This window comes from Scomber scombrus, chromosome 11, assembly GCF_963691925.1.
Source record: "Scomber scombrus chromosome 11, fScoSco1.1, whole genome shotgun sequence".
In the NCBI taxonomy this organism is placed as follows: Eukaryota; Metazoa; Chordata; class Actinopteri; order Scombriformes; family Scombridae; genus Scomber; species Scomber scombrus.
This window is the reverse complement of record NC_084980.1, coordinates 1,799,675-1,871,763: the sequence shown is the minus strand read 5'-3', so window position 1 is coordinate 1,871,763 and position 72,089 is coordinate 1,799,675. Positions and strand designations below refer to the sequence as shown.

General features: G+C 37.9%; 2 protein-coding genes across 2 annotated transcripts; both read left to right on the top strand.

Moving 5' to 3' along the window:
* The first annotated feature begins 40,273 nt into the window (after positions 1–40,273).
* On the top strand, positions 40,274–46,450 carry LOC133990518 (cytochrome P450 7A1). Its single transcript, XM_062428858.1, has 8 exons — positions 40,274–40,542; positions 42,055–42,295; positions 42,405–42,614; positions 42,755–42,949; positions 43,073–43,272; positions 44,139–44,269; positions 44,430–44,608; positions 44,732–46,450. Exons 1-8 carry the CDS (start codon positions 40,460–40,462, stop codon positions 45,032–45,034), a joined length of 1,542 nt encoding a protein of 513 aa, XP_062284842.1. The 5' UTR covers positions 40,274–40,459; the 3' UTR covers positions 45,035–46,450.
* A 14,671-nt stretch (positions 46,451–61,121) lies between these two features.
* tmem70 (transmembrane protein 70) lies at positions 61,122–65,528 on the top strand. Its single transcript, XM_062429122.1, has 3 exons — positions 61,122–61,351; positions 62,532–62,631; positions 64,923–65,528. Exons 1-3 carry the CDS (start codon positions 61,178–61,180, stop codon positions 65,363–65,365), a joined length of 717 nt encoding a protein of 238 aa, XP_062285106.1. The 5' UTR covers positions 61,122–61,177; the 3' UTR covers positions 65,366–65,528.
* The last annotated feature ends 6,561 nt before the right edge of the window (positions 65,529–72,089 follow it).

Below are 72,089 nucleotides of genomic sequence, written 5' to 3'. Positions count from 1 at the left end.
TAGTAGTGGTAGTAGTAGTAGTAGTAGTTATTATCATTATTATTAAATTATTATATATTATACTTATTATAAGTCTTTTAAGTTATGTGATTTTGATATATGTATCATTTTCAAAATATACCAGCTAACCCTTTCTCACCACTTCGCAGCCTATGTGAAAACTGCACTCAGGCAATTCTCTGTTTGTGCTGTTCTCTGCAGTCACTATTCAGTCTGTTTATACACCTACACCAAATAACACAGGAGGATGTACAGCTGGATCAGGTTCAGAGGTTAATACTGTCCCATCCACACTAGTGAATTATTAACAACCAGTAACAAGAGGGAAGCATGTCATTGAAAATGTATTACATTGTGCATTGTTTTGTGTCTGTATGAAGTGAATCTAAAAAGAAAAGAAGGACAGAGGGAGATAGGCATGCATGTAGGGATGTGTTCTTGTTAAGTGGTGCTGTAAGGAAGGCAGCGGGGGAGCTGTCTCTAAAAGCACACTTAGAGCATGCTATGGCAAACAGGAGGAAGAGAAGACAGGCAGGGAAAATGCACTTAAATTGAGAGAGGGGGAGCGAGAGGTCAGGAGATGTACTGTAAATACTGACATGGTGGCTGGAGATATGTGACTGAAGACATGGACCAGAGGGAGTGATTGAAGTGTGAAAATCAAGCATAGGGTTGGATCAAAATGAATAGTTAAAGATACAATCAAAGAATGGATTATGTAATTGTCTAAAATATAGTGTCCATATATACACTGCTTTGTGGTAACAATCTCTAATGTACCATGTTTTATAGATGTGAAAATCAATCTCTGATGACTCAAAATGATGATGATGAATAAGTGTCTGAAATCTCAATTTGCTGCTCACAGTTCAGCAAACTATTGAGTGTCTGTTATATGAGGAGCATAAATGAGTCAGACACTAGCCAAATAACTTTATGCAGTTCTACCTCAAATAAAAAAAAACAAGAATAAAATAAAGAAGAAGAAACTGAACCTGCAGCTGGATTGGAAGATGTTGAATATGAGGTCTCCTTTAGCTGAATTCATTTTTATCTGTCACAGTAAGAAACTCTAACAGCCATGTGGGAAATCAGACCGCTGAACTGCTCAAACTGCAGAGAACCAACCATACCTGGCTGTCCGACTTAAAGCCAGAAATCCAAATGATCATCCAGCAGCCAGAGCTCTGAATATTAGGATCACAATTTGTCAAGTGTGCTTTAAACAAGTCAGGTGCTCATATGAATACTAAAAGTGGTTTCCCTCTCTGTAATCATTCCTCCTGTTCATACTGACTATTAAAATATCTCTTTCAAATGTGGTTTTAATGGAAGTGATGGAGGACAAAATCCAGTGTGTCCACACAGTCATTTAAAAATAGATGATCAGCTTCTATTGAGCTTCATCAGTGTGAGTTAGTCATATCAAGTGATATCTGACACATTTACAGTCTTTTTACCATCAAATTCCCTCTTAGTGTTTCCCTGTTGAGCTGTGGTGGAAGTATAGTAACAAAAAGACTTTGGTACTAAAAACACTGTAACATTGAAACATAGAAGATGAAGATTTGACTCATTTACACGGCTGAAGCTTCATATTAGCTTCAGATAAACATTAAACTCATTGTCAGTATGAACAGGAGAAATGATTACAGCAGGAAATACAGGTTTAATGTTCATTTTCATACTTGACTGTTGTTTAAAGACAGACTTGAAAATGTGTGAACCTTAAGGTACAGAGAAAAAGAGATCTTTAAAGTTACACTGATTGAATTTTATATACAGTTTTTTTGTGGTCACAGCAATTTTTTTGTCTCTGATTGGCTGGCAGAGCAAATACAATAAAATCACAATCATAGCATGGAACCTTAAAGCAATATTAAAACATGTTGACCAGTTGAGGGCTGTGAAACAAGTTGTAAACACAATATTGCCATAATTATATCATCTTATAAAGTTGACCTAGAGCAAACAGTTACTCATTTACACATTCAGCAGACACAGAACAATATTATTATTCATTTGGTGTTGTGTTTCTATTCACACGATGAATGTCAGTCCAATATTCAGAGAATTAACAAAGGAGCTCAATAAATAAACACATATATAAATAAACCAAGACAAAAAGATTTGCGTGTTCAAAGACCATCTGATGCAGTTCAGAAAATGAATAAATTTTATCTAAATAAACACAATCAAAGGGTTTGCACAATGGACCACATTAATTAAGCTGAAATAGATTCATAACTTCAAACTTCCTAAGCAGTTCAATAAATGACCAAATTTAAATCAACCAAACTAAGATAAGTGATATTTAATCAAGACAACGTAGTGTTAGAACAAAAGGTTTTATTTTGTGACTTAATTTAAAATGATAAAGAGACTTCACTCATACTTTTATGTTGAAAGGATTTATATTTTTGTAGTGTGGCTTTTTCAGTGAAAACACTACCGCCTGCTGCTGTCAGTGATCATGCTCTGTGAGTTTGTAACTATGAGTGACACTTTTCACATAACACATACTCATTTGATCAATTGTTAAAATAAAAAAATATGGCTGCAGCTTTAAGGTGGGGGAGTTTACAAAGTGACACCCACTGCAACTATCAGGAAAATCATCAATTTCACTCAGTGTGATTTCCTAACTGACCATGCTAAGTTGTAAAATATTTACAGATATGATGTGACTGCATAAAATGATACAAATATATTTAGTTACATTTCTACTAAGAAGAACATGCACCAGTTGATAGGTTGTTTTCTGTTATGGCTAATAATTACTAGCTGCCCCGATTCTAAAAACATCTAGCTCATAAATCTTGCTTGAAGGAATGCTGCCATCTAGTGTTCAGAGAGCAGATGCAACAGCCAGGGAGGAAAAAAACAAGCAGTCCTGTCATAGCAGAGGGAAAATGTGCAGTATAAACAACAACAACAACAACAACAACAACAACAAAGACAACAATAATATAATAATAATAATAATAATAATAATAATAATAATAATAATAATAATAATAATAATAATAATACATTTATTCTTATATAACCTTTCATTCATAAAATGCAGATTGAGTTAAAAATAAATAGCATGGGTTAAAAATAAAATATAATAAAATACAATAAAAAAAATACAGATAATAAGAGATAAAGTTCAAATACATTCTAAAACTAAATAAAAACAGGTGTAAAATACAAGATAAAGCACAGATTAACTAAAAGCTTTGTGGTAAAGGTTTGTTTTGAGTTCTTTAAAAAAAATGTCCACAGTGGTTGCCCGTTTGATTTATAGTGGCAGGGTGTTACACAGTTTTGGTGCATAAGCCATGAAGGTGCATTTTGTTTGCTTGTTTGTTTGCTTTGGGCACGACCAAATAATTAGTTGTGGAAGATCTCAGAGCTTTCTGTGGCTGATATGGCATTAAACGTTTGCTAGTGTATAAAGGTGCTATACCATTTAAAGCTTTGTAGACAATTAAAAGGACCTTAAAATTCATTCTAAAATAGGCTAAATAGCTAAAATAGGAGTGATGTGGTCTTTCTCTCAAATAGACTGCCAGTATGGGAGGGTGCGTTTGGTAGATGATAGAGGAATGAGGCATGTCACGTCTGTATGTAGCAGCCTAAGTTGTCTAGATACAGATAGTATGGTGTTGAATAAGGTAAGAACCCAGCTGGCAGGGAGTGTTAATTCATAGATGTGATAACTGCCACTGAGTAAAGAGGAATCACTGAAACGTATTCATATAGGTCAAAGCTTGACGTGGCTGTTAACCTGATCTGATCCCAAAACTAGCCCGAGAGTGTGAGCTTCAGTGAAATATTATAAAGATCAGTGAAAGAATGGACTCAACAAAAGATAGCTATACCTGCTGTGTTAATATGCAGAGTATAGAACCAGATTCACAGCAGGGGAGATCAGGTACTCAGGAAACAGAGAATGGAACTTTTCAGAAGAGCAGTGAGATAAGAAAGTGACTTCCTAACCTCAATAAAACCTTCCATTTCTGTCAAGAGTGATTCACAGTTAGAGAGCGTGAGAACATCAAAGACTTGATATCTGCGGTGCACTACTACCTGAAGCTAAGAGGATTGCTGCTCTAGAAACCTTACTGTAGTTGTTGATCTGATCTGACTTTTTAAGGACATACTGGCACTATAACTAGAACTGTCTTTCATTGCTTAAAATCCAAATCTAAAGCCAGAGGTCTCTCATAGCAAGCAGAAAACATTCATGCATTTCTCTCGCTGTGATGAGACCACAGCAACATCCTCATCACTAGAAACTGCTCTTTTTTAGTCTTTTCAGTTGATGATCTCTGGGTTCCTGTTCATTTGAGAATCGATAATACATTTTTACTTCCTGTTTACAAACCTGCACATTACAAGATGTGTTATCTGACACAAGTCTCATAGTTTCTTTAAAGGTTGTATTAAACAAATATAAGTTGATGGTTAAAAGCTTTAATTCTATGACAGCTTAGAAACATGGTATTTACTACATATTTACACTCACTGGCCACTTCATTAGGTACACCTGTGCAATCAAATACTACAGCTCTGCCATAAATTCTACTGTTACAAAGCTTATACATTTTTAGTTTTGGTGACATTGTCAGAAAGGAGATGATTGTACTTTGTTTATTATTAAGGTCACAGTGGGTGGTGGTGGGAGTATACTGTAGAGCATTGAATAGTTATTAGTTAATATTTTTTTTCCTTTCCATGAGCATACATGAGGACAGCAAACTATTAGTAACACCATTCAATATAATGCACACCTATGTTGGTGATTTCAGTGCTTCTGTGACTGTAGGTTGTACTTTATCGAGCAGCCACAAGAGTGCAGCAAACACTAGGAAACAGGGTGATAAGATCTCTTAAGATGGTGGTTAAAGCGTTGTCACCCGATGTGTCTCAATATGACACCTGACTGAGAGAATATAAGACCTCCACCTAAGAGTGTTTTCCCCATGTTGCTTATTTTCAAGTGAGCCTAAATCAATTTGATCTACCAATCAATCGGTATCAATCAAACTTTATTTATATGACACCAAATCAAAACAAAAGTCATCTCAAGGCACTTTTCACATAGAGCAGGTTTAGACTGGTTTCTTTAATGTAATTTTCTTCTAGAGGTTAGATAGTTTTTAGACTTGGAACACGGAAGTTATGAGGGTGTGACTGTGTGTTCTTGTGAAATGTTTATAGACTCCAGGATTGAGGAAGAACGATGAACAGTGTCTTCCCTGCCAATGTCTCCTCTGAAGATGAAGATGAAAATGGTGTGAACTTGCCTGAGCTCAGAAACAACCTACCAAGGACATATATATAAATATCTCAACTTTAATTAGTTTCTTTATTTACACATGGTGTGTCTGTTTGAGGCGTGCTAGTAACTATTTAAAGAGTGTGCATCTTAGTCTGTATTATGATGATTTGAGAGGGAGTGACATGTATTATTGTGGATGGTTCCAAAGTATCAACACCAATTTGATTGTATAATTAGAGAAAGGAAGAACTGGTTGGACGGGTACAGTGTTCTGTCCTATCAGACCTACACGCAAATCATCACACGATCAGGACACAAATAAATGACGTAAACAGTCACATATTAGACATTATATGTGTATCAGAAACAGGTTGATCAAACAGTTACATAAGTTACCACTACAATAGCTGGCAAGCATGTTGTGTAGCTCATTTGCTGCCTCATTTGGTTATGTAAAACAAAACTTGTTTGCAATCTATCCTACGTACTTGAAACTGATTCAGCAGCATTCCCAGTTTTCAAAGACGTCTTCTTTTTCTTACATGTACTGTAAAAAAAAAAATGTGTTGGCTCAACTAAAAAAAATTAGTAACCTGGCTGCCTTAAAATATTGAGTTAAGAGAGCTAAGGATGTCTAGTTCTTTACACTTCCATCTAAGTTTCTACCATCTATAATAATAAGTTAATGTGACTAATCTGAAAGCGACAAACAGTTGGATCAACTTGATATTTGAAGTTTAGTCAATAACATGTTTAGTACTACTAACAAGCATATTGAAGTTGTATGAACAAAATGCCTAGTTGAGCTGACAACACAGTATAAGTCAAACCACCAAAATGTGTTTTCAAATTTGTTTCACAAACAAGGAAACAAGTTATTTAAACTAAGCACCTTAGTTGAATGAACATAACATTTTAAGGCAGCCAGGTTACTTTTTCAGTAAAAGTTGACATCACTAACAATCCTAAGTTTGATCAATGCCTTCAATAGTATTATCTGTCAAGTCAACTATATCACCTATTTTCTAAAATGACAACAAGAAATCACTTTTTAAAAAACTGTATTTTAACATCTTCAACATTATATAATATGCACATATACATATATATATATATATATATATACACACACACATATTGTGGAGTGTGGAGCAGGGTGAAAATATGACCAACAAACGGGTAACAAAAAAACAACAGTGTTGCTTCACACCATCCTTGATGATGGGATTCGATTAGGCAATTTGCTTAAGAATCTTGTTTCGCAGTCCAGGAACTTTAGCAGAACAAGTTGTACTGCCAATGCCCATGAAAACTTTCTGTATCACCTCCAAAGTATGCTTAAGTCCCTTGGGATAGTCTATGTTAAGGCTATACAGAAGACCCATCAGCACAGCAAAGACGTGTGGTACATTTCTTAGCTCGTGAACAACAATCTTCTCCTCCAGGATCACAGCAACATCAACGACGTCTGAGAGCATATCTTCATCTCCAGCTTCTTCCGTAACGAAGAACAGGCCAACGTCAACTCCTTTCACAGATTCCTCCTCTGAACCAGCAACCCTAGATCAATAAGTATTCAGTTATTATGCACCACTAGAGTAACAACATGATGATTTGTGTAGTTAATCTCCTCAGTGTGTGTGCTGTGACTGTTGACTTTGTTTTACTCACTGCATATCAGAAGCCTGCTGATTTCATATTATCATTATTGTCATATTATGCTTAAATAAAAATAGTAAATTGGAAATACTGGCATTTAACCTTTAACAAAAAAATCTATATACATCTCTTATTGTGCCATTCAAAAGTGTTGCGTATATGCATATCGCACCTCACAGACTTTGAAAAAGTTGGAGGGATCCTCTCTCAGGTAGTGAGGCAGTCCAAGCAAGGCTGCAGCTCTTCTCTTCTGATTGGAAGTCTACAACACAGAGGAACAGTAATGGAAAAGAAACTGTCACTGTAGTAATCAAGACCGATTACTTTTTACAGGAGAAGTAACAATATAGTAAATAGCAAAATACACTAGAGAAAAACACCTCAAACAAAAGTCTTTCTGCTGCTAAGTGTAGAGTAGAGAACTAAGTGTAATATACAGTAGTTAACTTTTTCAATGTAACACATTTCATGACACTATACAATGTTCCCTGTGGGAGTTATAAAAAAACCAAACACAGTATCATTATATATACACTACCTGTCAAAAGTTTTAGAGCACCCCAATTTTTCCAGTTTTTTATTGAAAATTATGCAGTTTAATTGTACTCTGAAATGAAAGCACAGAACAAATAAACAATTGAGGTTAAAAAAGAAATCATGGAATCAATTTATAAACCAAAATGTATTCTAAACTTTTGACTCATCAAAGTAGCCATCTTTGGCAGATATAACAGCTGAACACACTCGTGGCATTCTTTCTACAATGGAAATCAAATATTCTGCAGAAGTTCCCATAAATGTGGCACTTGTAGGTTGCTTTGCTTTCACTCTTTTTTTCAGTTGATCCCAAACCCGCTTGATGGGGTTTAAGTCTGGAGACTGTGCTGGCCACTCCATGTTTTCAAGCTTATCATCTTGTTCTTTTTTCCTGAGGTAGTTCTGGTATAGAGTGGATGTATGTTTTGGGTCATTATCTTGCTGTAGGATGAATCCCTGACCAACTAGGCGCATACCAGAGGGTACTGCATGGCGCTGCAGAATGCTGTGGTAGCCGTTTTGGTTCAGGGTGCCTCTCACTCTGTACAAGTCACCAACCCTGGATCCAGCAAAACAGCCCCAGACCATCATGCTTCCTCCTCCATGTTTGACAGTTAACGTCACACACTGAGTGATATAAAAATTGGATAATGGTGAATTCCAGATGTCTTGAAATCATGTAATGTGTGAGGGTGCTTCTATTTGTGACATGACTGTTTGATACTTCCTGTTTCAACAAGTTGCTGAGGCTGGCAGAAAGAGAGATCAACTCTATATGTGTTGAAGGGTTAGAGACAGGTCAGGAAGTGGAACTTCTGCATGTCTACTTATAAAGGGAACTGAAAAACCGTTATGATGCTATCTATGGAATAAGACTGCTAAGGTGTTGAGTAACTGTTATGACTCTATTTATGGAATAGACCTGCCTGCTATGGGAGGGGGCCGAACAACGCAAGTAAAGAACAGTATAAAACCTTTCTGACAACGCTCCTCTGGGAGCCTTTTCGCCCGTAACCGTTGTTGTTGCATTTGTAAAACGCTCCGCTTGTACAAGCAAATAAATTCAACCTATATCCTATTATTTCGAATCCAGTCTCCTTCTTTAAGAGTGATAAATAATTCTCTTAACACTGAAGAACCATCCTTTCGCCTACTTGACGGCGTATAAAACTCCTGCGTGATGAACAGAATATTTAAAATGTTGATTCATCAGTCCATAACAGCTTCTTCCAGTCTTCAGTAGTCCATTGGTGGTGTTTCATGGCCCAGGAAAGCCTCTTCTTCTTATTCTGAGGTCTTAGCAATGGCTTTCTAGCTGCAACTCAACCTGTCAAACCTGCAACTGGAAGTCTTCTCTTCACAGTTGAAACTGAGACTTGCTTACTACGACCACTATTAAGCTGTGCTTGAAGCTGCCTATCAGGCAAGCTGTTGACTTTCAGAAACTTGTCTTCTGATTTTGTTGTGACTTTGGGTCTGCCAGACCTCTTCCTTTTTTCAGATTTTTCCTGCTTTTTGATGGGGAAGGAAACTGTGCTCACTGACACGTTGACTTTTTTTTCAATTTCTCTGTAGGAACATTTTTAAGTGTTATGATGGTCTGTCTCTCTTCCATTGTTATTTGCCTTTTTCTTGCCATTTTTATAGCAACACACTACTTTCTGCAGTACAATACTGTTCAAATAATGCTCATAAGGGTATGATACCACAGTGTGTTCCAACACTACTTTTATGCAGACAGAGGGGGTTGTAAGTAATCAAGAAGAGTTGGGACATCTGTAGGAATTGGTAGTACCAACTTTCAAGGTTTGATCAACCTCCATTGCTGCAGAACAGCTTTAAGTTGTTAACCCATTTCTTGTTCCCTGAAAAAGGCCATCTTGTATTATTCTGAAATGTACATTATTTTTTAGTTTTGGGTAACCTTACCTTTTTTTTAACCTCTGGCAGTCCACCACTTACCTTTGTACTATTTCAAGCTATTCATTGGACTTGAACTGCTTGATTTTCAATAAAAAACTGTGAAAATTGGGGTGTTCTAAAACTTTAACATTAACATTAATAAATCATGTAATTTTTTTGTCGCTTGACTGCCCTGATTTATAGTAGCTAACCCAAAACTCTACTCCTAGCTTAGCTTCACCAAACAAAGGTACAAACTGGATGACTTCAGCATTTAAGCCAATATATAACTTGTAGGGAGCTAACCAGGGATTTCTGGATGTGTAGGCTCTTTATAAAGCTTAAGAAACATTGTAACTTAAAAAAAATAATTCTTTACCTGAGAATACTTGCTCTGTTGGACTTCCGGTTCTGCTGCTCGTCCTCTACACTGTCTGGAATGGCGTCCGTTCAGAATGACACATGTTGAGCAGGAGCAGGTCTGTGACCTGTGGGCTTGTGCAGGTTTTCCAGGGCTGTTTTGCAGGGGCTAATCACATTTAATTGACTCAACACAGCAATCTAAGTTACCTGGGGGGTATTCCAGAAAGCGGGTTATGTGAAAACTCAGAGTAAATTAACCCTGAGATGAGGGAAACTCTGTGTTATCCGTTCCAGAAAGAGAGGTAACTGAAACTCTGAGTCAGTCACCATGGTAACTGACTCTGTGAACATAACCTGCTCGCTGGCAGGTTTTCTTTAAGAAACTCTGAGTTTCTACCTGTCTCCTCCCACCTGAAGAAAGCTGCCACACATGGGTTGTCTGTTTCTTCGCAATCCGATAGATATCGAGGCAGAATTAATTCGCAATGCCTTATGTCGGGAGATGTATTCAGAGCTCAATTGGATGTGCTTTCATTCCGAGATGAATATCTGTTAGAACGGTATCACTGTTCATTACACTCAATCATTTCTTAACATTGTTAATCTAATTTTTAGGAAGTATTTTATTTAATATTCATGTACACATCGTCACATGTTAGTCTTAAAATCAATGACTCCAATATGTATAATATGTAAAATTGTGTTAAATAAAAGTGTTACAATAGTGTACAATGTTAATCTACTAAGCAGGATATTAGATGAGAGGACATATGTGTTAAACAGTTTTCTGTTGGGGGTTTAAATTATTACATGTTGAAATAGCCACTGAATTAATATTTACTTTGTTTAATACCCTACGTCAAATATGAATAAAATCAAAGCGAGGTACAATCATAGCCCAGCAAAAATGTGCCTTACTTTTCTGAATTGTTTTTTTATTTCATTTTTAGCTGCTTCCAAATACGTTACACCACTTTTCAGTGAGTGGAGTAGTGCATTAAAACTTAAGAATTGACTCGGGCAGCAGTTTTCTCCCATGCTGCTTCTCCTCAGTATCTGCAGCGGTGTTACTTTTTGTGAAATATATGGTCATATTCACCACAGGCCTGCAGGGGGAGCTCCAGTTACAGTGAGGTGACGTAACTCGAGCTTTTTTTCTCAGTAGTTGCCATGGTGAATCAAGGTATCGGGGCTCCATTGATGATGGCTTTGTATAGTGGTCGCACACGCGCTAAACTCAAGGTTAACATACTCAGAGTTGATTTACCTAATTCAGATCAGCTGTTCTGGAACCGGATACTCAGAGTTTCCCATCTCAGAGTAAGTCAACTCAGAGTTCTGGGTTAGACTCAGAGTTTGTTGAACCTCCTACCTGGAATACCCCCCTGGACTGTTCTGATTTAACTGAGCAGTTGAAAACATTAAAACTTAATATTTCAAGTTGGCCCAATGATTCAGATACTTTTAGTTGGACTGACTAAGGAAAATGAGTGGAGGTAACAAAAACCCAAATTCATTTTTACAGTGTGTTGCTGATTTGCTGCTGACAACTGCAAAACAATGCCTATAACCCCCGCAAGAGAAATCACCACAGCTCAAGACAGCATTGTTACGCAAACTTGTTGTGTCTTTTTATGACACCATCAATGACTACTGATGATGTATCAGAGTCTTGAAGGGTTGTCAAATTTCAGAGGGAAATATATTTCAATCACAACCCCTTGTAACTCTAAAGGGTAAGAAGTGTAGGGGAAATAATAAAGAAATGGGATTTTCCCTAAGTGTCATAGCCTTCGGCTACTTTCAACTGAGTAAGTAAAGGCGTGGCTCACTTGTAATTGTCAGCCGTTTTATCTTTCTTTCACGCCATCCTTCTCACCAACTATGGTGTGTGTTCCATTTGAACTGCTGGGGGTTAAATATTGAGTTTTCTTTGCCTTTATGACTTCAAAATTGAATCACATCCAGTCATATATCTGCATTTCTTACCATCAGCCCCTGGTGTCTCACCATAATTAGTGAAATTTCCCTTATTGAGCATGATTTGCTGTATTCATGTGTTTTTTTGTTTGTTCTTGTTTTTTTTGTTTTTGTTTTTTTAAGGTTTTAAGATTCAGTTGGACATATTGAACCATATGCATCATTTTACAGTGTGCCAAGCACATTTTCCCAATTATTCATGGCTTATTTTACTGTGCATGTGTGATATAGGTATTGTATGTATGCACACTGATAACATTCAACACATAGTTCATTGTGTATATCCCTGTATTTTTCAGTCAATGTCAGTTTTGCCCCGTTGTACTCACATTTAAGGTACCTACTTCACTGCTGATCTGTAATCATACTTAGGATTTATAGAGGCTACAGGCAAAGTGATGCAATTCCTGGTACTGTCCACTAGATGTCGGGCTCTATACAGTATGTAGCTGATTGTCCCTAAATGATGTTTATGTTGTATATCAATTCCTCGAAACATTCTCAGCACTGAAGATGCATTTCCCAAAACAGTTCATACAGTATGTGCAACAGGTTACTATAGTTACCCTATAAAAGATTGTAACACACCCAAAACCATTAATTCATGATTTCAAGTTGTTGTGTCAATAAAATTAAAAAATGCCACCAGAATTCAGGATATTTGCCAAGGTGGTGTAAATGTTGAGATGTTTTGTGACAATCCGTGAACTCTGGAAGTATGTTCCTCATCTCCTAATTTTCAGTTCCACATGTTTATCTTTTCTGACACTGAACTAAACTGTACCAGACTGTTATTCTGTAACTGACTTCTGCTATTAACTGTGGATGAAGATCTTGTACTTTCAGTCTCTGGCCTTTCTTATGCAAATCTGATGGAGGTCCAGGTCCGGTGGGGTCAGGCATGCTGCTGCTCTCACAATACTATTCATACTCCTATTATTTTCAGTGTTGTTTGTCACTGTGCCTCTCTTACCTCTCTCCCTCTTATCTTTCTCTCTCCTTTCTCCCTCTTTCTCACGCTCTCTCTCTCTCCCTCAACCCCAGCCAGTCAACGCAGATGGTTGCACACTTAGAGCCCAGTTCTGCCTGAGGTTTCTTCCTGCTAAAAAGGAGTTTTTCCTCGCTGCTGTCACCAAGTACTGCTCATGTTGGAATGTTGGGTCTCTTTAAATTAAATTCAATTAAAGAGTACGGTCTAGACCTGCTCTGTGTGTAAAGCGAATAGAGAGAGAGACTTTTGTTGTGATTTGGCGCCTTATGAATAAAGACTAATTGATTGATTGTATAAGTGAGTTTGGATGATCATTTTACAATCACACATAATTGTTGTGACGAGGCTGACTTAAGCTTTCAGACAAAACTGTTTTTTTCTTCAATTTCATTTCCCAAAAGAAGACCTTTTCACAAATACAGCAATTACTTGTCTTTGGGAGCATAATCATGTTTTTTTTTTTTTACAATCGTTTCCTAGCAATAACAAAAAAGAAATTTTTTTTCTTTCCCAGAAGCCTTGTGTCACCTCCTTCAAAATATTGCGTGTTGACCTGAGAAAGAAACTCTCCATCATCACTTTTTTAATGGCTGCACAGACCATATGGATAGAGTTGAGGGTATGCCCTTGGGTTAATTAAACCTGACTGCGGTGCTGCTCTCTCTCTCTCTCTCTCTCTCTCTCTCTCTCTCTCTCTCTCTCTCTCTCTCTCTCTCTCTCTCTCTCTCTCTCTCTCTCTCTCTCTCTCTCTCTCTCTCTCTCTCTCTCTCTCTCTCCTATTGCTTCAATCTTCTCGTCTGTTCTCGTAGTTCTTGGTATTTTCTTTCATGCACCTTACAAAGCACACACACACCGCACGCACACACACACACACACACACACACACACACACACACACACACACACACACACATACACCTCTGTATGTTATGTCTCCACCCATGCACACTGACACCAATAATTATACTGACACCTACACCCAGTGTTGTTGATATTTGTTTAATTTGATTTAATAAATGATCTTGTATTAACTCTTTAACATGGTGTGTCTCCACTTTGTTGTTGCCACTTGAGTCAGGTCATAACAAGTGGGGGTTTGTCCATTAGGGTTAGCTTGTCCAAAAGTAGGTTTAGTGTCTCAGGTAGCAGTTAGGCGTGTGGTGTGGTTGCACAGCTGATGGGGGGATTTGGTCCAGCTACGTGCTGGTTTTAGTATTGTGTATTTTAGAGCAAGGGAACAAAACACTCAGTGGCCTCTCAGCAGGTGCTCAGTCAAATCTCATGCACACACATTCATGAATCCACACCATGGGCTTCAATATGCAATACCGCAGATTATCACTACTTTGTGCTCTTTCAGCTGGGAATGGAGGCATTTTAAGCTTGCATCAAGTTGCATGCCATCATTAGAAGTACTACTCTTGATCAGTGCATTCCACAAAAGAACCACAGCCAACAACATGTTCTAAAATATTAAGTAGGCTAAAATAAATTAATACAATATAATTTCCCCCTGAACAGGTAAACCCTACTTACTGTACTAGACTAACTGCACTAAAACATATAGCTAACCTTAACCCTAACCCTAACCCTAACCTTTTTCACCCTGTTTCTGACAGAAAGACAGAAACAAGGGATTTGGTACTGCTGAATGGTACGGAGCAGGGAAGGAGAATGGAGATGGATAAGTTCCTGTGCCATGCCATTCATTATATTGTGCTAGACTGTGAGCTGGTAAGGGGCATTGTTCCCATCATTGCAATCATCAGGTTTTTATGATTTTGGGAAACAATCTGACTGGTAGTGTTGTGTGGGCCTGTGGGCTGCTAGCATCTGGAGAGTAGGATGACCCAGGGGTTTTTCCAACCTGTGCCATGATGCATGCACAGAGCTAAGACCTGTCTGATCCACACCTGTCTGCTTCGGGGTGGTCCTTGCAGAACATGTGGTTTTACAGTCTGAGCTTCATCTATTAATTTCGCTTGAGGAATGGCTGAAGAGTTGATTCATCTCTGTCTGATTTGTGGGATGAGGGTTTACTGGTAGGAAAAATTAGACATTGCTTATGGTGACTTTATCCAGGAAGATTTGCCGGTGAGTAAGTGAGAAGTGAGTTTTCAAGTTGTTGTGCCGAGTAACTGAGTGATACCTGTGGACATTTTGGGAAAAACATATCAACGTGTCCTGCACTATTACTTTTAGCCTCAGTTAAAGTGTGATGCTTCTGCTTACATCAAGATGTGCAATACAAGCCAGCTCATTGAGAATTGCAGTCAAGTTGTCGAACGTGCTCTGCTTTGTCCCAGTCCAGTCATTAGCCAGCCGTTTCATTGTAAAGTGGCATGTAAAAATTTGGAAGGCGCACAGGCTAGGTCACAAAAAACATATGAGCATCAAACTGAGTGTCACCAGTTATGCAAGCAGTTCTGTTCATTCAGATCCTGACATTCCTGTTGGAAGTTTGGATGGTGGACTTTAATACATCTGAAGGTTCTGTCTCATGCAATTGACTAAAAAGTTCCAACGTAGCTCTGCTGGCTCGAGCTACTGTTTAAACTTCACCTGCATGAAACCTAGCTGCTGCTTTTCCTTCTGGTAAAGTGGACTTCAGGTCCACACTGGTCCTGGAATATGTGCATCATGCACAAACACAATTACTCACCTGATGAAAAATGATATAATGCTAAAACGAAATAAAAAATCACTAAATGACAACTACTCAGACAAAAAAAAGGCTCATTTTAAGGGCACTGCTTAAAATTCAAAATGTTCTATTTTAATTTCTACCTTTATGTCACCTTAACCCTTATATACTGTTCATATTCTACACCCTTGCAGTGTGTTTTGGGTCAGTTTTCAACCCTCATAAAAAGTGTCTATGCCAAATTTTGAACTACAGATGTGTTTAGAAGGCATCAATAGTGGATCTGACTGATCAATAAATGTGAGATTAAACCTTGATTCATGTTTCAGAGAGCAGAGAGAGTGTATTTTTTTAGCTTTTACATCACTAAACATCTCCTATCACACAATATCATGTCCTATTTTACCTAAGACATGAAAATATAACATAGCAATAATGATTGTAATAAATCCTCATAACTACTATCTTATTAAAACTATTAACTATTAACTATAACTATTAGTTATTAACTATAACTAAAAGACATATCAATAGATATGGGTCAAATTTGACCCAGAACAGCCTCAATGGACAAACATTTGTAGCACCTATACAAAAGCAGTAGTAGTAGTTCTGTGCATTTTGGGCCACTTTAGAAAAAAGTCATCAAATTTCAGAGTAAAAGACATATAGGGTGTTTTTACAGCTGCCAAATGTCAAAACGGGTCAAATTTGACCCAAACAACATGTAAGGATTACACTTTCATGATACATAAACTGTAAATCCAGTAAAAAATTCAACCTGCATTTTGATCTAAAAAAAATCAATTCAAAGGGAAGGAGAATGATGCTTAACTTGTGTCCCTCTTAAATCTTCACTTCTTAATGATGCATTATGGGTAGAAAAAACAACACTAGTTTGAATTTTTTTTATTGCAATGGGAGTTATGGCCTCAGACACATCAATTTTGCTTAATACTGGATATCTTTACAGTAGGAAATCCTAAATACATGTACTTTAAGGTAATATGTATCATTTTCAACCATTTTTTCATATACATTTAGATACATTTTCTTATTTATTTTATGAGATATACTTATTTGGCGTTATAAAAATGATACTAATATACTGCTCCAAATAATAAATTGGTCTATATATAGTCAGTGGGTTACACAATTCATGTTTAAGAACTTTTATGCATTTTTGCTTGGACAGTTCATGAGTTCATGATCATGCATGCATCGTCGCATAATCGTTGTGCTTGGATTCAAAACCCCTCTGAATCTCCTCCTTGCCGTTGTATGCCAACAGGGCCTACACCTCGTCATTGGTCCACTTATCATACGTCCTCCTGCAGCAGGCTGTGCTGCTTTGTAAATAGCTCTCTTCTTTTCCCAACTTTTTTGTTATTGCTAGGAAAGGAGAAAAGTAGATCGCAATACAAGGTACAAGTAATTTGAGAAAGTTGAATAAGACGTGACTCGTTGTTGAAGTGCTTACTCCAAATATCTTTTCCAAACCTCTGTGTGGGCCTGCAGCAACACGCTGGAAAAACATGAAGAACTCATCAATAAGTTGGCTTGGCCTTGACCTCTTTCTCAACAGTGGCAATTCCAGTCTTCTTTGCTTTGGGCCAATACAAAATCCTAGAAGTAGATGACTCAACAGAAGAAGATGTGTTGAGAAAGATGACAAGAAGCACGTACGCACCATTCATGCATTGGGGTCCAGAAAGAGTAAGACTTCAGACAAATTCCTCTTTAAGTGCATCAACTGTAACTAAATAAGGCCAGTGTCTGTGTGGTGTGATCTAGTTTCTCCCCAGTTATTCCAAAGAAATCTGGATGGGACAGCCTGCTGCTGGAGATATAAAGGTTGTTTCCACTGCAGGAGGACGTATGATAAGTGGACCAATGACGAGGTGTAGGCCCTGTCGGCATACGACGGCAAGGAGGAGATTCAGAGGGGTTTTGAATCCTCGCACAACGATTATGCGACGATTCAAACTGTTGCAGAATGATTGTGTCACCTCCAGAGGCCGGTGGATCATATCGAGGTCCTACTCTGCAATGGAGAGACACAAAAGCTGAGAGGATAGAATGAGAGGATGCTCCTGTTTCCCTCCTCCTGAATGTTCGTCCTTAATGGAAACAGAACTATAAACTACAGGAAACAGAACTATAGTTCTTTAGAAAGTCACTGGGGAGTTTGCTGCGTTTCAGGGTCCTCAGGAAGAAGAGAGGCTGTTGGGCTTTCTTGATGATGTGTGAGGTTGACGGTGATATATAAAAGTTGATTTGTGATTGTTGATACAGAACACAAAGTGAATTTTAGAGGCAGCATGAATTCATATAATCTCAGTGAGAGGACACAGATTTGGCTGACACAATGCAAATACATGAAAAGACCTGTCCACAACAACTGAAAAAATCTCAATGAAAATATCTAAACGTGGCAACTTGTTATTACAATGCTGCTTCCTGCCACTGCTGTGGTGGCTTAAGCTGAACACTTAGTCATCTGGCACAAGTTTCTCTAACTGGCTCAATTGTTTCTTTATCTCTGAGTCAGAAGTTGGCAGAATTACATAAGCATGGTCTTAACTGCAAACGCAGCATTCTCTCCCACTGCCTTAAAAATGTGGATTGGCCACCTGGTCTTCATAATACCAAAGGGCCGGTCAGTCACAGAGTGGTTTTTCATGCCCGTTGAACCTTGACGCAACTGCACTTCTCACTGGTTGGTACTGTCAATAAATATAGAGAGGATTATTTGTAAGAACCCTGGCGTCATGGATAAAACCAGGGTAACCAAAAAATATGTCCAGACACTGACACTGGTGGTCACACACTACTTGCATTTGAATAGAATAAATAGATTTGGAAAAGATAAGATTAGCAAACAGGTTTTTTTATCATCTACAATTTTACATATTGCTAGTTTAGCAAAAGCAGCATTGTATAGCAAATCTATACAATGTTGTGCAAAAATGATGTGTTCAATATAACAGAACAGCAAATTTAGCACAACATCAATGAGTACTTTGTGTGTATTTATTGTAGAATAATAGTGACAATTATTCTAATTAACTAATTAACTACTTAAAGTTGTGTTTATTCATAATGGAGTCATCATAATTGAGCGGCTGTGGCTCAGGAGGTAGAGCGGTCGTCCACCAATCGAAAGATCTGCATTTCGATTCCCGGCTCCTCCAGTCCACATGTCGATGTGTCCTTGGGCAAAATACTTAACCCCAAATTGCTCCTGTTGCTGTGCCAACGGTGTATGGATGTGTATGAATGGTTAGTTTCCTCCTGATGAGCAGGTTGGTACCCTGTGTGTTAGCCCCTGTCATCAGTGTTTGAATAGGTGAATGAGACATGTAGTGTAAAAGCGCTTTGAGTGATCAAAAAGACTAGAAAAGCGCTATATGTACCGTCCATTTACCATCACACATTTTCCAGGTTAATTATTTCAATATTTCTTTTTCTTTTTTTTCTTTGTCCAGAGGCAAAATAAAGAAATAGACTAAAATCAATCAATCAAACTTTATTTATATAGCAGCTTTCATACAGGCTGTTGTAGTTCAAAGTGCGTTAAAGTTAGTTGATTGAAAAGCTGATAATAAGACAGACAAGTGACAACATAAAGAAAATGAATAAAAACAAATAAAAAATTAAAAGACTAAAAAATTGAGACCAATGCACGCAAAAGAAAATACAAATTGAAATAAAATATATTTTTTAAAAGTGTAAATAAATATGGTAATTAAACAAATAAGTAAAAAGGAGAGAAAAGAAAAGGGGGTATTAAAAGTTAGAGTAAAAAAACAGGTTAAAATAGATTAAAAAGACAAAAGAAAAGTAAAATGAAATAACAGAAAAAAAGATGGTCTAAAACTAGGTTAAAAAAGAGATTAAAAGTATTCTAGTGCACTTACAGATAGTTACAGTACGTAGCCATCCCAGGTACATTATACATCTACAAAAAGAAAAACAAAGACACTTTTGAATGAAATGTAACTGAAAATACCTGATCTGATTATGCCAATTCTAACTTGGCATAAATGAAAGAGATTTGCTATAAATATCGTGTTCCCAAAGGGTTGAAAAGTCACAAAAGGGTGTCTTTTAGAAACTGCTATCACTGCTACTTTTATGTTGTTTGCCTTTGCATTTTGTTTTCATTGCTGTACCTAATTGCTAGAAAAGTGCACTATACTGAAAGAAGCACAGTATCAGGATAAAGATAAGGCATGAACTCATAGATAGATACTCAATTTTCAAGGTCAGTTTTGTGTACTATACTTTATGTTCTCTATAGAATTAGGTGGTGTCACTTTATTTTATCTGATTACAGATATCTGCATTCACAGCTTGTGTATCACTCATCCATAATGGGCAATTGTTCACCACTTGATTTATGTCCAGTACCAATGATTAAAGTAGTGTGACCACACTAAGTACAGTTTATTTGCCTTAAACATGAACTTTCCTTCAACCTTAAGTGGTTTCCCTGCTGAGATGTTGAAGAGGAGTGTGTCCAAAAAGCATGAGCAAGGGTGCACTGTTGCATTTTGCAGCTGTAACACAAATGGGCATCACTCAGGATGTATAATGCACCACTATACAGTACTACAAGCCCATGTCTCACTCAGTTAAGAGAAAGAGCTTACTTTTAGAGTGTGGTGAATCTTGAGGATGAGCGCTCTAGCAGACTCAGCCAGGTAATCCTGACAGGTATGAATTACTAAAAAACAGTAAAAACACAATACACAAAACAAAAGAATAAAAGATTCAAGACAGAGCAATTCTGAGAAACACAGTCTGTCTGATCTCCAGCGTCACAGTGCACTGACTCCAAAGGCTCGGTCCAAAGGCTGGATTTTAGCCATGACCTTGGAATTACTAACAGACCTCTGCCAGAGGCTGCATTGAGGCTCGTGACGGGTGAGTCCATACAATTTTAGTATACATTTTAATATGCACAGGTAAGCAGTGTAGATATGCTAAAAAAGGTGTAATGTTGACTCTTCTATTAGATTTTGTGAACTATCTTTCTGCAACATTTTGAAGTAGTTTAGAGAGGTTGTAGTGAGTAAGACAGAAATACAGTAGGCAAAATCTAATGTACGAGTGGGTGACAGTTTGCTGATCTTTAGATAATAAAAAACATCTAATTTTCAAAATATTTGCAGAAAGCATGATTGAACTGACTTTACCTGTTTGCACGTAGATTTCTGCACTGGGTTTTAATTCGATTGGATAGAGAACATGAGTGAGAGGAGAACTGCTCACTGGAGGGCTGTGGACCTTTGATAAGGACTCCTGATTTATCTGAGTGAACTCAAGAAAGTTTTGAGTGAAGCCAATGTTCAACATCTGTAAGACAGGATTGTATTTTGACCAGTTGAGTCAAATGAGAATTAGATCTGTCATCCGAGGCAAAAAAGGAAACTGACGATGTACTTATATCTGAATATATTATAACAGTGATGGATATAGTGATGGATAATAGTAAGCATTTAAAGGCTGAGGTCTGTCTTGGACATTTTTAGTGTCCTCTGCTGCTGTAATATGCTGTAACTTTAAAATAAAACTGATGCATGATAAATAGTGCCACGGTAATCAGCTTCTCTGCAGCATGCAGGTGGTTACAGTGCATTACGAGTTACTTCAGTTTATCAGGAGTTCCAAGGCCATGCAGAATGAACAGCTGATTATAGAGAATTGTTTGTTTATTGCAGCGTGGTGACGATCGTTCAGTTCATTCAGTCTCTCTCCATTTATCTCTCTTTGCTCCTTGACCTTTTTTATCTCTCTTCCTCTGTCTGCCTCTCTGTGCTGGCCTTCATCTACACCTCTCCAAGTTAATTCCAGGTTAAAGCCATATCAGCAAGCTGATCCCTGCCAACACAGAAGGGGTCAAACCTCAATACACCCTTTCCAAAGTAAGGTAAGATAAAAGCAGGACATTGCCATACCAGTCATTATTTGATCTAATTTCATTGTTTTATTACACGATATCAATTAAATGTGTCTGGGGACATAATAATATCAGTAGATTATACAACACGATGACGAATGCTGTCAACTGTCCAATTTTGTGATACATTGAACTCAATAACGATTGCCTTGTCCGTAGGTCTGTCTATCCAACACCGTGGCTGAAAGCACAATATCTCTACAAATACCAATCAGATTGCCATGAAGTTTGGCATTGATCCCAGAGGATAACTCCTGGTGACCTTACAAAAGTCCAAAAAATGCCTATGATCAAAACTTTGGTCAATGAAGTTGTTATCCATTGTTGCCTTAATTAGGTACACAGGCATTTTTTGTTGTTGTCGTTCTTCTTCTTGATTTCTGCACTCCTATATTGTCACCAACAACATGGTAGAACCTCCCAGATGCATAGAGGACAGAGCAATGAAGCCCTGTTCTTGATTCAGACCATGACTCCTTTGGGTTCTGTGTTGAAGATTTAGCCTAACAAGGTCTGCAATGTAAATATCAGCATTCTCCAAACCGAGCATAGAGTTCCTCAGTGGTATTGTTCCAGTGGTTTTGTACACTCAACGTACACCATTTGAAGGTTTCCTTTCCTACCAAAACTGTTGTGGTGATGGACAATACCTTCCACGTCAACATCCTCCGAGAAAGGCTGATAAGATGGCTGTGTAATTGGTCTTTTCAAACACACACCCATTCAACATCAATTAGCTGATATGCTTCACTTTGTGTTTAATTAAATCAATTTTGCCCAAGGCCTATAAACTATAAATCAATCAATCTCTATTTATATAGCACCAAATCACAACAAAAGTAATCTCAAGGCACTTTACACATAGAGCAGGTCTAAACCGTACTCTTCAGGCACTTGGCGACAGTGGCAAGAAAAAACCTGTAGGTCTATAAACTCTATGTTTACCACACCAAAGAGATGGGACTATGCCTCTATAGTGGGAAGTTTTAATTCTAATTTTAAAATAGGATGGAGAATGTGAATGCAATGGGGTCTGGCTAGAAGAGGACCATGAAATAAAAGCTAGATGAAGCAAAAAAACATCCAAATAGGCAACAAGCCCCTTAAGAGGTGATTATTCAGATATGGTTCTTGGCATTATTGGAGGTAGAAATTTGCAGACTCTGCACAGGTTTCAAGGTATTGCAGGGGGTGGGGAGCCCACAATAATAGAGGAAAACAAGAAAATCCCTCCCTAATGCAGAGGAAACATTTATTCTGGAACTCAGCCCTGTTGTTGACGAGGAAGGTGGATCTTCACTGTAAGAGCCAGTAGTTATTGCTACAGGAGCTCAAGTAACAGAAAACCAAATAAAGACAACGCCTATTTATATTATCTTCAAAAAGAAACTGAACGAGTAGAAGTACAGATGTATCTGGCAGTGGAACAAATCACTCTTACCCAATTACAGCAAACCAAAGTCAGACCTAAGATCCAAATCCTAAAAGCAGGGTTTTAAAAAAGCTGGTCTCTCCACAAATAAAAAACGTTGAAAGTTCTTTATTTTGTCAACTACAGGATTTTAAGTCGTTTTATGATTTAAAACACATAATCAAAATATCCACAATGTATTTATCAATAATGATTATTTATCTCTTTTTCTTATGTGCAATAATGGGACAACTTGTGCAACACTGCTTTCGAGCTGATTTTAAATGCTTGGTGTATATATTTATTGGTTTTGGATGATTGTGTATGTGTGTGTGTTTGTGTATTTATTACTCTATGTTCTATTTGTTTTATATATTCAGGCACTACACAGCAAATTTTGTTGTACTTCTTGTAAAATGACAATAAAGTTAATTCTATTCTATTCTTTTTTTTTTCTTTTTTTGAGAAACAGATCTCTGTAGTTGAGGAGCAAATTAAACTGACCTTGGTTTTTGGTGTTCGAATTTGATATATTGTATTGGTTAATTGGTAGCGTGTAATGGATATTGTTTTGGCATGGTCTGTGTTATTGTGTCATTGAATAAAAGAAGGATTAAATATGTGCCATGTGTCCTATATGTGTCTACATCCACCTTGAATCCAAGATGGATCCATCCTTCCAGTGGGATCAGGATCATCCGACTTTAAGCATTAAACATCGAACCTAACCTCCACCTTTTGAAAATACCCAAGTCAACACTTGGAACTTACCAAATATGAATCCCAATTTTGCAGAATCGCATCTTCTGGTTTTGAAATACCCAATTTTGATATCTAATCCTAATGCTAGATGATGTTGGTCTAAATTAAAGGTTTTGAAATACTGGGCCCAGATCCTGACACCATAACACAAGATTCCCAAATCCAGATAATTCTGATCCAGCTAAAACTTTTTGAACAACTGGGCCCTGGAGGCAGTATTTAAAAACATGTAATCTGGATCAGAATGATACATACTGCTCATGTGGACACCACAAATGCATATAAAAGGCTTTTAAAGCTGCCAGTAGGGAGGAGGTGAGGGCAGTTTAAGCGGAACTGAAAGTGAACATCAGGGAGGCTAATCAGAAGTACATAAGGGAGCTGGAGTGCAGACAAATCATTATCTGATTGTTTCATATAAACAATCAGTGTTCCTCAAAATTTCAAGTAGGCTGACATCATTCACTTATGAAATATGTAACCATGTATTCTGAATCAGCATGATACATGAATCTCTCTGTTCTCAGTTAAGTCCAAATGATCTCACTAACTTTGTCCGAGCGTTTCGAGACATGATCCCTACATGACCAGACCTTTCTACACTGATCAATGATAAATCTACTCATTTTAAAGCTGAGATATGGCACTTTAATGTAATATCCACAGTGGTGAAAGAAATTGTCCAAATACTGGCTGGACTATAAGTAGCATGTGTAACAACTGGTAATAGCATATACCGGTGGGCAGTGTTGTTCATGAACGATCGTGAACATGAACTGAACGTATTGTATTTCTGCCTGATGAACGTTATTGTGAACGCGTTCATTCTGGTGTTTGTGAACGGCGCTCTCTCACAGTATTACTTCGTTCAAGACAGTGCCAGATTTCCATAAAGCCTTCCAGGCGAAAACCCGGCTAAAACACACCGTAAACAGGCCTTAATATGTAGCGGAAAAAACCCAATCTGGCAACAGCAGCCACCACAGAGTCACACCGCCGCAATGCGAAGCATGGAGGCAAAAACAAATGAAGGCAGCAGCACTACCTCAGACTCTGCCTCCACCATTAATACGACATCTTCGTATGATTACTTAAAACTATTTTGAAATCTGACGCATAGTTTCAGTGTTAAAACTGATCAAATAATTGCTGTGTGTGGTTCTATATGAGCTGTGGCAATCATTTTGAAAAATAATAGCTTATAGCAACATATTGAAAAAAAGAAGAACTATGAACTAGTTCATTTTTGGAACTGTGAACTTAGTTCAAAATTTTGACTTATGAACTATGAACTGAACTAGTTCATTTTAAAATTTGCGAACTGAACTTTGAACTAGTTCATGTAGAAAGTGAACTCTCCCAACACTGCCGGTGGGGCCTGTTGTTTGACAGTGATACACCAGTAACATACAATTTCTTTGAGACATATTTTTCCCTTTTTTTAATCTCTGTGCTGTTGTAAAATAGCAGCAAAAGCACAGTCATATTTGGGTATTATTGTAACCCTAGCCAATCATCAAGCACACCTCTATCTGGCTTGCCATTTATATTCCACTCCACATTTTCCCAATGCTAGCTCAGGCGTCACAAGTCTTGTTCTTCCTCATATAGTGATGTTCAGCAGAGGAAATGAGATGACAGAATAGTATTATAATGTCAACTGTATCTCTTCATAATCCAGGGGCATGTCAGACTACAGTTGCTTTGCAGCAGCTGTATCAAATTAACTTTTCCACTTGTTGCAACACATTAAAGTGTGGGTGTAAGACAGCATGTGTCGATGAGTAAATGTGAGACATGTCACAACAAAATTCAACAGAACCATGATCTCATTGTCGAAATCCAGAAAAGGCCATGTTGAAATCATGAACATTACGGTCCTTGTGATTTTGTGCATATAAGCATCGAATAGAGCAGTTTGTGTGAAAATACAGAAAAACATGGTATATGATGCATAGATGTGTGCGTGCGTGCGTGCGTGCGTGCGTGCGTGCGTGCGTGCGTGCGTGCGTGCGTGCGTGTGTGTGTGTGTGTGAAGTGGTCCATAAGAATACCAGATACCATTTAGCCAGTAGTGACCTGACCGGGGGTGGAGAGCTCCAGGTTACTGTAGTTTGAACTAATAAGAACTGGACAACAGCTGCATGGCTAGAGGTTAGTCTCGAACATTCTAATAATATTATGTGACTCTCTCAATCCTTAAAAGAGGAAGAAAAAAAATAGCCAGAGGCCATGGCCACTACAACACAGAAATACTGAAAAACAATGTGTCCTACAGCACAGAGGCTGAGCAAAGTCAGATACATCTGTCCAAAAAGATGTATTACAGTGCTTCACATGAGGATTTAGAGGACAGGTTCACACATTCAAGTTTATCTTTATGTTTTTCTGTATGTTTTTCTTGCTGTATACATTCCTGTAATGCACTTTACACCTTCTGTGCAAAAATATATTTCAAAGTTGATCTGAAGCTAATATGAAGCTTCAGCTATACTACTATACTTCCACCACAGCTCAACAGGGAAACACTAAGAGGGAATTTGATGGTAAAAAGACTGTAAATGTGTCAGATATCACTTGATATGACTAACTCACACTGATGAAGCTCAATAGAAGCTGATCATCTACTTTTAAATGACTGTGTGGACACACTGTGGATTTAGTCCTCCATCACTTCCATTGAAAACACATTTGAAGATCTTTTAATAGTCAGTATGAACAGGAGGAATGATTACTGAGAGGAAAACCTTGTTCACTGTTCATACCTGACTGCTGATTTAATACACGCATGAAAAACTGTACCTGTAGCCTTTAATATGTACTAAAGATTATTCATTGTTATTCAAACAATAATCCATGGGTAACAAGTTCAAATGCAATCATTATTATCTGGTTGTTTCATAGAAACAATCAGTGTTGGAGTACAAATAAACACACCTTATAATTTCAAGAAGGCTGACATTATTCACTTATAAAATATGTAAACATTTCCAGCCAAGACTTAGAATGACACATGATGTATTTCAGTCAACGTCTGCACTGTCTGAATGACAAATACTCCTTCTGGCACTTTTAGTACCAGACATTATATAATTCAGATAATCAAGTATTTCATCACAGGAAATCAAAATCCAAGAAAATAAACATACAGTGTGTGACTTGCTGGAGTCTTGACAACCTGAACGGAAGTTCACCAAAGTACTGACTACTCCAGACAAACTCCAACATATTACTGCACAGAGCAGGAAATCCTGCTACTCCATCTGAAGTATAACTCAACTCATAATGACACAACTTATATTAACTTGATGTGCACACAGCTACACACTGACATCAAGGCTCTATGGACATATGGCTAAACAAACAATTAACAAACACTGTTCAGTGAATAAGCTTCATGATATTATTGGTGAAATGGGGACAAATGGTATACTCTCACCCACTTCATCATAAGGGACATGGACACTTTTTAAAAATAATTTCCATGACCCAAAAAGTGTTATTTAGCCTTGATACCCCTAGGGGGAAATTCAAAATTGACACAACAGTATTCTTGAAAAGTGATAAAATAAAATGACATATTCAATTAAATCAAATCAAATACTATATACAATGAAAACAATTTCCAAATACTATAAAGCAAGGCAAGGCAGCTTTATTTATATAGCACATTTCATACATTCAAACATAAAAACATGCAATTGAAAAAATAAAAATAGAACCCAATAATGGTAAATACATGGAAACAAAACAAACTTGGAGCCAGGAGAAGAGAAGTGTTTTGAACCTGGATTTAAGTCAGTAGATCTCAGAGCTCTACTGGGTTTATATTCTACTAACATGTCATTCATGTATTCTGGACCGAAACCATTCAGTGATTTGTAGACCAGTAGCATAACTTTAAAATCTATTCTATAGCTGACTGGGAGCCAGTGTAAAGACTTTAGAACTGGAGTAATGTGCTCTGATCTCTTTGTTCTGGTTAAAACTCGAGCTGCAGCGTTCTGAATGTTGTTTAATGCTTTTTTGTGGGAGTCCAGTCAGAAGACCGTTACAGTAGTCGAGTCTACTGGAGATGAAAGCATGAATCAACTTCTCCTGGTCTGTTTGAGACATAAAACCCTTCACTCTGGATACGTTCTTAAGCTGATAGAAGGCTGTTTTGGTGATTGATTTGATATGACTGCTGAAGGTCAGATCTGAGCACACGAAGGTTTCGGACTTGAACAATAATTACACAATACTGATGGTATGAAAGAGCCCCCCAAGTGCTTTGAGGCACGTGGTTGAATGAGATAAGTAAGTCCAAACCTATGGTGGCCGAGATAGGTCATCGCATAAAAAAGCGAATAAAAAAGCTGCAATGCAATTTTTAAAAACTACGATGCAAATAAAAAGCCACAACGGAAGTAAATTGGTCCGTGTTACCGGGGACTATTATTAACGACGGACAAGTGGGTTTTTTGTCGAAGAAAAAGAAGAAGACCTTTCTCGGCCACCGTACAAACCTCTCAGTTTAAACATTGTTTTTATTTAGAACATTTTGTTATTTACTAAGCACACCAAGCAAAATACCTCCTTTCCTCCCCTCCAAACAAAGAAAGAGATGAATTTCACACAATAGTCCCTCCCAGCTCCTTTGCAGTCAGGGATGGTAGCAAAAAGCATTTTACTCATAGACCACCACTGTAAAATATGTGTGTAAAACTGTTGACAGGACACCTCGAACTTTAACGGGAAGAAACCTCAAGCAGAACCAGGCTGTAGGTGGGCAACCATCTGCCTTGACTGGTTGGGTTGAGAGAGAAAGAAGAAAGGAGAGAGAGAGGAGAGAGAGGGGGAGGCACAGAGAGGTACAACAACAACAATGATAATAGTAATAGAAATATGACTAGTAATACTAGTCCTTGAAATGTGTTTTATGTGGGAGTTGAAGGACATATCCTGGTCAAAGATAAGTCCTACAGTGTTGCTGGAGGCCAAAGTAATGCCATCCACAGTAGTTCTATCATGAGATAATGTGTTTCTAAGGTGTTTGGGGCCAAGCACAATAACTTCAGAAAATGACACACCATCCAGTTTTTTATGTCCTTGGAGTTTAGTTTACTGTCTGGTTTCATCTGGCTCCATTGGTAGATATAATTCGGTATCATTTGCATAACAATTAATATTTATTGTGTGTCTAACTTTTGTACGACTGGAAGGTTCTTTGTTAACGTGTTGATCTCATAAAGATGACTTAAACCAACATTATGCAGTTCCTTCAATTCCAATTAAAAGTTCTCGTCTCTGTAATAGGATGTTATGATCAGAGGTGTCAAATTCAGCACTAAGATCTAACAAGACAAATACAAAGAGAAGTTCTTGGTCCGATGCAATTAAGAAGTCATTTGTAACTCTCAGCAGTGCTGTCTCTGTGCTATGAGGGCTCTAAATCCAGACTGAAGAACCTCAAATAAACTAATGTTACTACTGTTGTATATAGAAAGTCACACAAGTGATTGGCGACTGCTTTCTCAAGGATCTTAGAGATTAGTGCTCTATCCCCCATGCTACCTGACAGCTGGCAAAACTGAAAGGATTACCTCGATAATATAATCTGTAATAAATACTCTAAGAACGGGTTCTTTAATAAGTACTTTGATGATATAATCTGTAATGAGCATTGTGATCATATGAGTACTGTAATGGTGGGACAAGAATGTCATATAGGATCCTACTGTCACATGGTGCCAAAGACGGAGGCTTTATTTATTTATTTATTTTAATCCACTCAATTTATAAAAAAATAAGAAAAATGCATACAGTTAGCGTACTTCAATAATCAATTTTCTTGACAACTGTTCATCTGATCATCTTCACACTTGGTGGGTGTGTTGCTTGCAGTCTGGATGATTTGGCTCTCAAAAATACCAGATACCAGAAGACAAGCAATTGGCCCATTCTGAACAGGCACTCTTTGAAAAGGTACTGCACTAGTAAAGTCATGAAAGTGCACAGAAAATATTGCTATATACTGATACACACACATGTACACACATATACAATATTATTTCATTACTGTCAAGGTAAGAAAAAAAGAAATGAAATTGTCATTGTTTGCACCAGAATGTTATTATTAACAGTATTTAGAAAGTTTTAAAACAGCATTCAGTCCTACATGTTTAGCAATAAAATGACCGAATAATTAATACCTTTATTAAATTGCAATTACTTATGAGCAGTTGAGAAACACACAATGCTAGTCCAGTTATACTGAATGTATAAACCTTCTTGTAATGTCAACAAATTACAGGTTTTTAAAAAAAGTATTATTATTCATTTATTTATTTATTTTATTGTAAAACTACTTGTTTCCATATTTGTAATGTCACAAAGTCTGATGCAAACATTTTACATTTAAAATGTATAATTTCTAGTTATGAACGATAATGCCCCATAGCTCTCAGGGATGTGTGCTTTTTTTCAAGGTTTTTTGACATGGGTGCATAGGTCACACTGCTATATCATTACTAGATAAGAAACTGGAAACTGAAACACTCACCATAGCCTTGACCTTGGCACAGAGATATATCTGTATTCATCCTGGATAATGCATATCGCTCTTTATCAGCATTTATAACACAGCAACTGAATTTCTAATCAAGTGTCTCTTGTTTTAGGATGGAAGCACTCTGCAGAGAATGTCACGAACACATACCTGACTAAACATGCACTAGTGACGATTAGAATACCACTTTATTTTAATGTTTCTTATAATGTATAACTACCCTGTCTGATTACCTATGGTGCACTTTATGGAAGATGTGACCTTGTCAATACCAATTACAGTTTGTGAAAGACACATTTTCACAAAAAATAAAAAAAAACATTTAACTTACTTAAATATTGTGTGTTTCCAGCCAGCTATCTAAATAATGCTTGTTGACTGTGACTAAGGGTACTATAGTGTATTGTATTAGACACAATTATGTTGGCAAGGCACCAAACTGCAGCACTGTCAAGACTATGTCCACTAGTTTCACAGCAGTTAACTGGCAGCATGTGTCTAGATATGGGTGTGTATAGAATACCCTCCCTTTACCTGGAGAGACTCTGGATAGGATGACAGTCACAATACTGTTTGATATTCATAATCATCAAGAAGTGGGTACAACATAATGTATAAGTGACATAAATGTGGTCAAAGTCACAAGATATGAAGGCAATATTGGTAAATGGTAAATGGACTGTACTTATATAGCGCCTTTCTAGTCTTTACGACCACTCAAAGCACTTTACACTACAACTCATTCACCCCCCTTCATACACTGATGGCAGGAGCTACCACGCAGGGTGCCAAACTGCACATCAGGGGAAGCTAACCATTGACACACATTCATACACGGTTGGCACAGCAACAGCAACAATTTGGGGTTAAGTGTCTTGCCCAAGATCACATCGACATGTGGACTGGAGGAGCCGGGAATCAAACCGCCAATCTTCCAATTGGAGGAAGACCACTCTACCTCCTGAGCCACAGCCGCCCCTTAGACATGGGCGGCTGTGGCTCAGGAGGTATTGATATCATAGGAATATGTAATATATAATAGTGACGTTAGAAATGACATAAAATAAAGTAAAGATTTGAGTATGAGTCAGTCGTAACAGATCCCAGCCAGCATGTCCATGTGGGCAGAACATGGGTTAAATACGGGCTACATGGGTACTTAGTGGGCATGGGCTTGAATTGGGCAAAACATATGAGGCCTACATGGGTCTCACCCAGTTGGGCCCCACCTGAAACCCAGTCAGAACCCACATGAAGCCCATATGGGCAAACAAAGGTGGGGCCACCATGGAAACTGTGGATAAACCCACTTAGGACCCGTATTTGCAGCTCAAATTAAACCCTTATGGGGCCCACATGGACATGCTGGCAGGGATGCACTGTATTCTTAGTTAAGTTTGTTAAAAAAAAAGGATTGTATATGCTATTGCTAGATGGAAAAGTACCATCTTTGTTGGTAAATTGGTCCAGACTAAAATGTGTTGACATTTTCAAATTCTCTGTTAATAACAATACATACACATTTTAATATGATTACTTGCTATATACTGTGCTTTTTCACCATTTGAAGTGAACTGGATAGTGTCAGTAGTAAATCTGGATTGGTTTTAGACTTCATTGCAGTGATACACCTAACCAGCAGATGTTAAAGTGTCAACTGAAAAAAAGGCTTGCTTATAATATTCTGAGTGGGTGAACTAGGCAGGAACACTGATCACACGACACACAAGTGCTGACTTGTTGACTTCAGTGAAAATGTTTGGTTTGGTTATTGACAGATGCAGTGATGCATACATTTTTTAAGGTGAGTGACATTCATCTTTCTGCATTCATTCATAATGAATAGTCCTGATTTATCATTGTTATACATCGGTCCATGTAATTTAAAGTCAAAGCAAATCAGGATTATTTGTAATGCACATTACAACAGCAAACCAGGTCATAGTGCTTTACATAAGATGTGAAAGTCATCAAGATAAAAGCATGTAAAAGCAACAAAGGGCAACATAAAATGCATTTAAATACAATTAATTTGAAAAAGTGTTGAATTGGAAATAAAAATAAGTTAAAATAGTAAAAGGTAGATAAGAAAGGAGAGAAGAGTTTGTTCAGATATGTGGAGCATAGAAACTGAACAATGCCTCTCCAGCCTTCTCCCAGACCACCTACATATAAACAGAAGTAGTGCAGAGTAATAAGAGCAAAAACCAGACACAACATGCATAGGAATCACATATTAGTTCTGCAGAAGGAAGGGAAAATAAAGTATATTGGAAGATATGCCATTAATGTAGGTATTTTATTATTATACAACATCAGGCCTTACTGTTGAAATATGGGTAAGCCTTGTTCACCAATGTTCATCAAAGACATCCATTTGAGTTTTTATTTTAAATAAACTTCTCTTGCTCGTATATAACGAGGTCAGACCATTCATTTATGGTTGGTTTTTCCTTTTTAAACCATTTTTTTCGCCCCTGCCTCTTTGCACATATAATGATCAACCCCATTGGTTGCTAGCAAGGTGTTTGTCAGTTAAGCATGGAACAAGTAGTACTGGAAAAGCCTGATTAACTGTTACGATGTAATAATTCAACAAACCAATTCAGACAAGCAAACACAGCAGAACATCTTGTGCTGTTCAGTTAATTTTTTTCAAAACAGAGTTGCCGCACGCAACCATACGCAAACTCCTATTTCCAATTCATGTGACCTTAAAATCTGGCTGATGACGATGCAGATAAAACTGCAACTACCAAAGACAATTACCAAATCACACCTGCTTACCTCAAATCAAAATCAAGCTGAAACTAAGAATTTAATTTAAAACTGTAAATGTGCATTGGAACCTAAAACTTAATAAAATCTCAAACTACGAATAAAATGAAAAAAAAAAAAAAAAAAAATTCTAATGAAGTCTGTAATGCTACTAATATTATGGGTTTATTTAACAAAAAAAAAGACAATTACAGAAAAGAACAATGAACTTGCTATTATAATAAGATTCACTAAGATGTTGGATAAAATATATTAACACTTGAATCCTTAAAGTCAGAATTAATAAGTCTTTTGTATTCAAAACCACATGTAATATATGCAAAGAGACATTTATTCCTTCAAATCTCCATGACCCATGTACAACTATATTTATTTACCAACTGTTTAAAGTTCCTCTCAGTCTGCTGTTGCCTCAGGGATCCTGGGACTAATAGATAGGTCAATGGAATATATATTCACATGAATATGATCAATATTCATCTTCAATATCCACAACATATTTGACCTAAAACCAGTCATTAGTTTGACATGGAACAAAGCTTTGGCTTGGGGGGGAAATATGACTTGACGGTGATGTGAGACAAAAAGGGTCATGGGGTCATAGAAATAACAACCTACCGCCAGAGGGAAGTGAACTCTGCTAAGCTAATATTCTGATACACTCAGTTGACTGTGACTGTACTTGGTTGGGAGACTAGGCAAACTGTAGTGGGTCCAATGTGCTGGACAAGGAGGAGCAGATATAATCCTTGACTTGACTTGTCTACTTTTTCTTGGACACAGGAATGGGTATAACAGACTGGGCCAGGTACAGGTTGAATATCATTGTAAACACTGGCACTAATTGGTCAGCACATAGTTTTAGGACTTGCCCACTAATGCTGTCTGGTTGTGCACAGTACACCTTTAGGTCCATTATCTGAAAATAATGTAATGTAGACATGAATTCTATATTCTTACAGACTTTTATTTTAAATTTTGGTCAAGATCAGAAAGTTTACAGAGATGAATACATCAGCCTATATTTTTCATGTCACGGACATAGCTTCAATTAAGTGTAAGAATAAACAGATACATAATTATGCTTTATCACGCAACAGTTAAACAGTTTCCTCTTTTCTTTTAACTTCAAAACTGTTTTCATCTGGTTAAGATGAAAACAGTCACTTATTGTTTGAAGTGCAAGCATAAATATCTGAAATGTCTGTTAACAGCAAAACTGCATCTTCATAAATCTATCTCCATTAAAGTGAAGAAGTTGAACCATCCCTAGTGTTCAGGGTGAAGTGATTTATGTCCACAAGTTCTACTTAAACGTGACTTTGTTGAATCATTATAAAAAATATTATCAGCATAACCAATTTACCAAGTAAATTACTGTATTTTCACTGATGTTAAAGCTAATTATGCTTAGATGAGTCTTCAGCAGTGTGAGTTAGTCATATCAAGTGATATCTGACACATTTACAGTCTTTTTACAATCAAATTCCCTCTTAGTGTTTCCCTGTTGAGCTGTGGTGGAAGAATAGTAACACAAAGACTTTGGCACTAAAAACACTGTAATGTTGAAACATAGAAGACTTGATTTGACTCATTTGGACTGCTGAACCTCCATATTATCTTCAGACCAACTTTGAAATAAATGTTTAAACACAGTCACAGAACAATTGTGAACCTGTTATTTAAGTAACCAGACTTTCTTCTTGTTGTGCATTATATCATTTTGTTCAGTGAGCTCAAACTAAAATACATCAACAAAATACGCTTGCTTTTTAAAAAATATTCTAAAAATGGAGTACTTAAAGCAAGTGCAACTAATGTCAAAACTCAACAGTTGCCATAAAGGGGAAATGAGAATGAAAAGAGGTCAAAGTTATCGCGTTTCACAATACCCATAAATGTCTGGCACTTTCACGTTTATACTGGCATCTGCCCCAATGCAGTTAATCACTGCAACTGACATTTGCAACTCATTGAACTCATTGAAAACACATACTCAATGAGAAATCTACTGTTGAACAGATAAGGCAGAACAATATCTGGACTCTTCACAATATGTCATCCCTCCAGGCACTCTGCTAATAGGAGACTATTGTGTTTCACTTCGCTGAACTGCTGCAGCTTGCACGCTTGGAGTGTTCCAACAGACAGTGTTGTAGCTGTGTTGCAGACCTGTATTTCATAGTTGGACTTTGATAATGGTCATCAATAACAGAATGTTTCATATCATTTCATTATACATTCCATTTATATTCAGTTGAGACAAAATAAGGTTAAAGCAGTGTGTGGTGAAAAATATACAATATATGAGAGCAGCTTTCTTTCTGATGGACGTGTCTGGTTGGGGCTACTTTTGTGTCAGTCACAACAATCCTCACACAGGACTGTGGGTTTTTTTTCTTTATAATTGATTTTATTATATCTGCCCATTAAACCCCTGCTGTCACTGTTCCAAACAAAACCAACGTCTTCAAATGAGCCAAACACACAATAAAACTCCAAACTAACTTTCAGGAGGAAAACTGACAACAAATAAGAAAGATTACAACAGCAAATCTCCATCTGGAAGCAGGTAAAACAATAGGCAGGAGTCCCGGTTTGAAATATCACAGAAAGTGAGCAAGCAAAAATAATCTCTGTGTGTCACGACTCCGCACTGGAGTTCCCTGCCAGAGAGGCTCCCTGCCACATCTAGCACTTTGCACAACAGATCATTTTCACTGCAGCCTCATGTAGGCTGTTTACATTGGCGTCAAAATGAAAAGCCACACGCACTCCTTATCCCATGTGTGCCAGCCCTAAACTCAGCAAGAAGTTAACATCCTGAGAATAACAGGGTTAAAGCAACTCAGAGCTTGGTAAATATACATTTTCATAGGAACACTGTAACACTAAGCATTACGGTCACCGATGGACGCAGATTGCATATTTAACATTGCTTACAATGAGAAAAAAAAAGTTAGCTCATACATGTGCTGCAGCAGCACAGCAGTAATAGATATGTGGTAGATGTAATACATGTGTGATGATGATGTGTTAGCTGAGGTAGAGTAATTAAGGAGCATTAAAAAATACAGAACAGGCTGTTTCCATTATATAATGCTGCAGGTACTGTAAGTTTTACTTTCATTTGTTCAAATATCCATCTCGGATGGGTCTGTCTATACCCCAATATATTGAATGTGAATGCAGTTTAGACAGAACCCATTGAACATTTGTCACTCAAACTATTTCCTCTGTAGAAAACAGTCAGTATCTCCTGTATCAAGTGGGATCGAAATTTCTCCAGTCAAACGATACCTGCATTTGATCCTTATTGTACCCAAATCTAGAAAAAAAAGACTATTTGTATGGTTTTTTCTCACAGCCAATCACTGCAACTGTTCTTTGATTGGCCCACTACTGCAGCAGCTACAACCCATACAGTCTGTGGTGGTGAAGTTGAGCAAAGTATATTTGTGTAAATGTATTGATGGGGAGGAGTGGTGAATTGATTTTAGACATGCTGTAGGTTGCACAATCTGAATGAACTATTATGGCAGATTTTCCTCTGTTTATTACTTATTCACCAAAGGTCACTAAAGTTGAACATCCCACAAAAGCATCCAGTTTTAGCCACGCTAGCAGCATGGCACCAGGTAGATTAGTCAGTCCACAACTTTAGATGTAAACACAAATGTCTCAACAACTATTGAATGGATTGTTACCAAATGTTGAGCAGACATATATTTTCCCCAGAGGATGAATCCTTTTTTTTTTCATTTTGCAAAACTAAAAACAGTTGTTTAGCTTAGTGCTAATTAGCCATATTACAATGTTGACGTTAATGCTGTCTTATTAATGCACCACGTAACAATAACATACCTAACAAGCATGAACAGTTCCTCAAGCCTCTAAAAGATGGTTACCATAATTAAATGACTGGATACTGGACACATGGGGAAAAAGCCAACAAGGTTGATTCAATGAAAAGAACTTAATAAAATGATAAATAAAAAAATTGTCCTCTCACCATCCATCCCATTATTAAAATAACACTGCATGGCATTGTTAGCTAGTCACATGGTAGTTTAAACTTCTTGGTAGCAAATCCTTTTTCCATTAAGATAATATTAAGGTTTAAGTTGGGTACACCGCCTTGAAACATTCTGTAGGTTTTATAGTCTTATGGTCTTTTCCAATGTTAAACCCTGAATTGACAAAAAATATTTTTTTTACCTTAGAGCTACACCTATCAACACCTATGAAGCTCATAATAAAAACAGAAATATAAAAACAACAGAAGTGGAGTTACATGATGGAATACATTTGTTATAGTTTAGCCATCTATCAAGTACTTGTGTGCAACATATCTGGCTGTAGAACTAGAAGAAGTGTTTTACCCCCATTCTCATTAAAATTGTTGATGACATGATAATGATTTTTTGATAGTTCTACTGGTTTATGCCACACATTTGAAATATTTTAAATTATTTAAACTTAACACCAAAACGAAAACACAGGACCATTGTTGCTCAATTCATCCACAATTAATGGAGAATCTGAATTGAATTCATATGAGTCATAGATTGTAAAAATAAGTTTATTTATATTGGACATTTTACAGACACCTGTCACAAAGTGCTTCATGGTCAAACTAAATTAAACAAAGATGAACAAGACATAAAACACACAGGTTAAACACAAGTTGAAACATAAAATATCACATTGGGCAGACACGGCAGCAGGAGATGTGGAAGCACTGATAAGCAGACAGTTAAGCTTTGCATTAAATATACTGATTTCTGGAGGAAATTTGAATGGTTCACACAGACACATTAACACAAGAATATGAGTCAATGTTTGAAGGACTAGGACAGATTAATGGTTACAGTCACACAGTAACAGTCAATGAGGAAGTCCCACATGTAGCTCAAAGTTTGAGGAGAGTACCTTATCCTTTATTATAGATGTTATAAATCAGGAACTGGACAAAATGCTTGATGATGATATTATTGAAGAGGTATATGAAGGATTCCTCTTATTCTACTTACACCTCAGAAAGACACAGAAGAAAGAAGACTATGTGGAGATCTTACAAACAAAGCTGTAATCTCAGAGAGACATCCAGTATCAACCATAGACAGTATACTGCAAGCCATGCAAGGAGCCTAGATGCAAGAGAAAGATTCTGGCAGGTAGAGTTATTCCCAGAGTCCAGACACACACAGAGAGTGTTGCCATTTCAGGAAGGTTCACCTTGGATTGTCAAGTGCACCAAGCTTGTCAGAAAGTGTTGTTTGCTACATGGAACTGGAAGAACTGGAAGAGACTGAGACAGATATTTCAGACATTCCAGGACAGAGTTCTAACCCTAACAAAGACAAATATGTCTTTAGGTTCAACAAAATGGAAAACAAAGCTCTTACCATTGATCATTCAAAGACTAGGATTAGGATTACACCAGTATGACTACATAATAGAACCAATGTGGGGAAATCTAATGTAGCAGATTCACTGTCATGACTTCTCAGTACCTGACACTGGAGGACATTAAAAATGTGATAGCCATATCAAAGATGGGGGACACAACATGGTTTTACCAAAACAACACAAGCACTGAAAAGTCACACATAAGACCCACGAGGAGTGATTGGCACAAAACAGTCTCTGAGGAGCAGATTCTATTGGCCTAGCATGGACTTAGACAATGAAAGACTGATCAGAAACTATTCCATCTGTGTGCTCAACCAGCTGCTGCATGAAGACCAACCTTTCAAACTGCTGCCCAGACCCAGGACTACAGTAGGCCTCACCTATTAGGTCCTATATAGAACAACTACATATTGACTCGGAGTATTACACATTATGCCCAGATGCACTTGTCATAAATGACATATCTACAGATGGCAAAAATACTAGCTCTGTTTGGATATTCTGTGGACATTGTCACAGTTTTTAGGACAGCTGTTTGAATCTTTCTTGACATTAAACACATGCATCCATCATCATATTATCCAACATCCAATAGGAAAGTAGAACAGTTTTACAGATGCCTGAAGAAAGCCTTCATGGCAGCTAAATGTGACGGAAACAAATGGAGAGAGGAACTGCCGAAAATGACGCTTTAGCAGAGTACGCACTAGAAGTTTCATCAGTTCCTGACAATCAGTGTTTTCCAAGAAGCACAGAATGATCAAGAATCCAGCCTGAGTCTGTTCAGGCAAACTGTTAACCTTAGCTTTAAAAAAAAAGAAGAAGATTGATGTCACAGTTTCATTTTGAGACAGGTTTAAAATAAGTTGGTTTATGAATATTGCAATTTGTTTAAGAGAAACATCCAAATATGTTTATGTTTGAGAATGTAAAAAAGAACCAAAACAATATATTTAATGTGTCATAAGGTTGAAGATATTTGATTGAAGTAACAATGACTTTAATTCTAACAACAAGGAGAATGATGAAGTATTGTTGGTTACATCATGATGACTGATGACTGCATTATGTGATTTTAGATGTGGAGCGGGAAAAAGGACTACATTGCAACTGTCATTGTAGATGAACTAGATTTGATCTCCCCATGCACAACAGCAAGTCTTAACAGGTCACACTTATTCACGGTTCACAAAAAAACACACACACAAACACATCAACACACACACACACACACACACACACACACACACACACACACACAGTAGCACTAGCACTCACACAGAAAACAGGAGCAAAGCAGGGACCTTGAACGTATTTGCCAACTTAGATGTACTATCACTGTGCAGTCCTTCAGGTAAGGTCCAAGGACTACAGTCAAGGTCATCACACACACACACACACACACACACACACACACACACACACACACACACACACACACACACACACATATACATACCTACACAACATACACAAATGCTTGGAATTGGAATTCCCAGAGAAACCCCTGTGAGATTACAGGCTGGATTAGATTAGACTCTTTAAGTGAATTTTGAATGATATTTACAATGAGAAACTCCTTTCCTGTGACAACATTATTTTAAAATGATTTGAAAGTGTGTCTAGAATCAAAACAATTGATTTCTATGACACTTAATGAGTATTCTATTTATGTTCATGTACATTTAAATAAGTGACTTTTCCATGTCTGCTCAGTGTATTACAGTCCTAGTGCAGGTTTTTAATCACCACCACAATATGCCAACAACAAATGGTCACAGCAAATCTAAATCATCACCTTCCTCTATCCAAAAATACAGGCAATTTTAACAGACTGCACATGGGTAACTTGTGCTTTTCCAGTTGCACAACAAATAAGGAAAAAATAGGAGGACTCTTTTCTGCCTTGCAGTTTGTGTGTGACCCAGTCATCTCAGTGATGAGATGACACCATCGCTCTGTATCCGCCCTTTGGATCCACCCTAAAAGTAAAGCAGGTATAAAAACCTGCCACATGCTGCATGTCATCACACTGGCTTACACTAAATCACTCACAGGTTGCTTGCACAATTTGCAGTGACAGACAGTGTCACTCTAGGAAAACTCTAGGAATCTGAGGCAGTTAGTTAATCATAGTGTGGTCTGTGTGGAGGAGCAGATCAGTGTTAGAGAGCCTCCTGCTGTGTTGGATCTTTCTCTCATAACCATTATCAACATCATCATCATCACCATGGTCGTAAGTGTTGCTCTGATCTGGGCAGTGCTGGTGGGATTCTGCTGCGTTCTATGGCTCGCTGTGGGGACACGACGCAGGTAAGAGTCAACAGAATACACTATAGAGTAAACAGAAAGTACTGTATGAAGCATTTCTGTTGTAAGCACCTGTATTTTACCTTTACAGCATGCCTATGACATAAAAACATAATAATCACAAAAAACTCCTGATGCACACTAAATTCAACAATGACATAGAGAAGGAAAGCAACAACAACAACAACAACAGTATATATGATGCATGTGGCTGGTTACATAATGACGACACTGCAAATGACAGATGAATGCATGCAGTGTTTGCTGATCAAACAAAAGCTCTTTTAAAGATGACACAGTTTGTTGGTATGCTGCTGGTTGACAAACACTGACAAACACCAGCGTGCTGTCAGTAGTAGCTGCTGCTGTCAAACCATTAGTCAGGACTTGCTGACCATGCATATTCAGAATGAAAATGATTTTTTAAAATAATTATAATGCTTCTGAGTTGGTTTAACACAATTTGAAGCAGATTTTAATATAAATGTATATGTTATGTTCATAATGACATAAAGTTTGGTGTGTAACTATAACAACATCCGTAACTGGTTTGTTATGTTTTGGAGAGGTTATGGTTGTTGGGAGGAACATAGTAACTTCAGGGCTTGTTGACAACATCTGAATGAGATGATTTATGGGTAACATCAAAACCATTTTCCATTAGAAAAAAAAAAAGATGCATTCTGATTTCTTTAATTGGAATGTGTATTTTAATATATCATTTATTATTCTTATTTCTTATTTTGGGATTGTTGGATTCATTTTATGCCATGAGATGCAACCAAAAATGTGGGAGGTCAGCAATTTTAACCTGAGGCTACTAAGCTGCCGCCGATCTTACTCCACAGTCATTTAGTCAGCCCCACTTTGCTGTTTAGAATAGCAAAGCATCACTGTCCCATGAAATTATAATAATACCCTTTTTTCTATAGCAGCAACATTGGTAAAAAAGTCTTTCATGAAAATCAGTCATAAAAAAGCCATAAAAAAACAAACAAAAATAAAGTTAAAAATAATTGGTGTACAGTAGGTTAAGTTAAAAATGATGTGAAATTGCACATAAAAGGGCAATAAAATACCAACCACCAGTTTCCAAACTTAAACGCCTGTTGAACTTTTTGGAAATTATTTTGTGATTTCATTAAAAATGTACATGGTGGAAATACATCTCCAAACTGTAATTGGGAAGTGAAAAAAAGTAAATGCTTCAGTGGGATGGCTCTTGTTCCTATAAATGTGTCAGGAATTGTGCTTTTTACTGATATGTTTTGGTGCATTGTTTGCCTTTAATTGGGAGTTAATAGTGGAGCAGAAAGGAAATAAGAGGAGATAGACAGCTATGATATGCAACAAAGGTCCCAAGTCAGAATCATGGTTTTTCTGGTTATGTGCTGTTACCAGTAATTGTTGATACACCCTTCTGCTACAGAAAATGTATTGACATTCGAATACTGTCCATGTTTTGTATGGTTTTGACATTATATTTTCTGCTGTCCCCTCTATTAATATCCACAGGCAGCCTGGCGAGCCTGAAGTTGAAAATGGCTTCATCCCCTATCTGGGTTGCGCTCTGCAGTTTGGGGCTAACCCTCTCCAGTTCCTGCGCAGTCGTCAGAAGAAGTACGGCCATATCTTCACCTGCAAGATCGCAGGCCAGTACATCCACTTCCTGTGTGACCCCTTCTCTTACCACTCAGTCATCAGACAGGGCAGACACCTGGACTGGAGGAAGTTCCACTTTGCTACATCTGTTAAGGTGAATTTATGTGATTTGTGTTGTATCATTCATATGCTGTTGTGTGTCTTTAGTGTGTGATCTGTGGATTCCTTGATGGTCCTAACCCTTTCCTTCATTCCCTCACCAGGCGTTCGGCCATGATAGCTTTGATCCTCGACATGGCCACACCACAGAAAACCTCCACCAGACCTTTCTGAAGACCCTGCAGGGCGAAGCACTGCCCTCCCTGATAGAGAGCATGATGGGGCACCTCCAGGATGTTATGCTGAGGTCGGACACTCTCAGCCCCAGCAAGGACCGCTGGGAAGTGGATGGCATCTTTGCTTTCTGCTACAAGGTCAGAAAATCAAAAGGATAGTTTGTTCAATTTGAGCATTATGTATTCTGTGAAATTAGTCATATAAATTATTAGTTTTGAATCTAAAGTAACATTTTCAGCATTCCTGACTGTCTTCCATCTGTCATACTGTCCTCCAGGTGATGTTTGAGTCTGGCTACCTGACTCTGTTTGGTAAGGAGTTTGGCGAAGATAAGTCTCAGGCTCGGCAGGCGGCTCAGAAAGCCTTGGTGCTCAATGCTTTAGAGAACTTTAAGGAGTTTGATAAGATCTTCCCAGCGTTGGTGGCTGGCCTTCCCATCCATGTCTTCAAGAGCGCCTACAGTGCAAGAGAGGTTAGTTGGCTTCTTGTTCACACACAGTCATATTACAAGATCCTGTGGTGCTATATTTTCTTACAAGGAACATGAAAAACAGAAACTCATGAATGTATTTGTTTTGCATTTCTTCACATCTAGAACCTGGCAAAGACCATGAATCCTGAAGACCTGTCCAAGAGGGAGAATGTGTCTGATCTGATCTCTATGAGGATCATTCTGAACGATTCCTTATCTACCTTCAATGACTTGAGCAAGGCCAGGACCCACGTGGCACTGCTCTGGGCTTCACAGGCTAACACCCTGCCGGCTACCTTCTGGAGTCTTTTTTATATGATCAGGTATGTTGATACTACCAGTTCTCTTTTTTATTTACTGTGTGGGCTCTCAAGATATGAGACAGAGCTGGTATCTGGGTCATTTCTATGCGATCTGTGACTATGATTTAGTCTGTTAAACAAGTTGAGACTGAATCGTTGACTAAAATTCCGCCGCACAAACATACAGGACTAATCATGCAATTGACCATGTAATCTGGGAGCAAATCAAGAACTTTGCGTGTTTATAGAACAGACATGTTTACAGCTTTAAGCTACACATATTTCATCAATGCCAGAAAGAGGATTAAAAAAAACAACATTTATAGCAGGCCTTAACAGTTGCAAGGACAACTGGGAAAAGTCTCTAACGGTGCTTTTCTGTCTGATTGGCAGTACATTGCTGGCAAATTGCTAACTGAGCCATCCTCGTGTCAGTTGTCAGGTGTTATGAATTATAAGCTTAAGAACACAGCTCTTCGCCTCGGGCTAGGGTGGCAAACGTTACTGGCTGAAAATTAGTCATATTTATTGTGCAATATTTTTACATACATGCCTAAAGCTGTAGGTATATCATGTTGATTCGCGCACCAATAATTAGCTTGGTCTGGCCAGCAGTGCCATGTAACCTCAATATGAGTTCCTTTGCAAAATTAGCTAACATTGGCTAACATAATACCTTCTGTACTGTGCAGCCAGTTGTTGTTACGTCATACTCATACACAGTTTCAGACAGCTGATTGTGGATATCATACATCTTTCTCCCCATGCAGCTGAGGTAGATAGACGATCAGTATCAGTTCCAGTCAGATATGTACAGCATCAGTACATGACGTCTATGCTGCACATCCCTAACAGTGACAGTAACATGTTCCTGTATCTGTCTTCAGGAGTCCAGATGCTCTAAAAGCAGCTCGTGAGGAGGTGCAGAAAATTCTGGAGGATGCGGGTATGACGGTTGACCCCAGTGACCCCTCACTAAACATGACCAGAGATCAGCTGGACAACATGCCTGTTTTGGGTAAGATTAGTAGAAAATAGTTAAAGTTACTACTACAATAAGTACATACTCAGACATAAAACAAGCCACAATAGTTTATGTACAGAATTGTTCACTTGATTTTAAATGTAACCTACTTTTTGAACCTGGTTTGAATAATTTCTGTCCTCTCTCATTACAGACAGTATCATAAATGAAGCCATGCGTCTTTCCAGCGCTTCCATGAACGTGCGTGTTGCCAAGGAGGACTTTTTGCTTCACCTTGATAACCAGGAAGCTTATCGTATAAGGAAGGATGATGTCATTGCCCTGTATCCACCCATGCTGCACTATGATCCAGAGATCTATGACGACCCATATGTAAGAAAAATGATAATGTACAGAATAATACATTGATAGCAACAACAAAAAAGTCAAAGAATACCAATTAAGGTAGATCAAACATTCATCACTTACCCCCCCTCTCCCCTCTTCACCCTGCAGGAGTATAAGTATGACCGGTTCCTAGATGACAAGGGTCAGGAGAAAACTGTCTTCTACCGCGGTGGCCGGCGGCTGCGTTACTTCTGCATGCCCTTTGGCTCTGGGGTCACCAAATGTCCTGGCAGGTTTTTCGCCATCTATGAGATCAAGCAGTTCCTGAGTCTTGTGCTGTCGTACTTCGACATGGAACTTCTGGACCCTGCCACCAAAGTTCCACTTCTTGATCAGTCCCGTGCTGGCCTGGGAATCCTCCAGCCTACATATGATGTGGATTTCAGGTACAAGCTGAAATCGGACCACTAGGTTCTCTGTTTGCCCTGCAGAGTGACTGCTGTACATATTGTACATAGTGTATATTTAACAATGTTCATGTCCAGGCCTTGTTGTATATGTAAATAGACTGAACTGTATATTTTTCATTGCGTATTCTTTAATTTGCTGCTTAAGAACATGTATTATGCACATATGGTTGACATATGTCTGCAATGTATTTCTTAATATTGTTGTGTTGAACACTTCTGTCTCTGTTGGACCAGTCTACAACATTTCAGAGTAAAAGTACAGAGTAGCATCTTCAGTTCCTCTGGAAAGACAGCCCTAAAGCCATATACATTTATTTATTTAACATAATTGGCTTCTTTACAAAAAATCTTGTAGTTACATTATGCCCAACTGTTTTTCAGTAAAAGAGTTTAAGCTAGTTTCTTTATATAAATACATATATTTCTTAGAACTTTTTTAAAATAAAAGCAGTCGGGGCTGAACTCAGCCTTCAGGAATACTGAGATCATTAGTCCACCCTTCTATTTTCTGTCTCTGTATTTCTTAGACAGCATAAAGACAAACCAGTGAACACATGATCTCATCCATTATGCTCTTTGACCACTTTTTTTACTTAGTCATTTCACGTCATTCATTTGTAAGCTATAAATGCTGAGGTAAGCATGACTAAACTCTTTTTTATGAATCGGTCGATTAAATGACTGCAATCGATATCATTTGAATTCACCTTGTAGCAGTGAACCTTGGAGTTTGCTCACTCTGGCTGCCTCCCTTTGAAACAGTGTTGTCGGTTAACTTTTAAACGTCTCAGTGTAGACGTGTCTGATTGTTGGCCGGTGGTGACCTTTCTATCAGTGTACATCTACCCTCTCAGTATCATTATTGCAAAGCAAGCTGCTTCACAATGAGATATGTTGTGGCTGGTTTAATGGTGTGAAGTGCATACGCTTACTGCAGGATAATGCACACAGAGGTACAAACTTTTAAAAAAATGAAGGAATGCTTTTTTGCACATGTCTGTATGATATTTCTGTTGCAGCAGGATAGCTATACTCTAATGAAGCTATTTGAAAAGAGGACTGTTAGCTCTCTTGGCTCTCATACTGTGAATTGCATAATAATCACACACAGCAAATGGATATTGACATTCACTTTAAGAACTTGTCAGCTTCAGTCATAATTTAAAATGTTCTGAAGTGGAAGTTCATCCTGTTATTGGTGTCAGTGATTTCATGTAAAAACACAACTCCATATCAATACTGACATGTCTTCAGCTTCAACGTGACTGTGATTACTACAGTGGTTTGACTGGTTCTGTAAGTGGAGGAAATGTGGTTCCCTGAAAATCTGACGTTAATGCCAAATGCAAGTGTGACCCACGTGCAAGTGTTGACATGTACATGCTGTGCAAACAGATAATAAATCATTACATTTGTACACCTGTCTGTCTGCCGTGTTCTGACATTTCCACTAGTTGAACTCGATACAGCATCAAGGCCTTCTATTCTATGAACTTCAGCACACACACACACACACACACACACACACACACACACACACACACACACACACACACACACACACACACACACACACACACACACACACACACACACACACACACACACACACACACACACACTATATTTTACCTTTTGCATTCAAATCTTTGCTTCCCATTAACTCCTCCAGTTCAGGAAACTCAACTTGTTTCAATATATGATAATAACATTTTCATATCACTCTGACTCAACCAGACAATCTCAATTCATCGTATCTTCATCCTCCCAAACATCTGACAAGAAGAGGTGAATTCTCAGTCAGATACATGAGTCTATACTTTCATTTGATTAAAATGACCTCTTTAATTTCATATCCTCATATTTTTATTGTTTCTAACTCAATGTATGAAACTCACATGATAACAGGAGGTCAGATGTGAGATGTGAAGAAAAATCTCCAGATCAAATCAGTAATCAGTAAGTGGACACTGTATAAAAATTGCATTTATTTATTCATTTATTGTCAAATTAAAAGCTTCATTTAGAACAATGCACTATTACCCTTTGTTTCACTATTTTTGAAACTATAGGCTATTCTGCATAACTCTACACACTAATCACAAAACCTTACACCAAACCAGCAAAACATTACACATCTCTTGCAAAAGCAAACTATTCTTTCAAAACTCTTTAAACTCTTTTAAAAAATGTTTTTTTTGCATCAAAACAGTGACACAAACCATCACTGACAGGATACATGAAGAACACTTTTCTGTGTGCAAGGCAGCCGTGTGTCATACATGTAGTAAACACACATACACACAGGTATCCATATGTTTAAAGTATGGATGTGTATTCTGAACATAAACTATCAGTACAAATAAGGGGGAAAAGTTGATATTTTTTCCTAAAAATGTTCTAACACTCCTCAAACAACAAAAGTGCAGTAAAAGTTAATTAAAATATTTGTTTTAGAAAAAAAAAAAAACGTGAAAAAATGAGGCTAAATCTTATCTTCTTTGTGGGTCTGGCCATTAGACTTCATCCACATCACAGCATAGTGCTTAAGCTCTGATTTGTAAGTGAACTGATTTTAATAAAGGGTTTTCACGTGTGTCAATATGGAAAGGCAATTAGCAGAATAGTGTAGCATGTAGACACCAATGTTACAGTTTTACTAGAAGAGTGTCATTAAATTGCAAACTGAGCGTAAAGCAGTGAGTTGTGTTTACAGTTATGATATATTACAAACTGATATTACAAGCAGAGAATGTGAATTCAGTGTGGCACACTTAGTAAATGCATTGGTTACAAGTGTTAATGGTTTCATAGATGGAGCTTCAAGGATCACTGTACGTGTTGAAACATTCAGAAAATAACTAAGTAACTATTCTCTAATTAAAAGATTAAACTAAATAAAATGTTCATGTTTACATGAATGCATTTTGAAACGCTGTAGAACAGACATTGCACTGACATGTCATGGCCAACGCTGGTGAGAACACAAACATGCAAAACAAATAAAGCACTTTGGATGTTTACATTCTTATCCATAATGCAACACTATCATGGAGGTATCTGACTGGCCTCAACTCTAGCACAACAACAACAACAATCCCAAACATGCAGTCATAAAGAACTATCTCCATCAACAAGAACAAGGAGTCCTGCAGCAGATGGTTTGGCCCCCACAGAGTCCTGATCTCAACATGATGGAGTCAGTCTGGGATTAACATGAAGAGACAGAAGGAGCTGCTGAAATCCACAGAGGAAGAAGAACTGTGGAAACTTCTCCAAGATGCAGGAAGAACAGACCTGCAGAGTACCTGAAACACTGTGTGCAGGTGTACTGAGGAGAACTGCTGCTGCTGCTACTGAACTTTGTATGAAGTTAAGTGATGATTAAAAACTATTCATGGCATTATTTTTTGAAAGTTTCCTCCCTTTATTTTTAGAACCTAACACTGTTGCGCAGTGCTGTATATTATGATTAAATGGAGGGAAACGGAATGCATTGGTGAGGTGAAGCATTGATGTTCACCCACTGAAATGAAGAAAATATACAAAGTCTGTCCTTTTGCAGACCTTTATCTTGACTACATTTTAACATTTGATTACAGAATTATTAGCTATGTTGCTTTTGGTTACTTATTATTCCAGTGTTGTTTATGGTAAACACATGTGCACTTGTCTTACACAGAGGGTGTGTGGCATGATTTTTTTTTTTTTTCCAATTCCAAAGTAGGACACAAAAGGTTCACTTTAACCAAGGTTGACAATCCTGTTTGAGCTGTCACCTCCACGACAACCTGCTGCAGGCTCTGTTCACACCCTGTGTGCTGTTGTTGTTATAACATAATACAATGATATGGCACACGGCTGGGTGTGGCCACAGCTATGACAAAATACACCTGCTGACCTTTTTACCTACAATGCTGCAATCATCTCTCTTCATTACCATATACTCTGCATTGTTTTAACGGCCTACAGGTGACAACAGATATAGGGCCTGATTTACTAAGATCCCAAATAGTGGGTTCTAAATTGCGTGCACAGTGCAATAGATTGCGAGTTTCGTTTGCGTGCGTTTTGCAGGTGATCTACTAAGAATAACTGAGTAAATGAAAACAGGTGTAACAGGGTGGAGACAGCAGTATTTAAATGAGGGTTTTGTGTCTTTATGGAGAGTTTAGACGAGCAGAAAGCTGCAAGCACAAAATGAAATGTGATCAGGTTCTAGTGGAAGAGGTTAACTAATATATTGAGTTATAAAAAAAACTAATATTACCAGAAAAACCAACATATGGAGAGTATTAGTGACAAAGTCAATGCTGTTATTAAAACCACAAATATTCCACTCCAAAATGATTAACACTTATTCTGTCATTGTGACTCCGTCTCCTCGTCTCCATGGTAACAGCTGGTTAATACCTGTCCTTCAAAGGTATTATTTATAGACACAGTTAGCATCAGAAATAATACCTCCAGGTTTGGTAAATCACAATGTGTGTGCTAAATAACATATTTACATTTTCTCCTCCCTGTATTTTGCACACTGGGGTTAAAACGTCTCATATTACATATTCATTATGACAAACGTACTAAATGGACAGAGTGTATTATCTTGCACAGTTGAAAGATGCAAACCTCAGTGCTCTGCGTTAGTAGATCAGCTTGCACATTTTTTGCGGGTGATGTCAAGTTTGCACACGTTTTTATACACGCAGACCTTTAATTAATCAGGTCCATAATGGGGCAGCTGTGGCTACAGCTACATCGAAGATCAGCAGTTTGATTCCCAGCTTCCAGTGTCCTGAACCCTAAATTGATCCTGTCTGCCAACAGTGGGTCAATTTTTGTATGAATGGGTGAATGTGACTTTGGATGGTTTCAGTAACATGGGCCCCACATGTGAAGCCCACATGGGCTGACTGTATGAGCCCCATAAGGGATGTAAGTGGGCTAAGCGGGCATGGGCATAAACAGGGCAAATTGTATGGACCCCATACTGTTTCAGAAACATGGGCCCCAATTTAGATTTTTGAACACTTTGTTTAACAGCTGCAAGTAGTTACTTAACTTTTTTTAAGGTGTGCCAACTTATTTATTTTTACAGTGTGGAATCTTACTATTAACTGTATGTTTTGTTTGCGACTTGCAATCTGTAATACTTTAAGTAGATGGAATGTAGTTTTATTTTGTGCTTGACTTACATCCTATGTATAACAATGCATGCAAAAGTTATTATTATCATCACAATTATTATTTTTAGTAGTAGTAGTAGTAGTAGTAGTAGTAGTAGTAGTAGTATTAGTAGTAGTAGTAGTAGTAGTAGTAGTAGTAGTATTAGTAGTATTAGTAGTAGTAGTAGTAGTATTAGTAGTAGTAGTAGTAGCAGCAGCAGTAGTAGTATTAGTAGTAGTAGTAGTAGTAGTAGTAGTAGTATTAGTAGTAGTAGTAGTAGTAGTAGTAGTAGTAGTAGTAGTAGTATTAGTAGTAGTAGTAGTAGTAGTAGTAGTAGTAGTATTAGTAGTATTAGTAGTAGTAGTAGTAGTATTAGTAGTAGTAGTAGTAGCAACAGCAGTAGTAGTATTAGTAGTAGTAGTAGTAGTAGTAGTAGTAGTATTAGTAGTAGTAGTAGTAGCAGCAGCAGCAGTAGTAGTAGTAGCAGTAGTAGTAGTAGTAGTAGTAGTATTAGTAGTAGTAGTAGTAGCAGCAGCAGTAGTAGTATTAGTAGTAGTAGTAGTAGTAGTAGTAGTAGTATTAGTAGTAGTAGTAGTAGCAGCAGCAGCAGTAGTAGTAGTAGCAGTAGTAAAGTTATAGGAAAAATATAATTAGGATAAAAGGACACATCTGCACTTTTTTAAGTGTCTTAAAGCAGCAGTCAGGTGTTCATATGAACAGTAAAGAGATTGTCCTCTCTGTAATCATTCCTCCTGTTCATACTGACTATTAAAAGATCTCCTTCAATGGAAGTGATGGAGGATAAAATCCACAGTGTGTCCACACAGTCATTTAAAAGTAGATGATCAGCTTCTATTGAGCTTCATCAGTGTGAGTTAGTCATATCAAGTGATATCTGACACATGACACACAGGAGGAATGATTATGTTGAGAAAAACAACAAAAAATGTCAGTGTTAATTTAGGCAAATAGCTATTGTTTTAAGACAGACTTGGAAACCTATGAGCCTGTCCTTTAATAATTGGTGTCACAAAACTTGAAAAAATACAACACATAGGCTATCCCCTTCTGCATGCTGCACATAACAGTCTATGTATAAATGAAACACTGTGTAAGTCAAAGCAGACTTCATATGTGATAAAGAAGGTCAGTGATGTAGTTGAGCTCCAGCATTTGTACAATGGCTAAAATGCAAATGGATCCATTTAGATACTATAGTGTTTTCATAATTTTTCTAACACCAGTTATTAGTATGTACTTTCATTTAACATTACTAGAAATCATATTTACAAAATTAAAATAGAAAAGTCATTTTTTTAATGCATTGGTTGTTGTAACCAGATAGAATAGGACCATGGGTTTGGATTTAATATAAGGAGGGGCATTTTTTTTTAAACTATGGTTATGTGTTTGCATGTGAAGAAATCATGTGAACTAACTCTAACCCTAACCTTAACCCTTACAAGCTTTTCTCAGCTTTAAACAGCATGTCATCCTCATCACAACCGGATATTCATAAGAAAAACAAACACTCCACTCTTGCAGTTGAATCTCACGGCATGAAAAACTAGTTGGTGGAGATTACTTTGTCTTACATTCTGATCCCTAAACCAAGAATAAACTTCCATGCCCATGGAAATGTACAAGCCTTTTATTCATATGCAACTAGAAAGCAAGTTTACAAAATCAATCTTTTGAGTGCAAACTTGGCACAATCACAATCTCTCTTTTTTCTTTTTTAAATCCTAGTTTCTCCTTGCTGTCAGCTTCTGAGCTAAGCTAGGCTAAACACAGATCAATCACAGAACAGTCTTTCCATCTGCACTGTAAAAAAAAAAAAAAAAAAGAGAAAAATTAAAACAACTTGAAATTTCAAGACAATTCACAGCCAGCATGTCCATGTGGGCCCCACATGGGTTAAATGTGGGCTACGCGGGTACTGACAGGGCTTGTGTTTGAACTGGGAAAATTGTGTGGGTCCCACATGGTTTCAGTAACATGGGCCCCACATTTGAAGCCCATGTGAGCTGACTGTATGAACCCCATAAGGGATGTAAGTGGCTAAGCAGGCATGGGCATAAACAGGGCAAATTGTAGGGGCCCCACACTGCCATGTGGACTGGCTGAATGGGCCCCATTTAAGGTCCATTCTGATCCTACTTAGACCCCATTGGGCAAACATATGGGGTCTACATGGGTCTCACCCAGCTGGGCCCCACCTGAAACCCAGCTAGGACCCACTTTGAACCCATTGGGCCACCATGGAAACTGCGGACAAACCCAATTGGGACCCATATTTGCAGCCCAATTGTAACCCTTATGGGGCCCACATGAACATGTTTTTACTGTACTTATAGTTTATGTTTGCAATAGTTTTTTCCACAAAAAAAGTTAAATTATCTTGTTAAACACCTTAAAGTTGCATCTGTATCTTCTCCCTCATTAAAAAGTCCAGAATCTAGCAAAATGCAGTAATATTTCATTTGTAAAGTTTTACTGCTGGATACAAAAAGTCTTCTTCTTAACTCAAAAGTCTATTCCCAGTGTTTGTGCACTGGGCAGTAGGCATAGAGTTTCCACATCACAATTGTGACACATTTCCAAAGTATTTGTTATGTCACAAATCCTGCTCAGAGACCCGCCCAGAAACATTTGCTTTTCACAGAGAAAATTTCCACTTTCTGCAGATCAAACTCACAACAAACACACATACACGGTCGCCCATGAAGTTGGAATAAAATATGTTTTACCTCTTTCCATGAAATGATTGTGAAAATGTGATTTATTCTTGATGGATAAAGTGTATATATTCTCAAAATTGTATTGATCCATCTCATTGCACCTGGTCAAAGGTGATTACTGATGTGTATAAATAGTAAATAAAAAGAGGAATGTGTCTGAAAACTAAATTATTCCAACTTTATGTGCGACCGTGTATATACTGTATCCATTATATATTCCTACATTATAAACGAGCTTCAATACAAATTCAGTTGAATCATTTTGTGCATTGCTGCTAATGGTAACTTTTGCTGTAATACTAACACTCTCACTAACACATTTTAGATTTCCTTTAATTAGAACTCAAGTTCTGTACATGATGAGGGTGCAAGAAGTGTCTAAAGTATGTTTTGCATGATTTTACTGATGATCAGAGAAAAGACCATCAGACTCCTCTGTGTAACTGTAGTTTAGCTTTAGTTTTAGTTTAGTTTATTTTGCACATGTTAAAATGTGTGCAGGGAGAGGCGGAAAACCCCAATGTGCTTAATTAAAGCCTCCACCTTAAAATGTTAAAATGTTAAAATATTACAGAGAATAATATGACCACATATAAGTGAGAGCAAGCAAAAAACAAAAAAAAGCTGACAAATTCTTATTGCAACCGTTGAAATTAAAATGAGTATAAGTGTGTGTGTGTGTGTGTGTGTGTGTGTGTGTGTGTGTGTGTGTGTGCGTGTGTGTGTGTGTGTGTGTGTGTGTGTGCGTGTGCGTGTGTGTGTGTCTAAGTGTGTGCATGTGTTTGTTCATATATAAGTAAATAATAATAAGTTCATCTTAATGAAATGCATGAAGTACATGGGAATAAGCAAAGAGTGAGCCTCATGCTTGAATGCTTCCTTATTTTCCCTTATATATTGCCACAATTTCAGTTTTTACCATAAATGCTGATAATCTACATTCTGAAGGCTTAACAACTTGCCATTGTTATTTATGTCAAAGAATATATGTTTTCAGAGTGTGATTGGCAGCAAGGCAGCAAAAAAAACCCAACTATCCATAACTGTCAGTGTAACGTTTTCACATGACTACAGTCTGCAGAATAAAGCCTGGTAGAAATGTGCTCAAATATGTGGTTCCTCACTTTAGCATTGAGAGTTAAACATTAGTAATCCATTTCCAATGTTTTACAAGGCCAGTAGAGCTGAACTACCTTAACCTTAAGTAACCCTCAATAACCCTGCTCAGCCTGCAGTAACCTCTGCATTAAACAGTGGACTCCACAGTGGACAGGAGGCAATACCACAAACTGATTTAATGAATAGGACAGAGGAGATGAGTGTTGCTGAACACCACAACAACAGCACAGTTAGTCAAGTCAAGGCCACCTCAGCTGATTGTCTGCTCAGGCACGTGTGAGAGGTACTCACTGCAGACTGAAAAACCAGTTCCTGCAAGTCTGAGCATTTGTTTGACTTTGTTGTTTAGGTTGAATGTTGTTACGGTTGTGGTTGGGTTCAGCATGAGGTTTGGGACTTTCCACGTATGTCTGACTGAGTACGCCTCCAGGAAACACTAGGATAATAATATTTATATTGTGTGTACGCGTGATGTGAGTTTACTTGCCAGGACACAGTGCGAACTCGTTCATACAGAATCAGATGGATTGACAGTTTACAGGAGAGGTCTTGGTGGTGTTTCTCTTCAGAAATTTGACTTTAAACTCAGAATTCTTCACTTTCTTAGAATTCCGAGGGGAGAAAAGCCAGAATTATGACTTAAACTCAGAATTTTGAATATATCAGGATTCGGAGAAAAAAAAACCCTCAGAATTATGACTTTAAACTCGTATGTATTAGAATTATGACTTCAAACTCAGAAATTGGACTCGAAAAAGACTTCTTGGAGTTGCATTGGAATGACTGCTTGGTGACATTATTTGTCACTCTGTAGAGTATGTTTTCCATGTTTGTGTGAAAATCAGAATAATTATACGTTACCTCTTGTAATAATAAAGGTATTAAATAGTTCTGTTTGCCCTGGCGGCTGATTAAACCGCTCTGCTCCGATTTTATACTACATACTGACTGTATATAGTACAATGTGAACAATATCTTCATGGATTTTGCCGTTAGTACACAGACATGGACACAATACATGGTTTCATACAAACAGGAACAATGCAATATGTTAATCTTACTGTAACCTCAGAATGTCAGCGCTATCAGAGGTATCTAACAATAACCGTAACATGAGTAAACCTACCAAATAAATCCATGCTCAGAAAACCACAGACTTTGATGTGTGTTTGACTCACTATGTGTTCACACCTGACATTGACACACAACCACAAACAGGTGAAACATATAGGTGTGATGGAGCTTCGCCAGCTATGTCAGAGGTAAAAGTGCAGATATTGATGAATATGAGCCTGCGTATTAAAAAAAAACCTTCGTCACATTGTGTCATTAAGGTCAAAAACGTTGGAGGAAGTCGCTGCCAATAATGTGCTCCGCTATCAAGAGTGTGACACGTTTAATACAACCTTTGTCTCCTGTCACGGTGGGTGTGTGTATCTGTGTATCAGATGGACATAACCGCAGCAGCAGTAAATACCCTCCTCTGACTAAACAGTGTACAACATGCAAACATGGTGTTGAGAAATATGTGATTAACCTGAAAAAACCTCAGATAACCTTCAGATAGTTACAGTCTCACTCTTACCTGAGCAGCTGAGAGCAAAAATGAAAAAAAGGGGAAAAAAGGATTTTATGAAGTAAGGCAATTATACATTATAACACTTTAATAAATGTCCACATCTTTAAAATGAAATGTGCATATAGATGTATATTAGGCTGTTTTTAAGAGGTGTGGGTGATGGTATAAGATTATCTTAGTAACCCACTGTGTGACTCCATGAAATCTCCCTATTTGGCACAGCTCATTTATTAAAGTGTTTATTAATGTACAGTATGTGTCAAGAATTATAACTTTGATAATTACATATTTATATCATAAATGTGTCTTAATATTTTGCCATTCATTATCTATTTATACAGCAGTCTCCATTTATGGGTGACCACAGGATGAAATATAGATGTTTTACAAATGCAGTAATAAACTGTAATTTTTAACCATGCTCCATCCAGCATGTTGAACAAACATGTCAAAGAATGATTGATAATGACCAGAATAAAGTTCGGGTCAGGTCCCACCAGAGAATACCCATGTTACCTAAGATGGACATTATACTACATTTAAAGTCAATGCATAGAGGATATAAGCAGATGTATTCTATGAAGATGTTTGTCATTGTCTGATGCATGTAAGGCGTGGACCGAGCTCGTATTAAACATGCATTAAGCTGAACTCCTGATCTGATTGAATCATTGTCGCAGTTTCGCACTATCATAAACTATAATAATGTGCTAATAACTACATTATACTGTTAGAAACCATTTATTAACTGCTCATATGCTGCTTATAAATGTTAAATAATAGGGAATATGTGTTTCCACCCCCACTTATCACCACTATCTTGGCTCAACATGTCAGGAGTTAGAAGATGGGAAGCCAAATGTTTTTGAAAATGGGGTTTTGGTAAAGCAGTGGGAGTTGTGTTTATTGTTAATAATTGGGTAACATTGAGAAAAATAAAATCAATCAAATGAATCAGTCTTCTAATCGGAAGTTGTGAACTCTAAGTACAGGGACCTCTAATCTCTGCTTTACAGGAATACACAAAAAATAATGAGGATTCAAATAAAACACTACAACTACATCATTTTACAAACAAGACTCAACATGATGGAAAGGGCAGACTGGTACACAGTGATTTGGCTAGTGAGTGATTTGATATGTATTGCGTAGTTGGTATGAGAGATCTAATAAATAGATGATTGTTATCTGAGAAGCAGTGAGTCAAATCAACAGTACAGCAGCTCTTTTGTTCTGAGTTGCTGATTAAAGTTACCAATGATGAAAGCAGCAGAGTTTTAGTAAGTTGAAGGTTTTGCTCCATGCTTGATCTTCTTGAAAAAGGAGTTTGATGTACTGAGGTGAGAAGCTGAAGTCTGGATCTTGAAATGATAAATGAGTTGGCTGGTTCTGGTGTTCCCATGGGTAAAGAGCTCTCTACTAGTCCTGATCATTAACTCATGACTCCAGATTTTGAGGTTTTGTAGATTTTGTAGATTTTATTTGCAACACCAACTGTTTTTTCCTCCTGGTCTTATTCTACTGTGAGCATCAGCAACATCTACTCCTGTTCTCATCCAGCCCTTTGACAGTGGTGAATTGTTCCTGGGCATGCATACTAACGATGGATGGGGGATGAGGTGTCATGGCTAATGAGCAGAACTACTACACCAACATACAGTACAAGAGCTCTGACAGAGTTCACCACACAGTTCAAACAATGCCTCACTGTGGCCATGATATAACCTTTCCATAAAACGCCACAGTCAATGGTTGGTGTATAATCATCAGGGCATAAGTCATGCTGCTCAAAGAGACAGTACACGCTTCACCACACAGCTGATTCACCCGCCATCATCGTCTCTTTGATATCCTAGCCTCTGGCAGCAGATACATGAATAGCATTACTTACACCACAGGACCATCATTCAAATGAACAATGGCTTCCTTTTAATCAAATACATTTACTCAACTACTGTACTTAACTACAATTTTGAGGTACTTGTACTTTACTGTAGTATTTCCATGTGATGCTTACTTTCTACATTTCAGAGGGAAATATTGTACTTTCTACTCCACTACATTTATTTGACAGCTTTAGTTACTTTTCAGATGATGATTTGACACAATGGATAATATAACAAGCTTTTAAAATACAACACATTGTTAAAGATGGAATCAAAAAGCAGTGTGTAGTCGGCTCACATTTCAGATGTCTATGAGTTGTTAACAGCTCCACCAAATACTGATTTTTCCCTCTAAACTTCTCACATGGTTTCATTTCAATAAATGTTCAAATGATCCAATATTTCAGCAAAAATCAAAGATTAGAGAAAAAGTCCAAAAACTGAAAACATATATATGCATCAGAACTCTGTTTTTTCTTCTTGTGGGGTGGCTGTGGCTCAGGAGGTAGGGCGGTCTTCCACCAATTGGAAGATTGGCGGTTCGAATCCAGGCTCCTCCAGTCCACATGTCGATGTGTCCTTGGGACACTTAACCCCAAATTGCTCCTGTTGCTGCAGACGGTGTATGGGTTAGGGTTAGGGTTAGTTTCCCTCTGATGAAGAGGTTAGCACCCTGTGTGGTAGCTCAGTGTACAAATGTGTGTGAATGAATGAGATGTAATGTAAAAGCAACTAAAGACATACATATATTCATTAACGATCTATAAGAGCAACAAAGTGCAATATGCAATATAAAAAGGTGCAAACACCCCTCACATTTATCTGCTGACCCTTTGGAGGGGCCCCACCCCTAGGTTGGGAACCACTGGACTAAACTAGCTAACTGTATATAAAGTAGTGTAAACTAGCTCCACCTCCAGCAGCTACAACAGTAACATGCTGCTCTAACACTGATGCTTCACTATTAATAATCTAATGATGTCATAATAATAATATATCAGTCAGAGGACCAAACCACTACTTTACTGTAATACTGCATACTACATCACTATAATACTGCAGTACTTTTACTGTAATACTGCATACTACATCACTATAATACTGCAGTACTTTTACTGTAATACTGCATACTACATCACTCATAATACTGCAGTACTTTTACTGTAATACTGCATACTACATCACTATAATACTGCAGTACTTTTACTGTAATACTGCATACTACATCGCTCATAATACTGCAGTACTTTTACTGTAATACTGCATACTACATCACTCATAACACTGCAGTACTTTTACTGTAATACTGCATACTACATCACTCATAATACTGCAGTACTTTTACTGTAATACTGCATACTACATCACTATAATACTGCAGTACTTTTACTGTAATACTGCATACTACATCACTCATAATACTGCAGTACTTTTACACAAGTAGGATTTTAAATGCATGACTTTAATTTGTAATGGAGTATTTTTACATTGCTGTATTGGTATTAAAGTAAAAGGATGAACAGGTACAGAGAGCGATATAAAACTACTTCATTGGGTCCTTTCAATCTAAACTGAAAGATCATCTTTTTGCCTTATTGTAAAGTTAGTTTCGTTTTATTGATTACGTCATGACCTTGAACTGCACAGTGAGAACAGGACAAGTGCTGTCCTTTTGACAAAATGATTGATTATTGTAGCTGTTCTGATAACGGCTGCATCTCTCTAACCTTCTGTCTGTTTGCTCCACAAGCAAACAAGCGTACAAACTGTGTGTTCCTCTATTTTCTCTCTCTCTCTCTCTCTCTCTCTCTCTCTCTCTCTCTCTCTCTCTCCCTCTCTCTCTCACTATTTCATCCTGCTGTCCTCTCGGATCTGGTTCTCCATCCTGCAGGAGCTCAGCCTCACCTCATGTCACTCTCTCTAAATGATGTCTTTATCTCTCTGTCCTGTGTGAATAATGTCTCTTCTCCCATGTATGTGAATGATGTGATGTGTGTCCTGTCAGGTCTCCATGGTGATGGAGGTTGCGTGGCTCAGGTCCGTAGCTGACCAGCAGTGCTTCTATTATATGTCTTTCTTGTTCTATTCTATACACAGATAGAATATACTATACACTATACACACAGCTACTGCATGACTGGGAGAGAGATTCCTGCTCTATTGCTCCTCCTGAGGGTTCTTCTATTGTTTCCCCAGTTAAAGTTTTTTTAAAATGTTGTTTAGGGAATTTCTCTTATTCAGATTGAGGGTCTAAAGGACAGACTGTAAAAACCACTGAGGCAAATTAGTTATTTGTGATATTGGACTATACATATAAAACTGACTTGACTTGAGTACTAAAACACCAATTTGCATAGAGACCAAGTATATTGATATGTGAATATTAACATTTTCATGCAGATGCTTTAATCTTAATGATCTTTTCTATAATTTAAAAGCTTTCTTCTTATTGGTGATTTACATAGTTGCTCTTATATTAATCGTATGTCGATGACAGCAACTGTTTGGAAATACAGAGAATTATAATAAAACTCTCTTGCGTCTTGAATCTTTCCACTAATAACACCATCAGGTCCCACTTAAAGGACAGAGTTTTTTTTTCTCAAGTGTGTCTTAAACAGCATTTAGGTGTCTATATGATCAGTGAAAGAGGTTTTCATTCCTCCTGTTCATACTGGTTATTAAAAGATCTTCAAATGTGTTTTCAATGGAAGTGATGGAGGATAAAATCCACAGTGTGTCCACACAGTCATTTAAAAGTAGATGATCAGCTTCTATTGAGCTTCATCAGTGTGAGTTAGTCATATCAAGTGATATCTGACACATTTAGTCTTTTTAGCATCAAATTCCCTATTAGTGTTTCCCTGTTGAGCTGTGGTGGAAGTATAGTAACAAAAAGAGGAACTTTGGCACTAAAAACACTGTAATGTTGAAACATAGAAGACTTAATATGACTCATCTGGAAGGCTGAGGCTTCATATTAGCTTCAGATCTACTTTTGTACAGAAGGAGGACTGTGGATTTTGTCATCAATGATTACAGCAATAAAATAGTTCAGTGTTAACTGTGACAGCAGTGACTAACATGAGAGATATAAGCCATTGTAAGGTCTTCATGAGTGATGATCACTGATGTTACATTGTCAAAGGGTTAGGGTCATTCTTATGTAGTAGTGTGCTGCCACCTGCTGGATGACTGGCAGATTCAATATTACATTACATACATACAAATAAAAAATAAACAAATACACATAAATCTATGTAACTTGTTGTTTCCTGTATTTATATATAACATACTAATTGAAACATTACAACTTGTCATACATTTTGCATCTACAAAAATGTCAGTCTAACCAACGGAGTTAGAAATGTTGTGTTCATTTTAGATTTAATACCTAGATTCATGATGAAGATAAATGATGTTGTAATATAGTTTTTAGGAATACAAATACAATCTGAATGTCTTCATCAACACAGATAAATACATGAAGGGAGCACACTTTCTTCACAGCATTATTACTCCTCGCCTATAGAGGGCAGCAGCATGTGAGCATACATCCTGCTGATAAACAGCTGAAGCACAAGCAGAGGCGGAAGTTCAGTATTTTCAACCTTGCAGGATTATCATCAGACAGCAGGCTGAACACAGTCAACATGTTCTCTGTCAATATGATCCGCAGGTTGCGGCCGCGTGCTGTTTCTCACTCATTCAGTTATTATCACGTGATGGCCTCGCGACATGCAGCGTCGCGCTCCGCGTGCTCTTTGAGAGGCCTGAGCGGTGAACTGCCGCGTGCTGACAGAAGTTCGCTCTGCGTCAGATACACGGTATTTAACACACACACACACACACACTCACAAACTCACAAACTCAAAAACTCACACACACACACCTGCACGTATCTTACATGTTAACGTGACTGTTCAGCTAATATACCCTGACTCTGTAGTAGCTACAAGCTAAATGAGCTTTGACAGTTAGGATCACTCTGTCTGGTATCGACTCGTAATGTCTGTGAGTCTCTCAGGTACAAACACACACACACACATGATGCCAAGTCCTATACATGACATCACGTTGTCCTCACTGAAGCTGTGAGCAGAGATTGTAGATCACTGTGTTCAGAGATGAAATGAAGAAATGTGTTTTTAGAGACGTGAGAACTTTACTCTGAAGGGTCAGGAGAAGGACGTGTGTTTCTGATCACAGCTGGATCAGCTGTCAGTCAGCTTTAACAGCTGTTCTGACGTCTGACAGAGTGTGTTAATATGAATGAAAAAAAAAACCCAACCTTGTTTAATAACCCAGAATATGATCAGGGTGTCTTTTTTAAAAAATGGAAATGATTTGAAAACTGAAATGACATAACTCATATCAAACCCTGCTCTCAACTATTTCAGCCTCAGGTGTGACTGAACGGAAATGATGTAAAATCTAAATGTGAATAAAATATCCTCCTGACTTTAATTTGATCTTTAATAACAGTAAAAGGAATAAATAACATAATGAAAAAAAGAATAGTTTCTATAAATGAAGAAAGTAGTTTATGGTTGTTTTGTTGATCAAATTATAGATACAGTTAAACATTTAATATTAAATATTTTAAATCTATAAGTGCGTATGAAAGATCATAAACAACAACACAGTAGTACAACAATCAACAATTATAGAGGCTTGTGTGTTGGGATGAAAAGCTGAGTTTTCAGGTGTTTCTTGAATGCACCACCCTCTGCTCATTCCACTTATTTTATTCATTAGATAAAATGTTTGTCCATGACATGTAATTTCCCCAAGTAATCTCACTCATGGATGGTGCTGAACATTTTAATTGTTTAGCATCATTTCCATTCAGTCATGTATGAGTTGTGTATAAAGTGTACTTCCATGTCTGTGTTATATTGACACAATCTCCTCCTACTAAATAATGCAAGAAGGAAAATATTTGGAGTTAGATATGTTATATGACACTGTGAGAGTCTAGTTTTTAACAGCTGTGTTTCTGATCAGCTACAGTCTGGCTGTCCATCATCACGTTGTCTCTCCACCACCAGCCACTCTGAGGAAGGGAACCTGATTTACACCGGCAGCCTGGGCTCTGCTGTCCGAGGTGAGCTCTCATCACCTCACTGTCTTTGTTTATATCTAATACTCATCAGAAGTCATACTTGAGGAGAGTCAGAGCAATGGAACTCTGTGAGGTGAACATACATACATGTATTTACTTGTGTTGAGGACAAATACACTTGTTAGTGTAGCAGCAACACAACCTTTGAAAGAGTCAACTGCTTAAATGTCAGAAATGTATATGTACTTTTGTTGTTGTTGTTGTTTCCTTAGCTATTATTAACACTGTTGTCGTTGCCTGAGAAACAGTATTTTGATATATTAGAATATGAATACATTGTAACCCTGTTCAGAATGTATTAGTTTTCTTGCACAGTAATAGAAAGTGGTTTAACAATACACAAAATCCACAGTTTGGTTTGTCGTTAGTACAGCACACAAAACAGATTAAAAATAACATTTAGGTCTTTTATAGTTTGGAATCTGTAAATATCCAACAATGGCTCATTGACCAAAACTAATAATGACCCAGTTTAGTTGCTGCAGTTTAAAAGAAGTGGATTATTAAAGTATTTGACAGTAATTGTTTGGACCACATATGACTGCATGCATCAAAGCGTAACATCATACCATGATGGTTTGGGTTGAATACACATGCTGTTATACCCTTAATAGACCTGTCAGCCAATAAGAAACAAGATATAGTGTTACAGTGCATCTGGAAAGTATTCACACACCTTCACTTCCCCACATTGTGTTATGTTACACCTTATTCCATAATGGATTAAATTCCTTTTTTCAATCTACACACAATACCCCATAATGACAAAGCGAAAAAGGTTTTTTAGAAATGTTTGCAAATGTATTGAAAATAAAAAACTGAAATATTGCATCTACATAAGTATTCACTCCCTTTGTTATGACACTCAAAATAGAGCTCAGGTGCTTCCTGTTTCCACTGATCATCTTTGAGATGTTTCTACAACTTGATTGGAGTCAACCTGTAGTAAATTCAATTGAATGGACATGATATGGAAAGGCACACACACCTGTCTATATAAGGTCCCACTGTTGACAGTGCATGTCAGAGCAGAAACCAAGCCATGAAGTCAAAGGAATTGTCTGTAAACCTCAGAGAAAGGATTGTATCAAGGCACAGATCTGGGGAAGGGTAGGTCTGCAGTACTGAAAGTCCTGAAGAGCACAGTGGTCTCCATCATTCATAAATAGAAGAAGTTTGGAGCCACCAGGACTCTTCCTAGAGCTGGCCGTCCAGCCAAACTGAGCAATCAGGGGAGAAAGGCCTTGGTCAGGGAGGTGACCAAGAACCCGATGGTCACTCTGACAGAGCTCCAGCGTTCCTCTGTGGAGATGAGAGAACCTTCCAGAAGAACAACCATCTCTGCAGCACTCTACCAATCAGGCCAGACGGAAGCCTCTACTCAGTAAAAGGCTCATGACAGCCCGCTTGGAGTTTGCCAGAAGGCACCTAAAGGACTCTCAGACCACGAGAAACAAGATTCTCTGGTCTGATGAAGCGAAGCGTCACGTCTGGAGGAAACCAGGCAGCTCTCATCAGCTGGCTAATAGCATCCCTACGGTGAAGCATGGTGGTGGCAGCATCATGCTGTGGGGCAGGAACTGGGAGACTAGTCAGGATCGAGGGAAAGATGAACGGAGCAAAGTACAGAGAGATCCTTGATGAAAACCCGCTCCAGAGTGTCAGGACCTCAGACTGGGGTGAAGGTTTACCTTCCAACAGACCCTAAGCACACAGCCAAGACAACGAGGGAGAGGCTTCAGGACAAGTCTGTGAATGTCCTTAAGTGGCCCAGCCAGAGCCCAGTCTTGAACCCGATTGAACATCTCTAGAAAGACCTGAAAATATCTGTGCAGCGACGCTCCCCATCTAACCTGACAGAGCTTGAGAGGATCTGCAGAGAAGAATGGGAGAAATAGCCCAAATACAGATGTGCCAAGCTTGTAGCTTCATACCCAAGAAGACTTGAGGCTGTAATCGCTGCAAAGGTGCCTCAACTAAGTACTGAGTAAAGGGAGTGAATACTTATATACATGCCATATTTCAGCTTTTTTTAAATTTTTAATACATTTGCAAAAAATTCTGAAAAACCTTTTTGGCTTTGTCATTATGGGCTATCTTGTGTAGATTGATGAGAAAAAAAAGGAATTTAATCCATTTTGGAATAACGCTGTAACATAACTAAATGTAGGGAAAGTGAAGGTGTGTGAATACTTTCCAGATGCTCTGTAGAATTCATTCATATTAATTCAGCTGTGATGAACTCAGTGGTCTCTTCCTGTGTGCTGTCTCAGGCGTGAAGATGTTCTCTTACACCACCAGCGGGGCCAGTCTCTTCCTCATGCCCCAAATCCTTTTTAAGACCGGAGTGGGAGTCCAGAGCGTGGCCCTGCAGGCGGCTTTCTGCGGCGTCATCGGCTTCTTTACCTTCCTCACCCCCGTCCTCCTCCACGTCATCACCAAGGGCTACGTGATCCGCCTCTATCACAACCCGGACACGGACACCTACACCGCCGTCACCTACAGCGTCTTCCTCACAGAGAAGAAGACGGTGTTCCATCAGAAAGAGGTCAGGATCCCGGCCGTCAGTAAGATGTTCACCACCTTCTATGCTGACAAGGCGGGACTGCTGGTGAACCCAGACCTGTTCCTCCTCTCTCAGGACTACAACCACCTGATGGGCTACGATAAGCCCTTCAGCTTCCACTCAGACGACATAGACAGACCTGAGAGCTGAAAGACTGAACACAGCTGTCTGTCATTAGCTGCTAACTGTTGAATGTACAGTCAGTATTCTATCTAAAAAAAGTGTGGAACATCCATGGAGAACTTTTAAAGCCATATTTTTTTGCCAGTTGTTTTTTGATGATGTTTAATGTCAATAAATTATAACTTCACTAACATGACCTGTGACACTGGTGTAGAGTTTTGATGGAAACCGTCTCCGTATGTTGGTCTGTGTCACATTCATAAGCTGCTAAACTGAACCATTACCAAATACACTGAAGTGTCATTTTATCAGGAACACTTTAGAGTGGCATCTCAATGGGGTTGACTTATTAAGTATGAATAGAGCCAATACACTAGCTTACTTTACTTACTTTGAGGAAGATAAAAATGTTCTTCTACAAAACCCCGTTACACTGAACAAAACGTCTCCAAATAATAATAACTTTATTTATACAGCACCTTTTAAAAAAGAGTTTACAAAGTGCTTTTAAGTATAGAATGATAGATATTTTTAGATATTTTATTTGTCTTTACATGCTGTTCAGGTCAATTGTTTTGACATTTTGACAGCTGTAAAAACACCAAATGTCTTTTACTCTGAAATTTGATGACTTTTCCTAAAGTGGCCCAAAATGCACAAAAATGAAAATATTTTTAAACATTATACTTTTGTATAGGTGCTAAACATTTTTGTCCATTGAGGCTGTTCTGGGTCAAATTTGAGCCGTATCTATTGACATGTGTTTTAGTGAAATGAATAGTTCATAGTTTTTATGAGGGGATTCTTAGACCGGGTCAAAACTGATGGATGGTCCTCTGTACTCTCTGCCTGATAGTAACAGCTCGTATGCACTAAACAAGGGATGGAACTCCTTTTTAATAAATGCCTCATAGATCATCATCATGCAGTTTTCTTACTGGACATTTTAACTATCTTATTTAGTTTGTTTATGTTATTCACAGACAATGAAAAATAGCAGGAAATAGAACACACGATTAAAATGCTCTCCACAAAGGAGTAATAGAAGAGGACCAATATGTGTCCATCCACCTTAAACTGTCTCAGTTTATGCATGATAGATGCTATAGATTCCTTTCTTATGAATAACATCTGTATTTGAATTCCATGACAGTTTAACATCTATTGTTCCTAAATATGTGTACTCATCAACCACCTTAATACTTTTTAGATGTGTGGTGGTGTTACCAGTCCTAAAGTCCAAACTGTTTTCTTTAGTGTTCAAATGTAAAAAAGCTGGACCTACACCAGCCATCAAACTGATCTACCAGAGCACGGCAGCTGTTTTCACCTTTATTAGTCCCACAATGGGGCAAATGTGCAGTATTACAGCAGCAAGTGGACAGTAAAAATAGAAGAGCATCAATAAGAAAGAATAAAGAACAATAAATAAGTACTACTGGGATCAGTGCTGGTGGTACAGTCTGACGGCGGCAGAGAGGAAGGAGCTGCGATATCGCTCCTTTACACACTTTAGATGAAGGAGTCTGTAGCTGAAGGAGCTTTAGAATAGAATAGAAAGTATTTATTGTCATTGTACAAAGCACAACAACATTGAGATGCTGTCTTTAATGTGCAAAAAATAAATTAAAAAAATAATTGCCATTATTTAATGCAGTTTAGTGCATTTATGGCTTTAGTGTAAAAGCTGTTGTGTAATCTATTAGTGTGTACTCTCAATGTCCTGTAGCGTTTGCCTGAGGGCAGCAGCTCAAAGAGAGAGTGTCCTGGGTGAGATGAGTCCCTGAGGATGTGGAGAGCTTTCCTGAAACAGCAGGAACTGTACAGATCTTTCAGGGAGGGGAGAGGGCAGCCGATAATCTTCTGACCCTCTGGAGCGCTATCCTCTCAGCTGGAGAACCACACACACATGCAGTAGGTCAACATGCTCTCAATGGAGCAACAATAAAAGGACACAAGCAGTTTTTGTGAGAGTTGGTTATTCCTGAGTACTCTCATGGGGAGGGAGTCATTATTCATTAGAGAAGACAGCTTGTCCATCATTCTCTCTCCCACCTAGGGCTGGGCAATATATTGATATTATATCAATATATTGCGATTGATATATTGTGATATGAGACTAGATATCGTCTTAGATTTTGGATATCGTAATATCGCGATATGTCATCAGAGTCGTCTTTGCCTGGTTTTAAAGCTGCATTACAGTAAAATATGTGATTTTCTGAACTCACCAGACTGTTCTAGCTGTTCTGTTTTGTACCCCTTTCCCACTTTGTCATTATATCCACATTACTGATGATTATTTATCAAAGATTTCATTGTGTAAATATTTAGTGAAAGCACCAACAGCCATCTCTACAATATTGTGGCAATATCGATATCGAGGTATTTCGTCTAAAATATCGTGGTATTTGATTTTGTCCATATCGCCCAGGCCTACTCCCACCACCTCCACCGGGTCAATGGGGCATCCCAGGACAGAGCTAGCTGATGCCACCACAGTGTCATAGAAGGTCCTCAGGAGCGCTCCCTGCATTGCAAAAGACCTCAGTCTCCTGAGCAGGTAGAGTCGTGCTATCAAACCCGTGATAGCCGTGTCAATGTGCAAATGTAATAGCAACATGATCAGATGTGTTGCTTCTACATTCATTTGTATAGAGAGTAAATCAAACTGCAGTGCAGTGTTCAGTATGGTGATGCTTTTGGATAGAAAGTGTTCATGAGTCTGTTGGTGCATGCTGTGATGTATCTGTAGCGCCTCCTGAGAGCAGAGGGTCAAACAGGTGATGAGCAGGGTGTGATGGATCTTTTAGGATGCAGGATGTCTCTCATATGCAGCTGGATGTGTAGATATCATCCACAGAGCTGCTGCCATACCAGACCAGTATCATGTGTGTCTGTATAGTTTCAGTGGAGCAGTGGTAGAAAGACTTTCTGAGTGTTCACATACAACACAGAGCTGTAACACAGAGGCTGATATTAACAAGATGAAAGTGGAAGACAATGAAATAGAGTTAGGAGATGATGAAAAAGATTTCAAATAAAATGAGAAAGACGGTAACAATGAACAGAAGTCTGTAGAAATCAGTTTTAAGAAGTGGTTGAAAAGAAGTTACTGATTCTGCAAGCCTTATTTCCTCACGCAGGTCGTTCCAAAGTCGAGGGGTCACCTTTTAAATTTCAGTCTTGACTTTGGAACAGCCTGAAGGATCCCACCTGAGGATCTAAGGCGGCAGGCTGGCTCATATGTAGCTTGGAGCCAGATCCAGATGTGCTTTAAAAGTATTCAGTAAAATCTTAAAATCAATTGTAAAACAAACAGAGAGGCAGTGGACAGAAGCCAGGATTGGGGTGATGTGATGTTGTCTGTTTAAATCGCGCATTTGGCACAAGATGACTCCTTTCTGTTTTCCTGAACCTGAAACTCACTCTGCGTGTCTGTGTTATAGTTCGGTGATCAGTGCAGATCATACATGTGGGAATAGAGGCGTAAACAGGTGGGAGGTTCTTTTAAATGAACCAGAGCAAAGCCAGCTGTTGATAATTCAGATGCCAATTAGATTTTAGAAGTTGAGCTGAAAGTAATGTCTCAGATTATCTGCGTAACATCGATCCATCATCACTCAAATGTGCTGATATAACACATTAATACTTCAAAAAATGTGAATCTACTCATTTAAAAACTCCCCAGTTGGTGTTATAATGATTAAAACTAACCTTTACATACTGTTCATATTCTGACTCTTCAGTGTATGGAGCAGGTCATTCCCTTTATAAAAAATACATTCACACTACATGATGATCTCATGTTGACAGCCATAATTATTTCTGTTGATTTATTGAAAGTGACGGATGGTAGGTTTCATTATAACCATTAAAACCATCAATCAAAAGTGACCCAGCTGCACAAAAAATACATAATGTAGAATTTTTTAAAAATATATATATTCTGGGCCACTAAAGGAAAAGTCAAAGTACAATATCAGAATATATGTAAGAGTTAAATCAGGAAAGTCAGTACAGCAGTCTGCATTGATGAATATGTATGTTTCTTCCAGAATCTGTGTTCCACAGCTCCTTCATGCTGTATGAGAAGCTTCTCTCTCCTTCAGTGAACAGTAAATCCCTGCAGCACCTGAAGGCAGCAGCACAGATGCTGGATGTGATAACAGTGTCATTACACACAGTTGGACATCAGATTACTCATCAATCCTGTGTGTCACCAGCTCCTTTTCTAACTTCAAAACAAATCCAGCGGTTCAGGTTTTATTCTTGAGATGGTTTCTTATTGTCAAAATCATAATATATATGACGTACACATATACACATGCCATACATACACCAGGTGCACAATGCATTAACAAAAACAAAAAGTCAAAAGAAAAATGTAAGAAAATTACTATAAACAAAGAAACACAAACAAATCAATAAATGAAACAAAAACAAAATAGCAACAACACAACATCTGGACTTCATTAAGAGTTCATTAACATTTCAAATAATAAAGGCCCAAATTCAAAATCAAGATCATAATCATAACTCCTTAAGACGAGATAATAAAGGCCTCCACAATTCAACACAAATCTCTCCATGACCATATTTCTCATACGTCAGTCCCTCCAAAGGCAAAGATTTTAGTAGAAGTTAAAGAAGTAGTTTATTAACATATTTTTTTCTAGGAGGTGAATTACTTTTCCAGAGAGTAAGAACACAAAGTATGACATAATCATTAAAAGTCTGCATGTTTTATTATCTATATGAAAACAAGGCATGTCGTTCAATAAATATTTTATTTGCATTTTAAGAAATTATATAACAAAATGATGCTGGAGTTACATAACATAGACATGCAATTGACAATAAAAACAACATCAACAATGAAAAAAAAAAAAAAACCCTGTATAAGAAACAAAACCAAACAAAACAAAAAAGATATATTAGTTAAGTAGACTAACACTTGTATTACAAGTGTTAAAGAATCCTCATGATCTGCACTTGGCTGCAGATTTATGGTGCTGTGTGTTCACTATGTGTTGCTCTGCACCTTCTACCCAAACCCAAACTACTGGATCCATCACACAGAGACTCCCCAGCACCGGGTGACTGGTTCAGTCCAGTCAATGAAAAATGGAGGAATTACAATTCATCTTGAGACTCAATCAAATCAGTGTGTAAAATACTGTAACAATGATCAACACCCAGCCAGCATGTCCATGTGGACCCCACATGGGTTAAATATGGGCTACATGGGTACTGAGTACATGGGCTTGAACTGGGAATTTTTTGTGGGTCCCACCTGGTTTCAGTAACATGGGCCCCACATGTGAAGCCCATGTGGGCTGGCTAAATGGGCCCCATTTAAGGTCCATTCTGATCCCACTTAGACCCCATGTGGGCAAACATAAATACCTACATGGGTCTCAACCAGTTGGGCCCCACCTGAAACCCAGTCAGAACCCACTTGAAGCCCATATGGACAAACACAGGTGGAGCCACCATGGAAACTGCAGACAAAACCCACTTGGGACCCATATTTGCAACCTAAATGTAACCCTTATGGGGCCCACGTGGACATGCTGGCTGGGCATATGTGCATATAAGATGTAACCCTTACAGAGTGTGTCAGTGAAAGACCCTGTTCCTGTACCTGTAAGTATTATTTGCCATTATCAGCACAGTATTTCTGTCTGAAAATATCACATTTTAAAAAATTTTGCAAAAAAAAAAAGAGAGAAAGAAAGAAAGAAAAAAGAAAAACAGACTTTAGGCTGATTTCCCAGACATGGATTCAATCTAATTCAAGACTAAACTTTTTTCTCAATAAATATTTTCACAGAATCTTGTCTTTAGTCTAGGACTAGTCTTTATCTCTGTATAAAGCACAGCATGACTCTCATTACTCATGAGCAGGGTTAATGATAGCAGAGGAAACTTCCACTTGACCTTACTGTCTTTTTCTTACTTTTGTGTCAGACACACATCTTCGTCCTCAGTCACTCTCACAGATGTCTTCTACCTATTTTATCTTTTTTATTAATGTTTTCCTCTAGCAGACATCAGTCAGTTGGATTGTTTCTTGAAACTTGATTTGTGCCACCAGAGGGCACCAGAGGGCAACATCACCTCCTTTCTTTCCATCCTGAATCACACACCATCTGTACAAACTTTACACACTTTTTCACACTGTTTTCACTGTGTGTTTAAACTCATGTTAGGCCAGCAAGTCCTGCTCAAACCTACAAAACTGCTGGAGAAATTGTCAGGTTGAGATGTAAAGTAAAATCCCACGTTTGTTAGAATCTTTCTATTTGATTGAATAGTGAAACCATTTAAAAACACATTATACCCTTCACATGCTGTCCATAATGTACAGCAAAAATCACCAGTTGTTATTAGAGCACAGTTTAGTTCAAGTCCGTGGGCATGGATTCGTTAAATTGGAGAGCATGGATTATGAATTAGAGAGCATTATGGAATAATGATGTAAACATGTGCACAGATTTCAAAATCAAGTACAGATTTACACATAGTTTTTCTCAGCTGACCACATATAAGAATGTATTATTTTGACATCCCATACCATACTATACCCCATGATAACTATATAATCACAATATCCCCAGTTGTCTGGCAGGGGACCAAAGTGTATGTCAAACTGTAGTAATGTGTGTCCAATGAAGAAACTTAAATAAAAGTATGCTTCTTGTTGAACAAATCCATTTTGTGTACTGCTACCTTTGTTAGATGGATA

Excerpts from the sequence above, each read along its gene's own strand:
- LOC133990518 (XM_062428858.1), top strand. The coding sequence starts at position 40,460 with ATGGTCGTAAGTGTTGCTCTGATCTGGGCAGTGCTGGTGGGATTCTGC. Across the intron at positions 43,273-44,138 it reads AGTCTTTTTTATATGATCAG|GAGTCCAGATGCTCTAAAAG; the intron begins GTATGTTGATAC and ends ATCTGTCTTCAG. Across the intron at positions 44,609-44,731 it reads AGATCTATGACGACCCATAT|GAGTATAAGTATGACCGGTT; the intron begins GTAAGAAAAATG and ends TTCACCCTGCAG.
- tmem70 (XM_062429122.1), top strand. The coding sequence starts at position 61,178 with ATGTTCTCTGTCAATATGATCCGCAGGTTGCGGCCGCGTGCTGTTTCT. Across the intron at positions 61,352-62,531 it reads CGCTCTGCGTCAGATACACG|CTACAGTCTGGCTGTCCATC; the intron begins GTATTTAACACA and ends GTTTCTGATCAG. Across the intron at positions 62,632-64,922 it reads CCTGGGCTCTGCTGTCCGAG|GCGTGAAGATGTTCTCTTAC; the intron begins GTGAGCTCTCAT and ends GTGCTGTCTCAG.